This window comes from Thermobia domestica, chromosome 15 (genome assembly GCF_964235325.1).
Source record: "Thermobia domestica chromosome 15, izTheDome1.hap1.1, whole genome shotgun sequence".
Classification (NCBI taxonomy): Eukaryota; Metazoa; Arthropoda; class Insecta; order Zygentoma; family Lepismatidae; genus Thermobia; species Thermobia domestica.
The window spans coordinates 21,247,497-21,319,585 of NC_137468.1; the positions used below are offsets into that span (position 1 = coordinate 21,247,497).

Here is a 72,089-nt window from a genome sequence, read left to right on the forward strand (position 1 = left end):
CCGTGGTCCCTCTGGTATGTGAATTTGTGGTGGACAAACATCATAAGCTACGTTTTTCTCCTACTTATTTTATTCATAATCATAATAACTGTCTCCCTTAGCCTCATTGGATAATCGCGGCAAATTAAACTAGAAATATAGTTTCATACTTTTTTTTTTTTTAAATTTCTACATATAGTATATCAGGTTTTAGTAATTTTGGGTTTTATAGAATCTGTTTCCGAAGTTTCAACCCAAGGTGTTTACCTTCGTCTCTTTTTAAGATCAATAACCAGGGAAATGTATGAAAATATAGTCGCATAATGCAACTGTTTAGAAGATTTGACTTGGAATCGATTTATTTAAAAACACAATCCAAGACAAAGTTTCAGAAAATCAATTGCTTTCGGCAAGAAACCATGTCTTTGATAACAAACGGAAGATTCTTTCTTTGTGAATCTCCTGAGCCATTTGCTTGTGGAACAGGAAGAAGAACAATTTATTTAATGTTTAAAGAGATTATACTTGTAAAGCAGACAACTTTAAACAAAGTCATCTCCAGTGACTGAAAACCATTTTTATTATTATTATATTCATAGACGTTGGGAGGGACTCCTTGGGGAGTTGGGTGATATATTATTGACTCTTAAGGAAGGAGCCTGAGGGGAAAACAGTCTGTAGGTAGTTTTATTTGTGCCAGAGAAGAGGAGCATGTGTCTGCAAAATAGGATGGTAGTCCATTAGTTCGAGTCAGCCTTCAGAAAAGGAAAGAGAGAGAGAGACAGAGAGAAAGAGAGAGAGAAAACAACCAGTGAATAGTTTCCCGCAGAGCATTTCGGTAGAATTGCCGAAAGTTAGGAAAGGTTAATTTTCCCCTTTGTTTATGTTCATACCCGTTGTTCTCTTTACCTGCATTATAATGATGTACTATTTATCTACTATAAACAGAAAGCAGAGAAAATTCTCATTTGTAATTTTGAGGATTTTAATCAAATGTTGGAATTATAGAAAGCCCTGTGCCTTCACTAACCTGAAAGTTCAACGTCAGAGAAATAGTATAGATCAATTTTATTATATCATATGGTAACCTTTTTTCACTGTCCATCTCTGTACGATCCTACCTTATAATATTATTCTTGCTAAGTGTTCTGCCTTTTGACAGGTACTCGAATTAAGTTTTTCTTTTCTTTGTAAATTTCACGTTTGGGCCTGGAAATATTTCTCAAACGTTTTCTTCATTCTTCAGCTTCCTGTTGTAACTTTTAATATTTTCTTCTATTTTTCAAATCATCGAAGAGTTGTGTTCTTCTTCTTGCTACTCCTCGCTTTCCTTTCCCCTTCTATTATCCTTTTACATTCTTCTTAGTTTTGCTTAACCCTCCTTGATGACCTTCTCAGGTGGTGGATGATTCTGGATAAAAGATACGAAAGAATTATAAGAATTATATTATAGGAACAACAGAACTTCTGTATAAAAATATACAAAGACTACTGTTCGTGTAAACTCACAGGAGTTGAGAATAAATCAAGAATGCTTGCATAAGAGGAGAACGCATTACTTGACAGACATTATAGTTTTGGAATTCGAGTGAAAAAGAATTTGCAAGTGATCATATTACGCACTTCGATCTATATTTTTAAAATACCATTGAAGAAATATATACGCACAAGAGTCATTTATGAATATAAAATAATTCTTAATAATAAATCGTTCTCATTATAAATGGAAGCTAAAATCTTAACAACTTACATCACATTTTATTACCGATATTTGATTAAAAGAAGCAACATTCTTTTGCAAATGTAAAGGACTTCTTTTGAAACAGCATGTCAGAAGAACCTTCATTTGAATCATTGAATTGTGTGGATGATATTCTCTGCAATACTTTAATACATCAACCAGCTCTTCTAATTTAGCATCTTCGTTTTCTCCTTTCTTTATCAATTTCCGTTTTGTAAACTATTTGCCCAAAGCATTAGTCAAAGTCCTATTGAATGAGCATTGGTTGGTTTCAGTTACTTCCGTATCATTTTCTTCTTCCTTTTTTGTCCCCGTGGAACTTTTCGTCTCATTTGCAACTCCCTCTTATGCATTCAGCAAATATTCACTATTACATCGCGGAATGTTTCCTAACAACTTGTTTCCATTCAAAAGCCCTTCTCCAAGTATTCTTTTTCCCAGCACAAGAGCAGGTCATTATGTTATGCACACGAAGAGTATACCAGTAAAATCTACTTTAAAAAGGTTATTTGGTAAATACTTGTTTCATGGTTTCTAGAAACTTTTTTTTGCCGATTTTTCTTCTTTTCACTTTTCGTAAAAAGAACAAAGAGTTTTCCAGATGTTTAATTTGCAGTAGCTGTCTAGACGCTAAAGAAACGTAAAGTTGCGAGACGATTAAGATTAGGAGTTAGATTTCTGGGCTTTCCGCATTTGCGGCCATGTTAGCCCGTCACGTGTCAGGAATGACGTCCCTCGGTGATCACACTATCCAAGGAAAGGAATGGAAGGAAGCGATCTGGAACCTGTATCTTAGGCTTTTGGCTCATGTGAATAAGAAAAAACCCAGGAAGGCATCACTCAGGATGGCTGACCTGAAAAAGCTTTAACAGTTTTCCGGCCGACTGTCCCCACCGGAGATCGAACCCGACATCGAAGTAGCAACAAAGAAGAGAGTGTTATTCTGTCCATCTTCGTTGCGTTGTATGTGTGACAAAGGCTTCCAAACTTTGGATGGTTATGATGACGTAAACTGGGAATACTTTGGCCCTTTAAAGACAACTTTGACCGAAAGAAAGAGAAAGATTTATTTTTCTTCTACGTTGCTATTACGATCTCTACCAGTAAGAAAAGTTGTGGATCGAAGTATTACAACATTGAGAACACATGTATATTAGCGCTAGTGATTTGTTTCCAGAACTCGGGAAGAAAAATGCTAGCAATTGTTAGCAAGTAAATATTTATCATCTTTCAAGTTGCACAACTTTTTTCATTGCATTAAAGTGACATATCCTGAATGCGTAAGTAAATAGAATATTAAAAACATTAGCGAATATTATTAAGCTAACGCCTTAAATGTTTGTTCAATTATGTAGAAACTATTAAGCTTTTAATTGCGTGGTATAACATTGGCCCAATTTTGGGGGCAACATTGGCCCATATTTTCGTGTTGTAAATGGCTGAATATTAAAGATGAAATGGTATTCAAATGGTGCGATTTTTTGATTTTTGAGTTTTTTCTTTAGTTGGCAGTGCATCATCGTAATCTTGAAAAATTTCACTGAATGAAAATTGGCACTCTTCATTCTTAGCTTCAAGGTAATTGATGGCATTGGCCAAAGCATCTGAAACAACATTATCTTTCGAACTACCTCGTTTCATTCCAGGAGAAACCTTGTAGAACTTTTTCGTGCATGAGAAATGGAATCTAGCTTCTGCAGCAACTAAATCATGAACACTACCCATCCTAATACCAACTTCTTTGCCCTAGTCATCATTTCTTCTGTCGGCTGCTTCCATAACTTGAGTGGTTTCGACATGATGTACACTCTCAAGCTCACTCACAAGTTTTTAAAATCTTTTTTCTTTAAAAATTAATCTGATCTACATTATCTACAGGCAGACTTTTTGAAAATTAAATCTTAGTACTTCTGCTCTAAGGATTATCGGCGTAGGGGGCGAAGTACGTCATTATAGCAGAGCTTTGCTACTTCTTGCTTTTGTGTAAACTTTTCTACACTTTTCATGAACAGTAACAACTTTTCGTTCCTTAAGTTGGCATTCTTTCCATCTTTCACTTTAATACTGTAGTCTACTAATGTTTTCAATCCCTCTTCTTTTAATATAAACGCAACACCATCACTGAGAAGTCTCTCACAGATAAAACTTCTTTTAGCTGACGACATCTTGAACATAGATGATCCAATAGATCTAGTTACTTATCTTTAGTCACACCTGGAATCAATGAAAACTATTTTAATTTATCTTTTATAAAAAGTCCTAAAACAAAATGGTATCAGAACATTTTCAGAAAATTCAAGATTCTGCTACAAAGTGATGTTGAAAAATACATGCATAATTAGCGATGTCAATAGCATCTAAACGGTACATTCTAGAGAAAAACTGATGAGAACATTTCCTGTAGAGAATTTAATATAGATTATCTTTTGTAATAACGTGTTTTGCTCTAAAATGCACTCAATGCGAAATATTTACAAAAAACTAATTTTTGGCGCCATTTTGCCAAGATGGCGGCCAAATCAGGGATGGTAGATGGGTGCAAACTTAATATGTTGTTACTGACACTTTTCTAAAGAAAAGAAAATTTGTTCCAGCTTTCCACCATTTTTTCCTTATTCGACCCTTTATCGACTGGCCTACTTGTTTTTAACGTTTATTGTATTGTTTAAATGCTTCTCACTTAACTTGCGAGGAAGTGACGTAGTCGAAGATCGGACTACTTGTAGAACTAATATTATAACATAAATAAAATAATTATCATGAAAACAAATTTTTGTGTTGTATTCAGAAAGCAAACAAAAGATTATTTGCTAAATTGTGGTTCTGAAATTAAAATATCGCAGACATTCGTTGTTACAGTACATGCTGGTTGTCAGTCTACATACAACTTTTAATCCTTTAACATGAGTTTAACGGGAATAAAAAGGTACATAATTTGGAGCAAATTTATTAAAGTAACTCCATTATCAGCACCATTGTGTTCCGGACTATCAACAACATACAACTGTGAATTTTACGAGGTATGATCAAATGAATGATTTTATTAGAAACACAGTAATAAACTTACATGAAATTAGATTTGATGTTTCTTTTCCTCCCAAATAATTATTTTCACCGTAAAAGTGATATGACAAAAGTATTCCACGTCTAAGCCTCTTCTTTGTTGGAAATTTGATCGAGATCGGTAAAGTGGTACAAGAGATTAAAAGTCACATAAATAGTCTCTTTCATTTTAATAATACAGATAGTTGTTTGTTATCATGGTTGATAGTACTTATTAATAACATTACAGTTTCTTTGTAGCTCCCATGCTCTGCAACTGCTCCGCAGTACGTGTGCATAATTGAGTTCTTTGGATGGGGTTTCCTTTGGTATCTTTTGACCTGACATTATTTTACTCTCCGTTAGAAAGATACTGTATTCCTACATTCCGCCACCCATAGTGTTCCTACAGCGTAGCCATTATTGCCTTTGTTCACTAACATTTGTTGCTACATGTTCCATATAACATCCATTCCTACACTTTGTCAATGTAAATTGTTCACTTTTCTCCACATTTCAGTCCCCGCCCTCTTTCGCCATCACTTATGCATAATTGGATTCTTCGGATGAGATTTCCCTTGATAGCTTTCGACCCGACATTTCTATTTCTCTCCGTTCTTGTGATATTGCAAACTACCACCTAAGGTGACATTTGAGATGCCTCTCGCGTCCAAACGAAGCCCGCATTCACTATATGTTCATAGAACTCTTTTTGCTTATAAAAATGAAATTAAATCTTTGAGTTTTACGTTACACGCTTATGCCGGTTAGGCTAAAAGAGACGGTGATGATGAGTAATGAATAAAGTGGTGGAATGAAAAAAATGGGAGGAAATTGGAAAACCCCGAGAAAACCCATGCACACGGTGTTTGTCCACCACAAAATTCACTAGGCGGGGGCTGGGACTCCAAACACCAGAGGTGAACGCTCTACCACTGAGCAACCGTGGCCCCATATATATATATATATATATAAATATATATATATATATATATATATATATATATATATATATATTTATATATATATATATATATATATATATATATATATATATATATATATATATATATATATATATATCGGGCGTTCTAAAAATGGCGCCTACGAACCACAGGGAACTATTCTTCAGGTCAAAATAAGGCGAAAATGTTACGTGATGCAATGCCCTCCAGGACCTCTTTCAGCCGCTATATATCGCATATTAGCTTGGAACCAATAGCATTGATCTGCAGATCCATCAAACAGTTACATTGATTGTTAAGGTAATAAGTGGTGCTAATGTAAACGTCTATTGATTTTGTCATTTGGCAAGAATCGACTTAATTATATGACGGAGTGATAGATCTGCGGTTCTTTACCTGCGACGTTGCCACATAGTGCAATTCGCGTCTCCAGGCGATGACCCGAAAAGTATATATATATATATATATATATATATATATATATATATATATATATATATATATATATATATATATATATGATTTATTTTGACTCGTAGAATAATGCTCTGTGGTTTGTGGGTGTAATTATTAAAACGCGTGATATTTATACATTGGGTGCTAACTTTGCGATCTAAAATATTTGCGACATGACAAAAAAAATTGACAAACGTAATTACGCAGGAATGTACCCATGCCAGGTTTCAAAAAAAAAAATATATGTAAACAACAAGCGTCCCTAAGAATCCCGTCATAGAGCCCCAGTGGTCAATTTGAACATTTCAAATGGAAACACCCTATTTTTATTGCTGATTATGATTCCCCGATCAAAATTAAGCAACTTTTACTGGAAGCATGCTCTCGTTATTCTAATAGATAGCGCTTTAATCGCAAAAATATCATCGTACGTGCCTCCCTAACTTTACGACCTTACATATTTTCGAAATAACAGAAAATGTGACAAGTCTAGTTACATAAGAATGTACCCATGTCAGGGCCTATGAAATTCTGTAAACAAGTGCCGCCAGGGAAAACAACAAGTGCGTCCAATGGCCAACTTGAAAATTTCTAATGGAAATTTCCTATTTTTATTGCAGATTCTGATTCTATGATCAAAACTAAGCAACTTTTACTTCTAGTACTTTTTCGTTATTTTAATAAATGGCGCTGTAATCGCAAAAAAATAATAATGTACATACGGTCCCTAACTTTGTGACCTCAAATATTTCCGAAATAGCAAAAAGTTTGACAAATCTAGTTACCTAAGAGTTTACACATGTCAGAGGAATATAAAATTCAGTAAAGAACAAACTCCTTTAGGGCAGGGGCCAACTTGGAATTGTCAAATTGAATACCCCTATTTTTATTGCAGACTCTCATTCTGCGAACAAAACTAAGCAACTCTTACTTGAAGTACTTTATCGTTATTCTAATAGAGAGCAGTAATCGCAAAAAAGTTTCATCGTACGTACATATCTAACATTGCGACCTTAAATATTTAGGAAGTAAAAAATGTGGCAAATCTTGTTACGTAAGAATGTACGCATGTCACGGGTAAAATTGTGTAAGCATCTAGTGCCGCAGGAGTCCCATCATAGGGCTCCAGGAGATAACTTGAAAGTTTTAAATGGAAATTCCCTATTTGTGTTACATATTCGATTTTTGTGATCGAAAATACGTAAATTTTACTTGAAGTACTTTTTGTTACCCGCCTAGATGGCGCTGTAATCACAAAAAAAGAAATATCATCGTACACTACCTGGAATTGATAATGAACTAAATATTTCGAGAAATACATGTGCAATTAAAAAACACGAAATACTGGACCAACATTTTAAAAAGGCTTAGGATGAAACAAAATTACTTTCATTTACATTTCAATGCGACCATTACGCTATGGAAAGGAAAGCGTTTTGTGTTTTGGAACAAGAAACATCTTCCGTAGAATTGTAAAGTTCAAGTAGACCAATATGTTTGTTAAATATCATGTGCCAAGAACAGATTAAGTAAAATCATTATTTCGCACCAGTACGTGAAAGCACAAATGACAAAGGAGATTTACGAAACCTGGATAAAGCGTAAAGAAGCATAATTGATATACAGGGCTATTGTAAATGATATTCCCTACTACAAAGGTTTATAACTCACGTTTGTTTAGTCACAATGACATGCATCTTATGTTAAATGAGAGAAAACTCAAAATTATTTTTTGTTTATAAACACATTCGTTTTCTATTCCTTGTCAAAATTGCTCAAGATTAGTGCCGTTCGTAATTCAACATACATCAGTTTGATAGTCGAATTCTTGGCACGAATTGTCTTTGACATCTCAGAGTCAGGAAATCCTGGATCTTAAATGTGTTCTCAAAGTTCAGTTGAATTGTTTGGGAGATGTGACTGATACACTTGGATTCAACATAACCCTAACTGCGTTGAAAATTCCATTCCACAAGAAAGCAGAGAATAAGAAAAACGTTGTCCTCTCTTCGTTTCCTGCTATCTAAATTTACTGTTACCATGGTAACGGAATGCGTCACTACACATCAACTTTACCAGCCACGTAGTGTCTTCACGTTTTCTTTCGAAGAACTTGATTATCATGAGTCCCCTTGCCTTTCACGACCTGGTTGTCTAAAATTGACAGATGAGCAAACTGTAACTGGTGTTTCACAACATGTGCTCAAACTGCACACCATTCTTGGTCTTGCAGTGAGCAATTCGATGGTAAAACACAAATAATGCATTCCTGATGAAGTCCAGTTTAATAAGTGCTACTTCATCAATAACTCTTTGACGAAGATTATCCGAAGTGGTTGGCATTATTTGATGTACTCGTTTTTTTTTTTCTTTGTTGTTGTTTTTTTTAGATAAACCCAGAAAAAGTAGTCTAGTGGCGATAAATCAAGGGAACAGAAACCGAGTAGGCCACCCAATCTTACCTCTTCTGCCAATCCGTTATTTAGGAAATTCCGTATCAAGAAATTGCCGCATATTTACACCATAGTCCTGGACATCTTGCCGAAACCACCTGTGGCAAAATCGCCTTCTGTAGTGTCTCAAATTGCTGGAACTACTTGGTTTCGAAACATCTCCTCACAGAGTTCAGAAGTCAAATTGTTATTAATAAAAAAGGCTCCAATTATTGTATATTTTAGCACTGCTGTCCAGATATTAATCTTTTCATGATGTAGAGTGTGTTTGAAAGGACCAATGAGATTGCTGTCAAATGAAAATCAGCAATTACGTCTGTTAATGTAACCGGTTAGGTGGAAAGTTCCTTGATCAGAGAACACAATGCTGGTTAGAAAAGTAGGATCATCATTGATTTCTTTCATTATATCTTCACAAAATTCTACTCGATGATCAAAGACATTTTCATTCAGCAGGTGCATCAGATGAACTTCATTTTCTTCAAGATTCTTCTCGCAGACATGTGACTAATGTCATATTGTTCAGCAGCTTTATGAATGCTAAGTTGAGTATATTCAAAAATAAAATAAAATAAAATAAAATAAAATAAAATAAATAAATAAATAAATAATATAAAATAACTGTAACATCAATCTGTTTGTAGCCGATTTCGTTACTAGGAATGTTACAATCCTTTATAGTTAATGTTTTCTTGACGCGTCTTCCGATGCACTCGACAGTAGATTTTAAATGCGATTGTGTGGAACGCGACTTTTTTTCGTTATATAGTACCCCCATAATTTGCAACACATGACCTTTGGTGATTGCCCTATCCTCGTATCATAGAGAGCGTTAGAACTTTACTTTGACAGCTCTAATATAAACCAGTTGAAATAGAGCTTGAGTGTTCAGAGGTTCTATGTAACAATGCTTACTGCCACCAATATCTAATGACTTCTACGTTACTGAACCGTAATTTACAACCAACCATAAGTATTTACAGAAGACGACATAGGGGTGACACATATGTCTTCTAGTCAAATGTTATTTCCTCCACTAAATTTATAAGAACACATTTACTCTCTTAGATCTACTTATCAACTTTACATGTTCATATTTACTTTCATTTCTCAGATGGAATTATTTGCAATCAAATCGAAATTATGCATATCTACATAACCATAACAACAAAATGATGTTTTTTTTTAAACTTTAATAGATCCACCGATTAACCTTACGTCTTCACTTTCAATTTTACCTCTCAGGAAAATAACATCATCTATATACAAATCAAACCGCCTTATACATATCTACATAAACACGACAAAAATGAATAACTTAATTCTCTTTTGACACTATAACCGGTTATTATTTGAAACTTCATGTTACAACGTAGAACTAGAGTTCATTAACTTTCATAGTGTCCACAAGCTAACAGAAAAATATCAGTTCTTAAATAATATTATTATTACAAACATGTACCAACTTATTTGTTTGCAAGTCTTAGCACCAACATCACACAGCATTTCCAATTCTTGAACCGGCTTTTCCTTTATCAATCTCAGGTACAAATATTATTATTTTTGCAATTTATGTGTTATCTAGGAAGACAACGAAATAATACTTAAACTAAAAGCTGCGTATTTCGGTAGCAGTATTCGAATTTGCATCAATGTAAAGGATTTCTATTTCGAATTTTGGGAAGATGAAGACAACTTCATTTTATGTTAGTAGAAGGGAACTTTTAAAATGATTGGACACTCGCTTACATTGCAAGTGCATGTCTCGAGGTATTTAGTTTATCAGCCTTAGCTGATGTAAGTCCGTGCGATGATATTATTATTATTATTATTATTATTATTTGCTATTTTAGCGCCATCTAGTAGAATAACGAAAATGTTCTTCAAGTAAAAGTTGTTTATTTTCGATCACAGAATTCGAATCTGCAATAAAAAGTTTTTTTTTTTTCATTTAAAACTTTGAAGTTGGCTTCCGGGACCCTATGATGGGACTCCTGAAGGCACTTCTTTACAGAATGTTTAGGTCCCTGACATGGGTAAATTGTTCAGTTACTAGATTTGTCACATTTTTGTTATTTCGGAAATACTTTAGATCGCGCACTTAGGGAACGTCCATACATTAATATTTTTTTTTGTGCGATTAAAGCGCCATTTAATAGGATAACGAAAAAGTGTTTCAAGTAAAGGTTGCTTATTTTTCTTCTGAGAATCAGAATCTGACATAAAAATAGGAAAATTCAGTTTAAAATTTTCAGCCCTTGGGGCCCTATGATAGGATCCCTGGGTCTACTTGTTGTTTACAGAATTCTATAGGCCCCTGACATGTGTACATTCTTACGTAACTAGGTTTCTCACTTTTTGTTATTTCGGAAATATTTTAAGCTCACTGAGTTAGGGAATGTGCTTATGATGATATTCCTTTTTTTGTTGCTAATTCAGTGCCATTTATTAGAATAACGAATAAGTGCTTCAAGTAAAAGTTATTTAGTTTTGATCGCGGAATCGGAATCTCCAATAAAAAATAGCGGGTTTTTATTTGAAATTTTCAAGTTGGCCCCTGAGACAATATGATGGACCCCCTGGGGGTATTGTTGTTTACAGAATTTTATAGGTCCCTGGCATAGGTACATTCCTTTGTAACTAGATTTGTAAAATATTTTGTCATTTCGGAAATATTTCAGGTCGCAAAGTTAGGTGAGACATCCTGTATATATATAGTGGCCCTTTTTAACCTTTCCATGGAAATATCCCTAAAACGGTTGCACCAAACAAAAACTCAAATGGGAAATACAATGAGGCAAATTGAATAGTGATGTTGCGGTGCCAATGAAGGCTGCCCTTCATGCTGGTCCGGGGCCTAACTTTAAACTTTTATATAGAAACAAGGGGGAAGAGGATCTCGTTCAATAGATCATTAAACACTAAAAAACGTTGTGGCAAAAGATTTTTCATACAGATTACCGTATTCAAAATAGTCGCCAAAATATTTTGCCTGTATCAGATTAATTGTCCAGTACCACTAATATAAAAACGGTTGAATATAAATGAATCAAACAAAATTCAAATGGGAAATGTTATGGGGCAAATCAAATGGTATTGTCACGGTGCCCCTCAGAGCTGCCCTTCATCAAATATAAAATTGTAGATGGAAACATGTGGCAAGTGATACCTCGTTTCATAGATCTTTAAAAACTAGAAAGCGTTGTTGTAAAAGATTTTTCGTATCGATCACTATATTCAAATGGTCGCCAAGACATGCTGCCTATATTAGATAAAACGTCCAGTACCAATAATATGAAAACAGTTGAACATAAATAAACCGAACGAAAACTCAAATAGAAAATGCCATTGGGCACATTGATTGGTATTGTCGCGGTGGCTCCCAGGACCACCCTTCATGGGAACCCAGGGCTCAACTTCAAAATTGTAAATGGAAACATGTGGTTAATGATACTTCGTTCCAAATACCTTTAAAGACTATAGAATGCTGTTACAAAAGATTGTTGATATGGGTCACAATTTTCAAAATGATCTCCAAAACATGCTATCTGTATCAGATAAAATGTCCAGTACCACTAATATGAAAACAGTTAAAGATGAATGAACAGAACAAAAATTCCGAATAGGTAATCACAGAGATTATTTATCATTCCACGGCTCGAGAATGTTTTAACAGAGGAAAATAATATTAGAGTGAAAGTGCCATAATGCAAAAGAGGAAATCTAATTCCTAGAAAATTAACGCTCCAACCTCCCTTTGTAAGTGGGTGAAGCAGGAAGGAACGGTGAAATTGCAACTGAGAACCTTAGCTTTTGCAAATTGTATCTACGAAAGAAAGTTATCTGAAATGTGTGTTTATAATAATAAATGTATCTGTAATGGAATAAAGTATGTAAAATTATTGTTAAATGGTGCCTTCCAATTTATTTGCAGGCAATGGTTTGATGCAAAAATGATCCAACTGAAATGCGAACATACTTGTCGAACAATGTAATTTTAGAACAATGTGTACAAACATTGGTTTTGGTCAACAGTCATTTGCATGATATTATTTTCCTTCTGTCTTCTGTCATGGGATAGAATATTAACTTTACTGAGATGTTGTCCACAGTTACATTCCGAATAACTTTAAGGGATAATCTCAGTTGTAATCCTCAGTAACGAAACGGTACATACTGATTCAGATGCCTCCCAAACATCTTGCACGCATGCGTTAAATTATCATTGGCGAAGGGGCGGGAAAATGTTTGCAAGTCCCAAAAGTGTATTAATAAAACCTTTGCTTCTCATTTCAGTTGCTTCTTCTTCTTCTTTTTTTAAACTAAATACACTTTGCAATACAAATGGACGTTTAACTTGAATTTCATCTTATTTCATCTCATTTGTATTCATTACAGTACCAGTCACTTGTATACGCGAGTGTTTCAGACAAACCATACCTATTGTAAATAAAAGTGGAGTTCTTACTTGAGATTTTACCATTTATTCTTGCTTCACCGACTTACGGAGGGAGATCGCAAAGAATTCTCTAAGAATCACATTTTCTCTTTTGCGTTATATCAATTATACATTAACAATCTCTTCCTCTTTTGCATTAATCTCGAGCTGTGCAACGATAAATATCCTCTGTGATTTCATTTAGAAGTTTTATTCTGTTCATTTACCTCCAACTGTTTTCATATTAGTGGTATTGGGCGTTTTATCTCATACAAGCACCATGTCTTGGCGGCCATTTTGAAAACGGTGACCCATATGAACAATCTTTTGCCACAACGATGTTTAGTGTTTGAAGATTAGCGAACGAGGTATCACTTGACCCATATTTCCGTTTAAAATTTTTAAGTTGGGCCCTGAGCCTCCATAAAACTCGGTCTTGGGAACACTGCGAGAACATTATTCGACGTACCTCATGACATTTTTCTGTTTCACTTTTTGACTATTCATTTATCTCCAACAGTTTTCACATTATCCGTTAGTACTGGACGTTTTATCTGATACATGAAATATTTTTTGGCGGCCATCTTGAATATGGCGACCGTCATGAAAAATCTTTTGCCACAACGCATTTTAATTTTTAAAGATCTAATGCACTTGGTATCACTTGTCCAATATTTCCATTTAAAATTTTAAAGTTTTACCCCGCTCCCTCATGAAGAGCGGGCCTGGGATGCACTGTAACATTACCATTTGGTGTACAACTTAGTGTTTCCTATTTGGGTTGAGTTCATTTATATTCAACCGTTTCCGAGATATTTCCGTGAAAAATTAAAATGGGCCACACACACACACACACACACACACACACACACATATATATATATATATATATATATATATATATATATATATATATATATATATATATATATATATATAATGACTTTAGATAGTCTTAAAGAACTTTTCATATTTATGCATAGCAGTATAGCTTAAACACATTTCAAATGAAGAGGTCAGTTTCTTTAAAGATTGTATGCTATTATTATTATTATTATTTCATTGATTGTGAATCATTCTAATCGAAGTTGTTGTAATTTCTGTAACAAATCATTAAAATGTATGACTAATGCTACGAAGAGTATATCCATAAATCAACTTACCTAAATAAAACATACTCTTTTTCGTGAATACTTAGAATTGTACTTCATTGATTAATAAGGTGAATGTGTACATAATAATCCACGTGCAAGTGTAAAGAAAGATAGATGTATAAAGCTGTGAAGATCTATTAATCAATGTCAGTAATTTAACATCTGTGAATATCGGAATAAATCATCGTATTTTAACACCTGAGTAAACCTTTCAGAGGTACTAATCAACAACTTGAATGCGAAATGTATATTATCATTATAGACTGCATGGGAATAGCATTCGTTAAATTGATAGCTTTGTCAATGTTTTCTCATATATAATGTGAGAATTCACATTTGTTTAACCATTGCAAGAAATTGGCACGAAACTAAAGTAAGTGTATCTAAAATGTAATAATGGTCTGAATGTTTAATATGTGTAATAATACATAGTAATATGAATTTTCAATATAGATGAGTGTTCAGCTTTACTTGTCTTTGGGCTAACTCTAATCAAACTTTTCAACAGCTTTGTGGTCCCCTGTAAGGCCAACTCTACATAGTATACCATCACACTTTGTGAATCGGATTTAAACCAAATCTTTAGTATGTGATATGTGAAGTTTCAAAGGACAGTTATCATATTCTCGTTTAAATATCGTCATTAGAAAATTATTACTAGTAATTCACTTGCATCTACCAATACATGTTACATGGAAGTAATGATATGTTGTTAATTTGGAAAATGCGGTGAGGATTCAAGTCATGAGATAGGTTTTCTTGGGTCAAGCTTACTGTTACCTTTAAAGAGTGAGGCTACATTATGTAGAGACTTAAAGTTCATTTCTCACACTTCCACAGGATGTACGGGATTCACTATGGTTTTCTAGTTCAACCAGAGTAATTTGTTGTTCTATGGAAACTATTGACAAGACTTGTTTCATACCGTAACATGTATCGAGAATTGCTACCAATTGAACAAATGCCTCATATACTGGTTAGATTTGAATGTAAAAGTGACGAGATTGTCATTCCATTAGATTATCAACTTGTCAAATACCACCAGAAATAATAATAATAATAATAATAATAATAATAATAATAATAATAATAATAATAATAATAATAATAATAATAATAATAATAATAATAATAATAACAATAATAATAATAATAATAAATACAGAAAGGTAAAAAATTAAAGTAATAATTAGATCACAAATTTAACCATAATCACAATGGGAGAGTTGTATGCCAATCCATGTAGAGGAGGTGTAAACATTGGATGTTCGCTCAGTTTATTACCACTTCGGTATACATGACACAAAAAAAGTATTTGTGGACACACATTTCCCAGCTATTCAATTGTTCAAGAAATGAAATGATAGATTTTCGTTTCTCTTACTTACTTTGGGCTATGTTCTTACTAAAATAACCAAACACTAACGTTATTTGCGTCTTAAAATAATCAGAAATGATCCTGAGGGGGTTACACTTGAATCTAACAAATAGTGTAATCAATACCATGGAAATTATTCCCGAAACAACGTGCTAGTCACTACACCAACGATGAGCTCTTAATAACTTTATCACAAGATTGCCACGAAATCAACCAAAACAATATGTTCTAATGTGTTAAAATATTAATTACTCGTGAACTCAAAAAGAGAGTCCTGATTTCAGGTTAACTTATGTAAGGATGATAAATCTGATTCTTCCTGAATTACCATGGAAATTAGTGAGGTATACTTTGATTAGTGGGTAGGATTGGGATTTAGCATATATTCAGCACCGAGTAGGGTCTGTAGATCATGAGTTCCCACGGAATAAAATATGGGACAAAAGCGTGTATACCACCCATATAACCAAAACGAAGGTTATGAGGATTGGACGCTCTCCAAAACTATTTTACTAACTATATTTGTTAAGGTATTACGAATGGGTTCTTCAATTAGTATATGACACAAATTGCTTTAGATTGTAAGCATAAATATGTTAATACAACTAGTTTAATATTATGCTAAATTATTATTAATTAAATATACTTTGAATATACATTAAATTGAAGTTAGTTCACTTACACCTTGAAAGTTTTTATATTAGGGTAAAGGTACCGAATATGGAATACTTTTTGTTTCTTCTTTATTTCTCAGAAATGCGTATTCCAGAATAAAAATATTATATATCATACTACTTGTGGTACCTTTGCAAATCAAAATACAAGTATGAAAGTTTGTTCCTCATTAATGTTTTTTTTACAATATTACAAAATTGAAAAAACTCAATTTTCCATATTACGCACACCCCGCTCCTAATATGGAACACTACCTGTTCTTAAAATGGAATACTAGAACAAAACATGCTCATTTGTCTACAATGTGATATTTGGATAATTCGAGGATGGGCACGATCCCTGCTCAGACCGCCTATCCTGGCACCGGCCTTTGGTGAGGTTTTCCCTGCTTTTCCTCAGTATCATTAGGCGTATGCTGGGATGATACTTTTTTCTTAGGCCAGGGTCGAGTCCTTTCCAATTCATAGATTTAATTTAAAGGCCGATATGATCTCGGAGTTCGAGGTCCGAACATTTCCTTTGTTCCTTTCCTTAAGCTAATAAATTTCTTTCTTTCTTCCTTTGAGAGTAGTAGTAGTAGTTATTACAATTAGGAATATTCCAAATTAGGATCCTGCTAGTATTCCATATTGGGAAAATCGCCATTTTGGATAGTTCTCTTCCTACACACGCTTACGTGATTCTCTGTGTACTGAATCTTTATGCCTTTATGGTACACTGTATATGTAATCTAAATATCACAAACTCTACAATAATACATAACTCTTTGCGTACATTCAGCACTCTGGAAAGATACGTTAAAAAAACTCAAGTTCTTCAGAAAAATATTCTGCAACAAAAGAAAATGGCTTGTTATCGTTCGGCAGCAAACCACTCATGCGCAGACTAAGGGCACCACGACGTACAAGTTTACGTACAGTCCACTCAGTGGCAGAACATAGCAGACAAAATAATCTGGTATTTCATATTAGGAACGTATTCCATATATGGCGCACCCACCCTATTATTATTATTATTATTATTATTATTACATACATATTAAATGTTTCTGCTCAAAATAATAGTATAGTTTAAAGAAATTTCTGAAGTTCAAGTCTGAACACGTTAATTTTCAATTATTTAATGTGTTAGGTTTCAGTTTGAGGTAGTAATATTCAAATGACTTATTCATCTGAAATTCTAATGATAACGATTGTATGCGCCTTTTCCTGTAATATAGAAGAGAAACATAATATAATGTGGAAAACATTTTCAGCAATTAATTAGAAAGAAAAAGATTGGTAATTAATTTCTTAATTCTGCGAAAAAGATAATCCGTCATTGATTTCAGCTAAATTTTATTATAAATACATAACATAAACGTAAACACTGAATTTTTATAGCTGAAACTATAAAAATATTATATGAAACTATCATTATAAATTTGTTTGTTGAAGCGTTCTTTTCAACACTAAGGCCTGGACACATTATTTCAGGAAGAATCCAAATAAACATTAAAGTTTAGATATGCTTTTCCAGCGAGATCCGAATCCAGGACCCCGTATAAGAAAGAGTTTTACTGCCCACTAGGTGTAGCGAGTGATAATTTGAAACTAATGATGTTGTACATTGTTGAAGCAAGCGGTCGTCCCCCTCAAGGAATTTTATTTAACCCCTCGGAAAAATAGAATGAAATCTTTAACCCTTTGGAGTTGTAGTGCGTACTTTTACGTACTGAAGTAGTGTCTTCATTATGCGATTAAAAAAGAACAAATAAAGCTTTTTACTTTGATTCTTTTTTGCTTTTTCAAGTCTAGAGGCATTGTAGAACATGTTCCATATGGATTTATGCCTTTCTGCATTGAGACATGGGAGGTAATGACGTCATAACTTTAAAAAGATATTTTTTGTTAATCCAATTTTTTGTTATTTTTTGACGGGCTTACTTTTGTACCTAGAAGATTGAAATTTTGTACGAGCATTCACTCTATCGAGCAATATTTATCAGATTTTTTTCAGATCTTTGCGTTAACACAGGGGCAAAAAGTTTAGAAAGGGATATTTTAACCACAAGATATTTTTCGTCCCTATTATCCCACCTCAAATACATGATGGAGACATATGAATAATAACGTTAGAAAGGCAGCTCTATTCGAAAGAGAATGATGTACGAACCATGATCCTAGAATAAACAGGAGTGTCTCAGGAAATTTTTAGCTGAGATTTTGTTTTATACGGAATCTGGGGTATTGTGGGATATATATTTTTAGCGGGCTTACTTTTGTGCCTAGAAGATCGAATTTTTTCCCCTAACATTCACTATACCGAGTAGTATTTATGAGACTTTTTCAGATATCAGCGTTAACAAAGCAGGGATCCAGAAGGGCAAAAATTTAAGAAAGTTGCATTTTAACCCAAAAAAATCATTTTCTTCCCCATTTTCCCACCACAAATACATGATAAAGACATGTGAGTGGTACCGTTTGAAAGTCAGTTATATTCTGATGTGAATGATGGGCAAACCATGATCCTATACTCAGGAAATTTTGTACCCGAGATCAGGGTCTTTTGAGGTAATCTGGGACATTGTGGGAGTTACTGATAAATATCCCTCCCCTTTACTATTCAAGATAAAAGGTTGAAATTTTGTATATATATTTAGTACGCCCTCACTATTTTTCAGGTGATTTTTAGGTCTCTGCGTTAAATCTTGGGGTCTAGAGGAGCTCAAAATTTTTAAAAAATTCAGACAAAAAATCCCGATTTCTCTCTAAATCTCCCACCTCAGGGACATCATAGGGAAATGTAAATGGTACCATTTGAAAGATTGGATTATTGTGAGGAAACAGAGGTATAAACCTTGATCCTACGACAAATATTGATTATACTGTAGCCGCTTGACTGAAAGCCTATAATTTGCCTCTAAAAAGCCGAAATTTAAAAGGGTTAAGTTTTACGTCCCATGGTTATGCCAGCTTGGCTAAAGGAGACGGTGATGATGAGAAATCAGTGAAATGGTGGAATGAAGAAGGTGAGATGAAACGGCAGAACCCCGTGAAAACTCCACACACACGGTGTTTGTCAACCACAAAGCTCACTTGGCGCGAGCTGGGATCGAACCAGGGACCCCGTGCATTAGAAGTGAACGCTCTACCATTGAGCCACCGCGGTCCCCAAAACTAAAGGAGAAATCAAATCTACAACGAAACACACTCAATTATCAATTAAACGCTATTTTTCTAATAAATATTCATGAATATACACTATTATATAAAATAGATGACAACATGGCCCTAATATTCAATTGACAACAGTCGAGAGATTCGCAATTCGCAGGAAAGAATACAAATTTTAACAGAATTGTAGTATTTTTCTTTACAAAAGGTATAGAATTTTTCTTCACGAATAGCTAATACTTTCTCAAGCTAATACTTCAATACAATAGAGCACTTTTTTTTTTTATCAAAACAAAGTTTCACAGTTTCGGCAACTTAGCATACTTCATCAGACTCTGAATAAAAGTGGCATGTTATAACCTATCAATATATATCGGAAAGTAAAAGGTGTAATATTTAACTGGAAAGCCATTTATGGTTTTCTGGCTCAGGTTGTCATCTGTCCAATCGGCCACTTGCATGGACTTTGATACTCGCCCACCTCTCTTTTTCTGAGGCTAAAATTGTCCATTCTACTCTAATTCCTTTTCTTTTTAGGCTCACATCAGTGCAATTGTCCATTTGCCTGAATTTTCATACCAAAACCTTTCCCTTGCTCTCTTTGACGCATAGGAGATATAACCACAGATACGGCACTCGCAGCAGAGGATGTTATTCCAAAACTGCGGAGCATGTTATAAAGCTCTGGTTAGAAAGTGGGGAAGAGGTTTACTCTCTTTTTTGATTGACCTCAAATAAAAGTAGTCAAAGTGATTGGGAAGCCTCGGAAAGCATGCATTAATTTTCTAGAAAAAAGTACCACGAAAGATGTCAAGGATCATATTATTTGGTTTATGGTGGACAAGAGTAATATTTGCGACTTTACGAGACTAAATTGAGCGCACATTTTCGACTGATGTTAATCCCAAGCACATGGGCTTTCGGGAAAGAGTCAAAGAAAGTATTCATAATACCTAGGTATTTTAACGTAACGGAATAAATTTTATTTAAGTGCGTGTCGAACTAAAGCCTGTGACAAACATCTTGGCATTTCAGCTAAACGAATAAAACGTAAGCTCTGGCGCGACGTTGTCAAGTGGTAAAGGAGTGTGGCTATGGCTAAGAAGACAAACTACAGCGCGATCAGGGGACAGGGGATAGACGTGGATGTGTACAAAATAAACGTGGCAATACCGCTGACCACTTATTTGCTAGCAGCATTTAAAGGGAACTTGGAGCGCCGCCTTCAAATGCCAAGATGTTTGTCACGCCGTTTAGAAAAAGAAAATGGGAGATGGTTAGAGATAATGATATTACTTTATTATTAGCAATTCAGATTCATATAGCTCGAAGGAGAGTGTATCTTTAACCTTTATAGGATTTTTGGTAACTTTTGTTACCATGGCGTAGTATCGTCTTTGACAGTTTATTTACGTTCTATAATAGGTATTTAAGCTGGGGTTTTTCATTGGTCACGTCAAAGATGGACCAAAGAACACTCCAGATGCATTTTGGAACCGGGTGGTTAACTTGGCGGCGCCAAGTGGGGGCGGGGGTTCGTGACATTTTAATTTTTTCTTAAGGCAAATTTCAAAACTTTTTCTCTTCTTTAGTTTTCAAGATATCAGATTGAAATTTTGCATACGGATTGTGTGATCCTTCAAGTATTTATAAAAGTTTTTGAGATACTCAAGTCAATCTGGGTCGGGGCACGATGGGCGCAAGTGTTCCGAAGGAATGATTTTTTTCAGAAAAATCCGGTTTTCCCGATTTTTGCAGTTCAAGTAAAAGATACGTACAAGCGAGTGATATCGTTCGAAAGGACTTGTTATACTAAAGAAAATAACGTTTCAACTATGACTCTAAGTCAAATAATAATGACACAGTAAATTTTTATCAAATGTACATATGTATTTGTGTATATGTAAAGAGAGAGCCTAAATTCAGACTTTCAACAATTTTCCCTCCCTTTGTTTTGATGACACAAGATTGAAATTTTGCACACATATTATGGATATAACAAAGTATTTTCAGAAAAAAAACAGATCCCTAAGTCAACTCAGGCCTGTGCCAAAGGGGCAAAGTGTTTTATGACATTTGAAATTATTTATATTGTTAGCAAATTTGCATATTATTTGAAATTATGCTAAATATTTTTTTATTCGATTTTTTGGATGAGAACTGGGCCGGTGAGAAATTTACAGTTTTATGTTTTGTTACAAATTGTTTCATTGCTCGTAAGTTACAACTATGAAACTTTTGAAACTTTTTAAATAGATTTATCTTTGCACACAAATAATATGGTTAAAAAATAAAAAGGGTGCTTTTGGTATTTTTTAACTTTTTTTTTAATTTTACATGTACGGAAATATACAATCTTAAGTTTTGTTACAAATTGTGTCATTGCTCATAAGTTACAACTATGGCATTTTTGAAGCTTCTTTTTACAGAATCATTTTATCACATACATGATATAGTTAAAAATAAAAAAGGATGCTTTTGGTATTTTTTGCAATTATTATTATTATTACTATTTGTGTTTTAAATGTATAGAAATATACAGTTTTACTGTTGTTGACAGATTATGCCTTTCCTCTGAAGTAGTGATGGCCGATTCCGGAATTTTTACTTTTCGGATTCCGAAAAGTAAAAGAGGAAAAATTTCTGAGTTCGGGAAGATTCCGTTTTCCGAAAAATCTGGAATTCGGAAAAATTCCGGAAAGTGCAATTTCCGGTTCCGGAAAATTTTAGCAAACCCTACTCTGAAGTGACAACTGTCACACTTTAAAACTTTTTCAAATTATCATCCTAGTAAATATTAGGTATGCATAAAAATAGAACTGGTGTAATATGTACTTTTGCTATTACCATAGTATTATATTTTTGTAATTTAACTATGATTTCCAACTTTTTTTTCAATTGTACCATCGCTTACAACTATCAATTTTTTGTAACTTTTTATAGGATTAATTTGCATTTACTAGGTGTAATTAAATAACAAAAAGGGATACCTTTGTTTTTGTAATAATCTTGTGGTTTTGTGAATGGAAAACATATGCCTACCAATGTAAGGGGTTGAGTGATTATTACAAAACCTATCAACAGAAATAAGAAATAATAGACTAATTTACATAGATGAAAAAATTAAACATACATATCAGTAATACTTCTTAGAGTTGAATAGATTTGCATACAAAATATTGTGTGCTATATTTCACAGCTCATTCTTTTCATTGATGATATGATGTGTTCTTTTAATTTTTCATTCAGTTGCGTAAGTCCAGATTGATTGGCTTGTAAAAGATGGAACAGGAACTTCCCAGATGATATTTTCAAAAAAAATCCAACAAATGTCTTCTTTTTCTGGCCAGTAGAATATAGAAGTCTCAGAGCAATTCATGAATTGCACTCTGACGTACAAAAATAATAATTACAAAAGTACCAAAACACCCTTTTTATTTTTTAACCATATAATGTACGTGCTAAAATGATCCTATAAAAAGGTTTCAAGAGTTTCACGCTTGTAATTTATGAGCAATGACACAATTTGTAACAAAACGTAAAACTGTATATTTCCATACATCTAAAATATCAAAAAATAATTATAACAATACCAAAAGCATCCTTTTTATTTTTTTAACCATATCATGTATGTGCTAAAATGATTGCATTAAAATGGTTTCAAAATTTTCATAGATGAAACTTACGAGCAATGACATAATTTGTAATAAAACTTAAAACTATATATTTCCATACATATAAAATATAAAAAAATAATATTTACAAAAATACAAAAAAAACACCCACTTTACTTTTTAACCATACCGTGTACGTATTAAGATCAATGTAGAAAAAACATTTTGAAAAGTTTCGTAGTAATTGACTTTAGAGCAATGGCACAATTTGTAAAAATAAAAAACCTAAAATGTGCTTTGTATGTCCATTAATATTTAACAACGTCTGCGGAAAGAGCTAAACGTAAGCTTTCATTTGACACCTCGGTGAGCACAATAACTTCAAAAATAAGGAACTTATGCTAATTTAATTCCATGATGCTGAGCGCTAAAAAGTGAAATTGAAGCAAAATTCACATTTTTAATACTTCTCCCCGGCCCATTTCTCATCCAAAGATCGGGAAAAAAATTTAGCATAATTTCATTGGTATTTATGCATGAAAAAAATGTTGGAGAGAATCTGAAACGTTGAAACATAGTGCTCTAGGTAATTTGTTAGAGACTGAGTCAAAATTCCAAATTTCATGACTGCTAGCTCAGGAACCACAGACACTCACAGAAAAAAAATGTTTCAGATATATGATATATTAATTAGAAAATATCTTCATAAAGAAATTGGTCAGATATATTCTGCAAATTGCCTAGTGTATACACTTAGCTTTTTTCCTCAGAAAATTTAAATGAAGTTATCAAAATAAGGTAGCTTAAATACTGATAGCGTATTAGTATTTTTAGGGCGTTTGTTAAACACGCAAGAGTCAACTCCAACTGTCGAAACGCAAGACTACAGCTTCTGGTTTCGAAAAGCATGACTAGTACTGTGAGACTAAAACGAAATTGTAATGAAGGATAAACATCTTCAAAGAACCTTGTCATTATCCTTCCCAGTGGACATTCTTTACACTTCATTATAAATAAAAAAAAAAATGTTTTTACATATTATCTTTCTTTGATTTTTCAGATGTATTTCATTCTACTGGTGACTCTTGTTGCTTTGAACTCCAATGCGAAAGGTGCAGATGATTATTGCCAAATCAAATGTGGTAACAATGAACACACAATGTGTAAATATCAGGTAAGGATCCTTGGTAACTCAAACAGGTCAATTAATGTATAAAGATTGAAATGATACTTAAAAGGCGGAACACTGCAGATACTTTATATAGTTATTTATATGCTATAATGTTAGATTATGATATTAATAGCTAACACACACACACACACATACACACACACACACACACACACATATATATATATATATATATATATATATATATATATATATATATGTCTATAAGTGTGTGTGTGTGTGTGTTAGTATCATAAACTAGTCGTTAACTACTATTAAATTTAGAAACTTTATTTGTACATAATTAATAACTCGTAAATTCGATTACATAATATACTGTGTATCCTTCATTCATGTCTTATCATTTACGGATATTGTGGAACATACTCATCATTCGAAAATTTTTATTAGTCAAGAGATATGACAAAACAGAATTAATTCAATCAAGAATTAATCAAAGTTTATTTGTGTATTGTTGAGTGTTCACAATAGAATTAATGCTACAAGTGACTCCTTCCATCTTGAGTCTGGAATTATTTCTTAAATAAATATTTTTCTGACCAGAGTATGTACTCCCTTATTTAAATTAAAATAAGTCGTAACAATATCAATAACATAACGGTATTTTCATCAGATGTTATTACCTGACCAGGATAGCAGTGCAGTTTTGAGAGGATGGCGCTGCTGTTGTGTTTACATCAGTTTCTTGGCAAGCGCGGCGGGACAGGGGAGCGAAGAGTTTCACTCTGCAGTGTATCCAACGGTTTTTAAAAGTTGCAGTTTGGATGTTATGCATAGCCTAATCTCTTTCCGCTTAATAAAGAACGCCGTAAGTTATATGGTTGTAGTGAGCCATTCCTGCAGTAATGCAGATGTATTGTGAATACTGATATATGAATGGAAATTACCAATTTAAGAACAACATAGCACAATTGACAATTCAGTGAACTACTACCGTGTATTAAGCAGATTGTATAAAAATTGATTACGTTTTATTCGGTGTCATTATAAAACAGGAGCACCCTGAAACGCTGCTCGCTAGTTTGTTCACAAGTTAATATGGAGTTTTTTTTTTCTCAGACGTCGAAACGTTGACGGCGTACCGACCACGAAAAAGGTAAATGCATGAAAAGAAATGTAGTAAAGGGACTGCACGTAAATGTATATGAGAAGTAAATACTTAAAATAAAATACAAGTACGAGAGGATCTTTGACAAACATTTTGCAAGGAGACGGCAAACAGCGGACGGCGACCGCGGCAAATATTGTCGGAAAGACGCCGAAACGTTGGCGGCGTGCCGACAAGTAAAGGAGCCGAAAGAAGGTCGGCAAACAGCGGATGGACCGACCTTGAAAAGATGCTCGGACAGGCGCCGAGCCGCCTTTGCCGCTGAAGAGTTTGCAGAAATCGCAGTCTGGTTGTGCTGCCTGTATGTTCGGTTCGCGTTCTTCATTTGTTACATTGTGATGTAGTGTGGGTAAAGTCCTTTAAACAAAGTTCGTTGAGCTGAGTTTACAAGTGGGGAAAATAGTGTTTTTCATTAAAATATTCATTCATTGGAACTGTACGCAGTTGCTGGTTAAGCAAATACCACGAAAACATGAAGTGAGAGAGTGGTGAGTTAATTTAATATTATTGCACATATTATGCATATACATGTGAGTTAATTTAATATTATGCATATACATTTCAAATTGTCATAAATTTTATATGTTGTGTTACATATGCTAATTGTTGCTGCGCATGAAAAAGATTCGGTTATAGTATGTTCCCGCGCACTGGCGTCTCTGGCATATAAAATTTTTTGGGGGCGGGTATCAATCAAAGATATACCTTCACGAACCCCATAAGGTATATCGGCAAGTCATTACTTTAGGCAAGGCAGAGACAATAACCAAGTCATCTGAACCGGCTCCCGCAATTATAGGTACAGTTCCCAAGAAGGAAAGACAGAAAACAACGTGCCCTGCGGGGCTCTAACCCACCTTCACTCCCTAACGCTCGTTCGGCAATACTATGTACTGACAGGATATCATTGCCTTGCCAAAGTAAAGAGTTACCGGTATATCAAGAACTCGATTACAATTGTAGGGTCCGCGCTGGCTCAGTGGTAGAACGTTCACCTTTGGTACTTGGGGTCCCGGGTTCGATCCCAGCCATCGCCATGTGAACTTTGTGATGGACAAACACTGTCTGCGTGGGTTTCCTCGGGGTTCTCCCGTTTATTTACACTTTCTCCATTCCACCATTTCATTCATTATTCATCATCACCTTCTTTAGCCTAACCGGCATAACCGTTGGACAAAAAACTTAAAGGTTTCACTTAACTTTTATTTTTTAAAAAACGAGGGACAGTTAAGAAACTGTAGTGCACTATTTTCTTCTTGAAATTGCAAATGTTTACATGCCTTAGTTTGTAAGATAAGTGGCTTCTAACTCAACTCCAATGTATTTCTGCACAGTGTACGAAAGCTGTATTTTATGTTTACAACTGAAGCGTTACTTGTATAAAACCATAAAAAGTGATATTGAAATATGTATGATTACCAAAGCCCACATGTTTTCACTACCCTCGCTTACGCGTATACCCACCGTCGCTGACGCACTTGTCCCCTTCGGACACCCCCCCGCGCTACAGCACGAACCCACCAGCGTTACCCTGCTCTGACTCAGTTATATAGAATTCGTGCTCTTTAGTGGCCAACTAGCACCAGGGGCGAATTCAAGGGGAGCGATCGGGGCGATTGCCCCCTCCCAAAGAGGAATCCTTCTTACTTTATATATAAATAAAACCCATTCCAGAGTTTGGAGTACTTAAAAGTAGCTCAAAGTAGTAGTATTACAACCTATCTCCCCCCCAGAAATCCGTCCTGGATCTGTCCCTGACTAGCACAGGTTCGTTTGTGTTTTTGCACTGTAGTTTTTATGCCCCTAAGCTAATGTAAAGTAATCGAACGTAACTTAATCTAATCCAACCAAATATAACCGATCGGAGTACGTTTTCGTACTTTTTTTTTTTCGATTTTCAAATTGGTTCTGCGATACAACAGTAAGTCCCTAAATTTAGGTTGGGTTAGTTTGGATAATTTTTAGATTAAGTGTTCTGACTTACTGCTAGAGGTGATAGCTTGATTTTGTCTTTTTGTGAATAGTTGTGACCCGCAAACTTTTCTTATGGCAAAAATACTTAATAAAGCGAGGTGGTATACATGCTGCACTCCTATAATACAATCAAAGGAACGCTATTTCCAAGCAGAAATCGTACTCCAGGGGAAAAACGTCAGCGCGGTGAGTGGCACACTGAGAAAAATGATCGGTAACCAACTGGAGATTAAAGAGTAACTTGGCTGCTAGAACCAGTTAATAATTTTATCTATGCCAGGTGTGATATTTTCATGTCGCCCAGTGGAAATAATTTAGAAACAATAAGAAGGAAATTGGCAAAATAATTAAAATTTTTCATCAATTATTCCGGGTGGTGCGCCGAAAATAAACCTGAACGAACACAAGCTCGGATTTGTACATAAGTTTTAAGCCTAAATAACAAAAAGGAAGATAATTATCTTAGAGAAACGTGGACAATTTCTCATAATGCTTAGTGCCGTGTCAAGCTTTGTGTTTCTGTAGTATTCTCTAGTATTTAGTGTTTCTTTAGTAACCTAATAAGATCCACTAGATTATATACCGCAGGATTTGTTTCACATGTGAGCGAAAACTTCCAATTAAAAAAAAAACAGGAGAAATGAAGTAGTGATTAAACGTTCTTGTGTACAGGTTTACTTGTGGCACAATACTAGACAAAACTGTTGAAAAATTATAATTGTTTCAACAATTTCCTTTTTATTGTCCCCTAGACGCTTTCTACTGGGCGGAATATATTTTACTTGGCATAAATATAATTCAAGGGGACCTCTAGAAGTAATTGTTGAAAAGTTACAATTATTTTAAGATTTGCGTATAAATAAGCCTTCCAGATGTCTAGCATAAAAACAGCGCAAAAAGCACAAAACAATCTGTGCTGGGTGACCACTAAATAGCACGAATGCTATCAAACAGAGTCAGATAGGGCGAAGCTGGTGGTCCCGCGCGGGAATGCGTCCGAAGGGAGCAGGCACGTCAGCGATAGTGTGTATGCGCAGAGGTGAGGGTAGTGGAAGGAAGTGCGTTTTGGGAATGATACAAGTTTCAACAACACTTGTTGTTGTTTCATACTAGTAACTCTCCACTTGTAAACAAAATACAGGTTCTGCACACTTTGCAGAAATATGATGCCGGTGTACACGGTGCAGAAATAAGCCGCCCGTGGAAAATAGCATCTAATAGAGCCATTTTTCACATGCACTCATTTGTTTTATTCGTCATAAAGCACTTGTAATGATTTTACACTAGTAAACCTAAGATACAGTTGTATTACATTGTATGTAATTAAGTTACCTGTACAAATTTGTTCCTTATAAAGATGTGTTTTCATGGAAAGTATTGAATTTTACCTGTAAATCTTCCAAAATGTAATGCACGAAAACTACACCTGCACCAGACTGTCTTATTTTAATATTTTGCGGGCAGCAGCGGCTCAGTGGTAGAGCGTTCACCTCTCGTGCATGGGTTTCCGGTTCAAACCCTGCTCCTGCCAAGTGAACTTGCGGTGGACAATGAACATGTGCGTGGGTTTCCTCGGGGCTCTTCCGTTTCCTCCCACTTTCTTCATTCCACCGTTTCATTCATCTTTCAATTTCGCTGTCTCCTTTAGCCTAGCATAAACGTAGGAGGTAAAAGTCAAAGATTTTTTTTTAATTTTGATTTTATATACTTTGTAAGAAAAAAGTCACAGCAAAATACTTTTCAAACAGAATACAGCAAATGTCTCAAACAGAATGACACGAATACCTAATTCCTCTGCCACTTCCTCATTAAAACGTAGTGATGTTCTGGCCGTATAAGTCAAAGCTTTGTCCATATGGACCATCACCTGTTTCGCGTCTGATAGATACAATCTCCAGTAGGTGAATATCAGAATGGATTCTTGGAAGTATTTGGCATCCACCTTCAGGTTTTCTTCGACCTTGCGTATCATCAACGTACCCTCATATCCGAATCCCGTAACAACCATAAATCCACGAGGGAAACTCCCTGCACTGACGATCAAAATTGCTGCGCCGTTTGCCGTCAATGCGATGGTCAAGGATGTTATAAAATTGAGGATCTGCCCATTCAACAAAATCGTGAAGCCATACGTTACAGTTTCGCCACACCTACTGTGCCCGCTCCGTGCCACTAAGATAACAATGTTTCGAGTCAACAATCATGGCGGAAACAAGAGTAGTCAACCAAACGTACCGGCTCAAACAATGCTTGGTTGTTTTTGTGGCTTCATTGAGTTCAGAGGATGAAGATACGTATAGGCAGATCCCCTATTTTATAACATCCTTGGTCACAGTATGTGGTCGCCCGAATCTGACCACCAGTAGTGATATGGATATATGACTTTCCATTTGGAACTCGCCAGGTACTTTTCATACAGTTTCTCCTGCAGTTCGTCTTACGTTCGGCAAAGTGACGAGATAGAAGTTGATGTACACGGGCCTTCACACACTTCAACCTGAGGCGCTTGCAAATTCTTTAGTTCACTGTTGAGGGTGCGAAGTGAAATCTGTGGACCATATCACGTTGAGTCGGGAGATTTTCTTAGGACTCGATGGATTCCCCTTAGCATTACGGATGTCACTTTGCTTGCAGGCCTTCTTCTAGTAGTTGTCGTGGGTGAATGTTTCGCAACGGTATCCTGTTGTGTGTGACGGGTCACAATAGCTTTTGCAATAGTCACCCCGGGTATTAATTCTTTCTCCTGACACTGTTTCACAATGTGTAGGTACAAGGACTTGGACATCGGAAGTTTTGAAAAAAAGTTAAACAATTCAACATCAACATCTGTAGAAAACCATTGGCGACTACTATTAAAACTTTTTTTTAACGAGAAAAGCTCGTCATTAACTTAAAAATTTTAAGCGTTCAGCTTCTTAATTTTTGATTTTTATTAACGGATTGACATCCAGGTAGTAATTCAGGAACAAAAACGACTTTATTCTCCATACATCTGATCCATTATTTAATCGTGGAAAAGGGAGACTCAAAACAGGAGCGTAATCAAGCAAAATTCGTTTCGTAGCAGTTACAGCGGTGATGTCTGTTCTTGAGTTGTGATTTTGTGCAGATAGTTGCACATTGGCTGATACTTACAGTAAAGTTTTCATTCTTGTTTAAGAATAGTGACAGTGATTTATCATACAATATTAATGGTGTTTCAGTTAAAAGTACAACGTTTTATTTGCTTCTTATTGTAATAAGATAAATGAAGGCAAGCAGTTTCTTAAGTTTGATGTGAAGTTAAAAGTTTTACGGTATAAGTGATAATTCACAATCTCGTCTTTAGCTCCGAATTTATGACTTTAATGTGAAGAGTTGACTGCCGAGTTATAGTTTTGTGATCTCGAGAGGTTTTCTTTTTTTATTTTTTTTATTTTTTTTTTAAGGGTTTCTCAAAGTTATTTGTTCATTCGATTGAATTCTTATTACAGATGGATTCTGTTTTAGATATGTTACTCAAATTGACTCCTAGGGGAAAATAAAATGTATTTGTTTTAAAACTTGTATCATTTTTGCCCACCTGATCGATTTCACCTGTAGTTTATTTAAGTATATGTGCATTTTATTTGTTCCAGTAACAAGGTTTTATTTTAAGGTGTAATATTTTGTATTCAGCCGAATATAAAATTCTCAATTGCAATAGTGTCTCAAAACCCTGACGCATATCGAAGTTCTATTTCAAAGTAATATAATGCGATCATCACTAAATATAATATTCAATTTTAATACATCTTTTTGTTTGGTGAGGGACTTAGGGATTTATTGTTTAACTTGCAGCTTCAAGGTAATGTTTCAAAGATTTCTCAAGAAACTCCGATTCCTACCACTGGATACACGACAGGATTTCTTTTCTTTTCTGATTCTCCTTTGGGGTGGCGACCGTACTATTGTAATAAAGATTAAGTAAAAGTTAACTGTTTCGACTGTTAATTGAATTCTTCATCAGTGACTATAGTTTTGATTGCTCTTACAAGTTTTCTTGTACATTTTTAAATGTTGATTTCTATCAAAGTAACTTATCAGTCTATTCGGTTCTCCGTGTTCTTCGCGCATCACTGTCATAGTAAAGCTGCTTTGTAAACATTTTTGTACTATCAATTTAAATTAGCTACTTTTAATAGCCAATATTTTTTATTAGATCGTAACACTGGGAATTTAGAAGCGAATGACTGCTTCTAATTTAAGAGTGAAATGAAATATCTAGTTTAACGTCTCATGATTACGTATTGAGGCTAATGTAGACAGTGATGATGAGAAATGAATGAAATGGTGGAATGAAGAAAGGGGAGGGAACAGAACTCCGAGAAAACCCTACGCGCACGGTGTTTGTTCACCACAAAGCTCACTTGGTCTGGCATCGAACAGGGGCCCCACGTACCAGAGGTGAAGGCTCAACCACTGATATACCTCGGCCCTTTCATTTTAAGAATGAGTTCCTCATCTAATACAATTATATTTTTCGGAGTCAGTATATACAGGTCCATTAACTCAAAAGAATCCGTGAGCTCCTTCGTGGCTAAACGGTTAGCGTACGCTCCTTTGGCGTGGGGGACCTGGATTAAATTCCTGGTGCATGTGGTTCGGATTCCACGTTAATCAATAGGTACAGTCTTATATAGCCTCGCTAATGTAAGGGACGTTAAACTGAAAATCAACTCAAAACAATCCGTGGAACACTAAACTCAAAACAATCTAATCCAATCCAAAGTTTCTACTGTTAGAGATTGGCACAAAGGATAGACATGTCTATTCGTAACCCTTCTGGCTGGCTTTTCACAATCCTTCAATGGTGCGTGACTCTTGTGTGAGAAGGCTCGTTTCAGTAGGCCGAAAGAGTAGTAATTCATTGGTGAGGCATCAGATGTCTTTCACTGAATGCCTGTGAACAGGTTGGTATGAATGAAAAGTTTCTTCTAACATGTGTTGAAGAATAGATTCCTCCCTTAGAAGCAAGGAATGTCATGGCGACAAACTGTATGCGGATCTTGGAGGACGGGGGACTTCATGCGTCTCCCTACCTTTTCAAATCCACTTTTACCCCTGTGTGCAAGTAAAGCTGTACCCTGGCCAAGGGTGCCGATTTCTCTGTAAATTTGGCGGAGGGGGGGGCATCCACATGCAAACGGCATATATAGGGATTTAAAGACAAATTGCATTCAAATTATACCAAATATGGTATATTCATAAATACAATGCGAGGGAGCTCACATGAGCTATGGGGGGGGGGCTAGGTCCTCCAGGATCGGCGCCCTTGACCCTGGTTTCAACAATACGTACATGATGTATTAGTATCGGGGATTTTAAATTATTGCTCCACACTTTTGACCATAGCCGGACAAGCAGACAAGTGATCGCTCCGGCCACTTTTTTTTTTTTTTTTTTTTTTTTTTTTTTAATACCAAAGTTACAACAAATGCAGAGACATTTTTGTTTTCAGTGTAGTATAAGAAAATGAATGCATTCAGAGACGCAGGCGTGAAATTGCTAGTGAAAAGTGTTTAACATTGTGGCCAGTATTTGAAGCTTGATTCATATACACATATTAATCCCTAACGGCTGAGCTACACGGATAACTTATATTTTGCAGTATTATTATATTTTAATTAGTTCATTTGACTCTGTGAATAATTTTTCGAGTTAATTTTATATTCATCATTTATTTGCAGTAAATTAAACAGAATATCAAAAATTCTACAGTATGGAAATGTAAAGTAGAATTCACATTAAGGGCGGTGGGATACTGTCATGACTCTTTATAACATTGTTCTGCTTTTATTTCAATTGTTTCATATTGTTCACAATGTGTAAATACTCACGGAGCTCCTGTTCTACTGTGTTTTACAGGACTATAAAAGCTTTATATTTTACAGAACTATAAAGTGCTTTATATTTTTCAGGGTTAAAATTTTGTATTAATTTTAAGGTTAAGATTTTATGTCGAACCCAGAAATGTGTCCCAGTATAAATCATTGAACCACTTAAGTTTGACGTGAAACAAATCCATTCCACAAAGCTAAATTCTTTCTCTTTTATAAAACTATACATTTTTCGTCTTTCTTCAAATGATACAGAAAGGTAGTAACATAATTTTATGGATTATTAAATAGACCCTCTACTGTACTTTTAGAAATCTGTTACGTTGCAGCCGAAATAATTTTTCAAATTTCAATTAGCAAATTACTATAGGAAATTAAGGAATTACCATTTCGCATTGCATTGATAATCCTTTTCTATACTATTATTAATTAATATTTCCAATTATTCATTCTAATCATTCTAAACAATGCTTTTACCTTTCTGTATAAGACACCGTCCTCGGATTCATATTGAAAATAATTACGTCACTTTATGTGGTTTTATAAACTAGAGAAAAATTTAGTTTTGTTTCACATCGCTACGTTAAGTGGTTCAAAAATTATAAAGCGAGAACAATTCTGAATTGGGTATAAAATTTTAACCTTCAGAAAGGTTAAACACAATTTTAACCCTGAAAACTTTGTCAATATATGGACAACAGAGCAAAAGAGGTTATAACAAATTGACTCAACTAATAAAGGAGGTTATATTAGACGAGATACACGGTTACTAGAATTAACTTACCCTATTACATTAACTGAGTAAACGGGTTATTTCAATTAACTGAACAGGTTAAATTAACCGATCTACTTGGTTAAACATTTGCTCTACCTTATTACATTAATCGAGTAAATATGTTATCTTAACTAATTTAATTTGTTATATTAACCGATCCACTTGGTTATACATTTGTCCTACCGTATTACTTTAACCCAGTAAATGGGTTACTTTAAGTAATTGAATATGTTATATTAACCAAAATACTCGGTTACTGCAGTTGATGCATCCTGTTTCATTAACCGAGCAGTCGGTTATTCCAATATACTAACTAGGTTACCGGTTACAGGCTATGATTGATAGTGGTAACTACGTGATCGGTTAGCGTACCCCTGTGAGTTATTACACTGTAACCTAGCAATATTAACCTGTAACGCAAGGTTGCTATCACCTTCTCTCGTTAACCTTTTTGGCTTGGCTGCTTGGACACACGTCTCCGTTTTCCATATATTGACAAACTAACTTGGTTACTGTCCACCTTTTTCTTGTTTACTAGTAACTTTTTTTTTTTGTGTGTGTGTGTAGGCTCGGATTGAATCTCTCCGCCACCACATACCTTTTATGACAGTATTTTTATTTATAATTTTTACTTCATTACTTTTTATTTAAATCTCATTTTCCATTGGGAGTGTGACCCCTGTACTTTAAAAAATTTAGAAAATCATTGACGTTTAAAATCGTTTCTGCAATAGTTGATGGGAAAACGACAAGTACTGACTGTTAGAAGTTTTTCACATTAGGCCCACAGGCAGGTTAATTGAATTATTCTTAACGTTCATTATTAGTTGCTCAGTTGCTATTTTTAGGTCGCTTTTAAGCATTTGTAAGTCATTCCCAGATACTTTCCCTGTATATAGCACTTAAATCGTACTGAGAATTGTAGAAATGTACTGCGTATGAACCGAGTGCAACATTACTGGTGGGAATCCGCCATGATTTTCATTGCAGTGCTACGCATCTTTTCTGCTGTCTGTCGACTGGTCGGAGAGGCAACTTTCCACCGGCGGGGCCGGCGCATTTTATGCGCCTTTCCGGTTGTTTGCCGACTGCTCGAAAGGACCTCTATTCGATGTCAGCTTCTCAATTCTCCTACAGGCGACATCCGACCTCTTGCCGCAGTCGACAAATAGCTCTTTGCCGACTGGATATCAATCCTTCAGGAAGGCAAAATTTTCACCACCTTTTACAGTAGCTTTGCCTAAGTTTGCCTCCGTGCTATGATTTCTCATGAAGGGCACAATTGCTAGTTCTGAAAGTATATAATACTTCCAGGTCCCATTCAATTTCTTCTTTTTTGGCTGAGAGTGCTGCAAAAAAGCAAAAAGGAACGAGTTTTATACTGGGACACACACAAAAAAAATGCAAGTATTATACTTCGAGAACTTGCAAGAGTGCTCCTTGTCGAGAAATCGTAGCATGGAGGAAGACTTAGGCAAGACTAATGTAAAAGCTGATTAAAATTTTGCCTTCCTGAAGCGTTGATTTCCAGTCGGCAAAGGGCCACTTTTCGACGGCGGCAAGAAGTCGGATGCCGCCTGTGGGAGAATCGGGAAGCCGACGTCGAAAAGAGGTCCTTTCCAGCAGTCGGCAAACAGCCGGAAAGGTGCATAAAATGCGCCGGCGCTGCCGTCGAATAGTTGCCTTGCCGAGCAGTCGGCAGACAGTCGGAAATGAGCATTAAATGCGCCGGCGCCGCCATCGGAAAGTTGCCTAGCCGAGCAGTCGGCACTCAGCCGTAAAGATGCAGTAAATGCGCCGACGCCGCCGTCGAAAAGAGGCCGGCATAAGGAGTCGGCAGAGGGTCGGAAAGAGGTCTTTCCGACTGTTTTGCCGACTCTGACGGTCGGCAACAATCGGCAAAGGGTCGGCAGAGGGCATTTTATGTTACGATTTTCGACCGCTTGCCGCCTCGGCAAATGGTCGGCAATTTTGAACAAGTAGATCGTCGTGGCGCCGCGGACGGATGCCGGCTGCCTACCGGCGGCCTGCCACCGTCGACGGCGCCAATCTTTCTTGCCGACCGCGGCATCCTGATGGGGTGTCTGCAATTTCTAGAACAGAAATGGCCACCTGCGATTCCAGAGGTGGACATTTTTTTGAGCAAGAACGCCAATGTAAGTAATTTCTTGCAATTTATTGCTTTATTTGACTTCTGCAACGTAAAACAAAAAAAAAAAGTAAGGCCTACCTATTTTAGGTTTTATTTTACATTTATAATACAAAGGTGAAAATTCTTAGGTTTTATTTTTTTTTTTTTTTAAATATCCCATTCTGGGGCAATCGGTGACAACGGTATTTTATAACGGAATTCAGACTCAGGGCCCCATGAATCTGCCCCTGACTTGAGTATATGCGTGAAGTGGTTTATTACGAACAAGACAAAAAGAACTATGATAGATTGATTACAAGTAATCCGGTTAGAAACACTGCTGCTTGCATTTTAGTTTCAAAACCGGCCGCCCGCACTCGTTCGCTGGTCAGGTAATAATTGTTATATATATATAACGGGTGATTCAATAAGAACGTACCAGGTCTATATCGCAGCTAATACTGCACGCAGAGCCTTCAAACAAAAAATTGCATTACCAAATCGTATGTGTAGAATGCAATAAAAATAGTAGCGAGACCAGTGGTGTATCGTGAATAACTCCAACGGGGAGCAACTTCAAAATTTGCAATGGAAAGTGGTATAACTGTTGGAACCATTCGAAAGGACATTAAATGCCATGCAACTTTTAGAGAACAAACTTTGTCATATCCTTTCCCATTTATGATTCAGGCCTGGTACTTCTTATTGAATCATCCTCTATATATATATATATATATATATATATATATATATATATATATATATATATATATATATATAAGATAGATAGACAAATATATAGATATAGATTTAGATGGTCATATTAATCTGATATCACATTAATATGATAGTATTATTATGATTTCAATTATTTATGATATTAATTATATAATCAACTTTCTTCTTCTTTTTCTTCTACGGGTTGGGCATGATGAGTACAAAAGTCACTTCGTTGGAATTTGTGGTCTATGAGCGTTCCAACGAGGTATTATTCATGACTCTGTGTTAATTAAGAGGGCTACTAGAGCCGCCAACGTAAAGGTCTACGATTTTTTCAAAAAAACATGGTCGGCCATTTTGAAAACGTTTTTGGGGGTGTTCCCTTGGTCCGATTTTGTCGGATTTTGGATATTTTCATCAGGTGAGGTACCTAAACAAAATACAGGTGTAAAACTAAAGGTTGCAATTTTGCCCAGGTCAAACCGCATTTTGACTCGACTATGATATTAATAATATTATATTAGTAATTTAAATTTACAAAGCAAAATTAAAAGAAACTTTTAAGAAAATAATAAGTCGAAAAGATGTTTGTAATTCACTGCTGTCTTTCAAGATTAAAATAATTTAAATTTATGGGGACACATAAGGATGGTTATAATGAAAATGTCGCTATTCACGGGGGTCTAGCGTTTGTTGTAACAGGCCTATTACACTGAAATTTTAGAAAAATGCTAAAGATACCGTGTGAAAGCGAGTTAAGCTGGTATAATATTAGTTCCGGGGATCTTGCTGGCCAAGAATCTGTAAATCCTTGGGAGGTGATGCAGTCAGCAGTGAAGGTTTCACGAAGCAGGTTTTTCACCTGACGACCCTCCGTGCGCCTTTTCCCCGTCTTCCATGAAAAGAGACGCTTCGAAATAGGAATCACATGTCGCACTAAAAGGTTCCTATAAAATACCGTTGTCACCATACAGATGACGGTTAATAATGAACGTTTCTGTGAATTCACACCACACATTCACGTACACAGGGTGTAATGGCTATTCCCGCACAACATGCGGTTATCCAGGCCCATACACGGAAGTTTTTCGTGTTCAGTGTCCCTTCTAGTCTAAAATGTGCCTCATCAGTCCACAGGATATTCTACGGTCACATGATATTCTGCGACCATCAATTTCCATCTGTGCCAAAGACTGAAGGGCAAACTCAAGAAATTGCGGCCGATCTGAGGTTTAAGTTGCTGAACTGAGTGAATTCTGTAAGGATATCAATGGAAAATGGCCCTAAGAACTTTCGTAACTGTTGATCATGGGATGGCCAATTCCCGTGACACCCCAAAAGCACTGGTAGCGGAATATGGAGCATGTGCTGCTTCGTCATCAATCTTATCAACAATTCCGGTTGGAATGGGTCGTCGTCCTCTTGCTAGAACCGTTCTCTCGAATTTCAATACCATCTTCCTTAGTACATTTCTTGAGAGAAATTCTCTTCTCATTCCTTTCAGATGCCGATATTCCCTCAATGCTGCACTGTAATTGCTCCCGTTCTTATAGACCAATTTTACTAACAGTGCAGAGTCTGTCTTATCACTAGTAATGCTGCTCCTCATACTATCATGTGTATGAATTGTGAGCTCATGTGTTTTACGGCCTGTACAGCGCCATGTTTACTCCTGGTGGCGGAAAGAGGAACTACTTTTTCAGGGTAACTCACTTCCGCACCGTCTCATTACCATATTTTCCACATTTCAATGTAATACGTTGATTACAGCCTGCGCCGAACCACCGTGAATAGGAGCACTTTAATTGTAACCAACTTGTACATAGTAATTCCTTGTGTATGAACTTTGTATTCATGGCTGTCGAAGTGTTCCGTTTGTCATAGTAATCGCTCAGAAAATCATTGCTCAATACCTACCAAGAAAAATAGTAGTAAAGTTATAGTGCATTTATTGAGCTTCACATTCTGAGATTGAGTTGTGTAAATTAAAGATGAAGAAAGATACACACGTTATGGTAGTGGAAGACATCTTTGAAAATATGTAAGAAGAGAACTATGGAAATTTGTCTTCTTCTTTTCTTAAGTTTAACTTTGTTCTCAGCACCTAGGTTGTAAAAAGCAAAATTTACTGTGTGAAAGTGTATCCAAACGAACAATTTTTTTTGGTATCCAATATTCTATCCTACTGAGAGTTGATTCATTTGCACAGAAATATTCCACTTCAGTTACTTGGTAGCAAACGAGACTCGCATGTATTACGAACTCAGTTCGTAACTCAACCTGAATTTCTAATTTAAATAATAATAATAATAATAATAATAATAATAATAATAATAATAATAATAATAATAATAATAATAATAATAATAATAATAATAATAATAATAATAATAAAACATCAAAAACTACAGCACAACTGCGTTTGTGATAGTAAGCTTCAGTGTTGATTGCACTGGCGGGTAGTAAAAGTTTTGTTTCTTTCGACTTTACTTTCGTTCGTTTTCACTCTTTGCAAAAAATAAATAAAATAATAAAATTAAATTAAAATTAAAATTAAAATAAAAAAATATTGAATTAAAGTATTTATGCTCGTTCTCAAGAAAATTGTGGATCTAATAAGTGCATCGTAGATTCTGACCGTGTCATTGAGGATTTTCTGAGAAACTAATAGGGTAAGTTTTCTTTCCCAGAAGAGCTTCCTCTAAACAAAATGTTCTATGCATTCTATATGGAAATTAGAAAATGCATATTCAGAATAGTTTAGGTTTTTAAACACTTTTTAATGCCAAGGAGTAGATAGAATATTTTATTTTGTTCTCCTCGTGAAATTAAACATATACCTTTGTTTCTTTCTTTCTTCCTTTTCTTCACGGTGGCCCTGAAGACTCTTATCTAGTTGATAGCGAGTAGCTCACCTCAAGGAAAAATATCGCACAGCAAACAAGTTAATTCGACACGTGTCAATATACCTTCTGAACAGGATTGGATGTGCATTTTTCCCTTTCATGCTTTCATAAAAGAAATGTATATCTTTGTTTCTCTACGTGCATATATGCGTGCCTCTACCATTTCATTTAAACATAGTACATAGATCGAACGTCATAGTGAATACTGTTTTTCCCCGTTACAGTACAACACGTAGTATACGCAATATTTTCTTTACTTTGTGTTTTTATTTTGTTTGTAGCAATGTATAAAAAAGTGGTGTGATATATCACTATTTCTTTAATATGTTCAAAAATAGAGAGGTTTTAAAATACATTTTCAAATAGTTCTAGCCAGTTCTCTATAACTAACTATATTATTATAAGAATATATAAATAACAACGTTTATTGTGTAAATGAAGTGTAAATGAATGGATATGATGAACAAAACCTAAAATATTTCCTTATTTCCTGAGCGCCCAAATCAAGATGATACGTGCACTGACCTTTCTGGAGGACTAACTACAGAACTAAGACAATTGATATTGGATGAACATAATAAACGTAGGAACAGAGTGGCTAAAGGGGAAGAGCCAGGGCAACCTTCAGCATCTAACATGAATGTTTTGGTAAGCCTTTTGCTATTAACTATAACTGTTTTCTCACTTCAAGGTAAAACTAATCACACCATAGATTTGCTTGGATAAAAACACATAGTTATCTTCACTTTTCCTTTTCGTATCAAATTTACGATAGCTACATTAACTTGTAAAGCAACTATTTTATTTATTTCTTTAACACCTAATAAAAGTGCCATTTAAAGTCATGGCCAAAGTATTTTAATGGAATTAAATTGCAAAGTCTTCTAATGCTAGTGGACATACTTTTAGTTGGCTTCCTGAGAATGTCAAGTTTATTAAGTAAAATTTGTTGAATAATTACATGCACATATTTGAAGTTGCATAAGGTTATAAGTTAATTGACTAAATCCGTCATTTGTAAACAAAATTTTCCTAAACTTTTCAATGTTAATTGCAACTAAATTATTATGTACTTGTTACTGTTACATGTTTTGATTATACTTCTAATAAGTAGTAATATTATATAATTAGGAATTTCTCATGGTCATTTGTTTTGTTTAGAAAAATACTTCTGAACATTTTTCTTTTTTTGTATTTTTCAAGATATAAATTTCACTTGTTTAAGGTAAATTGTTACTATATATAACAACAGTTTCATAATTATGTTTATTGACCAATGACTTTTGCTAAAATTAAGTAAACATTAATAATAATAAAAGTTGGTAAAAGTGCTAAAATCCACATAGGATTAAACCCATATTACTCTTTACTCGTTTCTTCAACATTAAGCACTTCTCAAGTGTAGCTGCTATTGCAGCATGTTCATTTATGCATTCAGCTAAGCCCATTAATGCAGACAACTTTTTCAAATCTGTCAAAATAACAACAATAAATAAAAGTAATTAAGACTTACTTTCCTAATAATTGTGTTATCTGTTGATAATTTGTGCCGCTTGTTGCATATGTTACTAAAGTATTCTGCTATGATTCTCGTTTGTTCATAATAATGTTGGTGCAGTCGGACGAGTTGTCATCATTGAAAAAATGGTTGATGTTTTTGTACCTATTTGAGAGGTATTCATTAGTTAATTATTTAGATTAGGATAATCATTAGTCATTCTGAAGTTTAAGCATCTTAATTTCTTGGAGAAAGCCGCTTCTCTCTCTCTCCCATATCTATTAGTGCTTCTATTCTAAAGCGATCAATGAGAGACATGTTAAGTATATAAAGGAGTTTGGTTATCTAAATTCCTTATTAGAAGTTAGCAAATAATTTGTGTGAGAAGACTAATGACTGAAGAGTTATTTGTAGGGTTGTTTGCTTTAACCGAAATCTAAGTTTTTTTTTATATATATTTCTTTGAAAATATTTTCTACAAATTTGTGTAAATGTATGTATATTTTAGAACTGGGATTCCGAACTAGAAGCGATAGCACAAAGATGGTCAGATCAGTGCATACTTGGACACGACTCTTGTCGGAAGAGTATAGGTAAGCGGCACATTCTATTAAGTACGTAATTTTAGATTGACTAATGGATTATATAAGAAAGGGTCAATTGAAGGTAAACCGCAAGTGCGACATTTAAAGTATACTTTCACAAACAATGTGTCTACGTAACTGGCATTGTAATTAACTGTATCTTTAGGGATTAATTTTCCACAATAAAGACATGAAAGTAGAATTGAGTTTTACATAGGTTCGAAATAGTAAACGAAAGAAGTGCAAAAATTAAATATTCTTGCCTTGTTAAATAAAAGAGACTCTATTTGTTGTGAGTGGTTATTAAAGGACTGATGCCATGAGATGCAAGGGGGTAAAACTGAACCTCGAGAAAACCCATATGCATGGTATTACTTGTTAAAATCTGCAATAAAATTATTAACTAATGACTAAATCGTATTCTCTAGAAAAATACTTGAAAATATCGCTTTGAAAAAATATATAAAATTCAGAAAATAGCACAGATCACTCCAAAGCACAAACTTGCAATGTATATTGTTCTTTTCATTCTGGCCTATTAACCAAATTTATATTGTTTCATTGGTTCGTAATTACAGACAATACCCAGGTGGGACAAAACTTCGCAATGTCAAGGTCTACAAATCCGAGTGAAGAAGATGCTCTTGTCATAAGTAATGCTATAGAAAATTGGTACAGAGAAGTAGATGATTTTAAAATGGCTGAAAATAATCAATTTAAGGCGTAAGTATATTTATTTATCTTGCATCTGATAACCACATATATAAATATATTGTTTATGAACTCTGAAGGTGACTGTAATAAATTACAACCAGTTAAATTTTGTATGGTTTTACACACTTCACTTTAGATTCTATTTCATAATATTCCCTCATTTTCTCGTTTGCTTTTCAAACGATTTTTCCACTTTTTTTCATAAAACAATAACTTCACGCCTTTCCCGTACGAGAAATTATGATGTCCGTCTTCGTCGTTAGGACATTAACATTCTCATTGCCAGTGACGTATTCACAATTTTGCTTCGGGGGGCTTATGCACAGCACGTGAATAAGCACTTTTGGGTGCAGACAAATTTGAATAAAGTTTGGCATAAGAAATTTATTTCGGAGGAATGGAGCTTAGGTCCGATAGCCAAGCCCTAAATATGCCACTGCTTATCGTATTTTTCGAATGTATTTAACAATAAATACCGATTTTAAGCACTACTTTCTGTTTGAGGATTCTATAATTAATTCCTGAATAGCATATTTACCTCTCAAATTTGCTTTCTCATAACATTGCAACTTAGTTTTATTATTATTATTATTATTATTATTATTATTATTATTATTATTATTATTATTATTATTATTATTATTATTATTATTATTATTATTATTATTTTGATGAATTGCTCCATGTCTGCTATATTAAACATTAACCATTCAACAGGTCTGAATACTTTGCTTCTAAAACAAAGTATGGATGCTTCGGAAATCATCTTTCAATTAAGGACCACCGGAAACCTCATTACTAGTTTGTGGATATTGGGTAATCATGTTGTTCTTCAATTAGATAGGCAACAGCAATGACCTGTGTTTGTATTATTCGATATTCAACTCTATTTCTGGTCAGTATTTGTTAAATGAAAGACTTTGGCTCTCTCTACACTCGAGGTTAATATCCTCCTTTATTAAATAATTATAATTGTGAATGTTTAACTTTTTCTTCTTTATCTACAGAGAAAAACTTGAGTTTAAGCGAACGTTAATGATAATTTCTAAATATAGTTATGACTGTTGTATTAATGATACACAGCACATCTACAAATTTCCTGCACGCGAACAGTATTTACTGACGTCAAGCATGCAGCGCATATAACGGAGTGATGACTGTTAAATGTTAGGAATTAGCCTTTCATACAGGCTATTTTCACAGGCAGTGTTGTTTAGAATACATCTAACACAAACATAAATAAGTTTCATATACCACAGTGAAATTGTATTAGAATTAGAAATTATGCGAGTTGTTGTAAGGTATAATAGAACGAGAAACTGTCGGAAATTGTACAAAAAGTCACACTAAACGTACATGCATGGGATATTTATAGTTATTATTAAAGTCACCGTTACCTTATAAGATCGTAACAGATTGCCTATATTGACAAATTCGGCCTACATAATCACTCTTGTTATATATTGCGAAAAAAACTGAATTCAAAGTGCATTTTCGTTCAAACGTGCTTTTGTGTAGCGTAACGGATACATCTCCAGACGGACGGATAATGACCAAAGCGTGGAACCTATTCTTCATTACTGAATCCATTTCAAGATATCATTTCTCGCTCTGCAGCACACTTTTTCACTATGATGACCAGTGTTCAAACCGGAAATAGTACATTTCCAACATGTCTGGTTAGAAGATACTGATATGGATTCTAATAACTATGTATTGGAACACTGAAGCCATATGAAGATCGGTTGTCCTTATCCTCTATCGGTTGTCTTTCTGAATTCGGAACTTTCCGTTTCCGTTTCAGTGGCGAGGCGCAGTAAGAAAGAGGTATTCCTTTCTTTATGCACTGAATGGATTTTAAAAAAAATAACAGTTTTTCGCTCCCCATTACAATATTTGTTCTATTTTAATCAATCTTGATTTATACCACTTAAGGTGTAAATAGAACTCTAACACATAAGATGGAACGTATTTTGGGAACTTTCATTCGATTAAAGAAAATAGCACCCCCACACACTTCTTAATTACCGTTAAATGTTATACAAGGCAGTGCTCCCTCTAAAAGTAAAATATTGTTTACCTATCTGGAAAATGGCATGTCCTACAAACATATTCAGGTTAAATTCATTTTTAAACTCTTTTCTTGCAATAGTACCTTCCAGAATATCTTTCACATGCATGATGACAAAACACAGACATCTGCCAACAGTAACCATCCAGCTACCTTGTGGCCATCATTTAATTAATTACTTAAAACCATGATGATTTCAGGGGGTGACCAGGGAGGGAAATTCCCCCAGAGCTATATTTTTTTCCGGAGCCATCTGTTCTATTGATCTGAATGTGAATTCATAGCTCGTTCTTGGTACTACTTTTGTCCCCCAATGTATTACAACTTCTTCCAGGGTGAAATTTACTGAAATCATCACTGACTTCAAATATGTGTATAAATTTACACGTGGCTAGCCACGGTTCGAAACGTTACTCTCAGAACTATATCTAAGAGTTCCACTCAAGCGAACACAAAACATAAATCGCTTCCATGTCTTCGACATAGGCTTATCAATGACGCTGTCCAATACAAAATATGTCGTTTACATGGAAATATATTTTTCTTCTGTGTTTTTGAATGCGAAATTCAAATCTGAAATTGCTTTTTTTATGTATCATATACAAATTTTGTGAGAAATTGAAAAGTTTGAAATTTTGTATTGTGAAATACCTATTTTTACTGGCGATGATGAAATATGATTATTTAGTTTGGTTATTGAAATTTAGCGTGCCTTTTCAGCAGCGAGGCTATTTGAGACGTGGATCTACAATTTAAGGTGGATTCAGAAGCACCCTGTCGTTCAATGTTCTCTACCGGGATTCGAATCGAGACCCCATGCATCTAAGGTGATCGTGCTTCCCACTAGACCGGCGGAGGGGCAGAAATGTGCTAACAATATACGCTCATTTAAACATCACACGAGAGAATTTTTTTCTTTATTGAAGGAATACGCTGTTTAAAGAGGGTTTCTCCTCATCGCTCAAATTTTCTTCTGCGTAAGAAAAATGAAATGAAATCTTTGATTTTTAAGTCCCACGATTATGACGGTTAGACTAAAGGAGAAGATGATGATCAGTAATGGATGAAATGGTAGAATGAAGAAAGTGGGAGAAAACGGGAGAACCCCGAGGAAACCCACACATTGTTTGTCCACTACAAAGCTTCTACGTAAGAGTTTTTTTTTTGTTTTTCTTTCTTTTTTTTTTTGGCGTTATGATAGGGAACACTAGTTTTTCATATTTGGCATCAGTCTTTATCTTCATTTCAGGTAGTAGCTCATTAACATATAGTGATAACCGAGTTCAGATTTGTGTTGCCTAACTGATTCCATATGTTCTAGCATTTGAATAATTTTTGGTTCGATCGTATTGTTATTTATTGATTGGCGTTTCGTTAGGAGTGGTCGCGTTTTTAGTGTTGTGTCTCTTGTGGTAGTGTGTGCTGTGCATCTAGCTTTCAACAAAGTACTTAATAAACGCTTAGTTATTTGCAGTGGAGTGCAATGTCCCGTGCGTGTAAAAACAAATTTGACTTTATTATGTGCGTGGTGAATTACATTTAAAACTCAAAAATGCAGTCTTACATACTTAGTTAAAAAGGTTAATGAACAATAATAAATGGTTGGAGAAGTCTTTGCCCCACCTATGTTGCACTACGTGTTGCAGGAGCTTTCGCAACTGGTTAAAGGAAAACGCAGTTCAATGAAACTTGCACTTCCTATGACTTCGCTCGAACAAATGGAGCATGTAACTAACTGCTACTTTTGCTTGACAGATGTAAAAAGATTTTCCTCTAAATCTAAACATTAGATTAAGTGCTCTAGTTTAAAGTCAGCTATTCGCCTAGCTGATCTTCCAGTACCACACATTGAAGATCTTCCAGTACCAAAAGCTCCAGAACATTACACTATTGATTCAGAAGAAGATGCTTCAGATGTTCCGAGGAACAGGAAAGATGCAAACTTTCAGCCATCTACATTCTAGTCAACGTCACCTCATTGATCACACAAGAAGAGCTTAACAATCTTGTTCGAGACTTAAATCTTCCTAAAAAAATAAAATAAAAATAAATAAGTAAATAATAAAAATCGCAATTGTTGGACTCCAAACTTAATTTTTTAATCTCTTGACAGTCATTTTGAGGACTATTTTGTTGAAAATGCATGCATTGCTTATTATAAAAATGTAGTTGGCATATGTCAGTCTTTGGGACATGAAAATAATCCCTCCGAGTGACGCTTGTTCAGTGACATCTCGAAACTAACCCTGAAGGCATGGGGTGTAACATTTCTTTAAGATTACACTTTTTGCACTCACGTCTTGACATTTTTCCTCAAAACCTCAGTCTAGTAAGTGATGAACACGATGGACGTTTTCGTGAGGATTGCAACATTTGAAAAGCGTTACAGTGGAAAATGGACTAAAATTACGATTGCTGAGTATTGTTGGTCTATCATCAGAGAAAGTCCAGAAGATGTCTACAAGTGTAAGCGACCGAAGAAAGTATTTCAAAGTATAAGCCAACAAAAATTAATATTAGTATAATGCGAATTCCTAGTCTATATTACTTAGTAAATATACATAAATATTTACATTTCGTATAATGTGTTGTGGTCTGCCCAACAAAAGCGCCATACGATGGAAAATTTTGGTTTCCACCAATGAATTCGGCATTTGTTATTTAAATAAAATCACATAATTTTATTTGAGGTACAGGGAAATGTTCAAGTTTGTTGTAATTTAACTTTCCCTGTTCTATATATTTCTGGAATTATATAAGAAAATATCAAACACATTCGTAGATTGATTTAATCCTGAAGCTTAAATAATACATCAAACTTTAGTGCTCAATTATTACCCACACTTGTTAATATTTTGTATGTTACCGTTGCCTTATTATTACGTTTTATATGCTATTGTCATACTAATTTGTTCGATTCTAGTGCAAACGGACATTCAGTTGTGTATATAGACTTTTTGTCGTAATTATTTACATAAACATTTTCCCATTTTTGCTCTGATAAGCTGGTATTTCTCGACAGACAGGTTGGAATTGATCATCTTTCTGGAAGAGGGTCACCATTTGCGGAGGTCAAATTACCCCCCTGAGATTGAGATGCATATGCAATGTAACCCTTATCCGGGCAACCGGGGCCTCCCAGGCCCAGTAGCTTCATTTTTCTAAAATTTCTCAATAACCATACATATTTCGAAGACATAAAATACTGAATTCTTCTATCTTTCGACGAAGTTAAAATCATGAACATATCGAGTTGGTAAAGCTTTTTTTAAAAAAAAAAAAAAATTGAAAATCTTTTCCTGACGTAACCGGGCAACCGGGGTCTAGGAGGCCCCGTATAACTTTAGTGAAATACCTGTCAAATATTAGATTAAATTGTCACATAACTATATATTGAACACGTGAATATTGTAACCTTTAGTCGGAAGAGTATGCGGCAACAGACATTGAATTTTGAGTGTTCTGCTCTTAAAATATATACTGGGCCTAACAGGCCCCGGTTGCCCGTTTACGTTACAAAAATGTCTGGACCGGATTTGCTATTCTGCTTGGTCGGCTTCCAAAAGCGTCACTCGAAGTTTCGCTACTTGACAAAAATATATACCGGTACATCCTAGACTAGTCTGAACAGTAAGTGACAATAGGCATTGATTTTGTGTATTCTGCACTTAAAATATATACTGGGCCTCACAGGCCCCGGTTGCCCGTTTACGTTACAAAAATGTCTTGCCCAGATAAGGGTTAATCAATAGTAGAATGATATACTAACCGAAACTTAATACTCTGTGTATTTTGGAGAGTCTAACCCTGCAAATAAACCTTTATATATATGAGCGTCAGTGAAATTGAGTGAGTAGGTGGAATTCGTTGCGATCTAACCACATAAGATTATGTAGGTAGTTTAATTTCGGAAATCTCCCCGAAGAAAAAAGGGAGATTGTCTGGTATGTGTCATTGCATAGAATTACATGGTAATGGTCAACCTTCTTCTCCAGTTTTCTAATATTGTAAAACGTGCCACAATACGTATATCAAGCAACATCAAAATATTTGCAATAGTGATGCCTGAGAATTTTTTCGCACCCATTGTGCAATCCTCAACTAGACCTGTCCGATATCAACATTTTCCCCAAAATGAATTAATGTATGCATGCCAAGCGATTTTGGTCACATCATAATGTCTGGTATCTTGTTCAAGATGGCTTTGTAGTCAGAATCTCATCGGGGTTCTGTCAGTGGTACTGTTGCGCCTAGGCAATTATTTTAACAGTGAATGCAAATACGTCGAAAACTAACGAAAGGATATGTGCTAATTCTACATAGGCGTTTTACTTTATATTTAGTATTAACAATAAAACATAAGTTTTAGTTTTATTTTCTGGCTTACCTTCAAGGATAGAACAAAGTGGAAATTATTGCAAATTAATGATTCTAATATTTTTTCCATTTTAGTAAGAATTGTATTGGAATAAAGCATACGTATATAATCTATAAATGCGTCGAGGTATTCTAATCTTTGTGTTTTATACATAATACTCATTTCAAAAAATAATAATAATAATACAATTGAATTAAATGTGTCTTACAGTGAGCATTTGATGCCTGCAGGACATTATACCCAAGTAGTTTGGGCAGAGACAACAAAAGTTGGTTGTGGATATTCTAAGTTTCGAGAAGGAATCTTTTACACAAAATTTCTCATTTGTAACTACCGTGTAGCCGGAAATTTCCTGGGAGCTACAATCTACAACTTGGGGCCTCCATGTAGTGAATGCAAGTCTACACAGTGCAATGATAAATATACTGGTTTATGCGGTAAGTTTAAGGTTTCGTTTCTATTCGCTGAATTTCATAACATTTATTTATTGTTAGTTACGGATTAGATTAATGAAAAGCAATTCAATTTCGTAGGGTATTCTGTTTCAGGGTACTTTTGTAGTTAGTTTGGGCTCTTCTCTACAAGCTAGAGTGACCGGAAAAATATTTTTCGAACGCAGACACAATTAAATCGAAACAAAAAATACTTCAATCACATTCTGGCGTACAAGAACGATAGATTTTAATTGAAAGATTAGATGTAAGAACCAGTAGGTCCACTTTTAGCTAATTTAATATTTCCACACGATTCATTAGGGAAAGAAATACTCTACATTGTGTGCAGGAATCATGTAGATCCTACATTTATATTCAGTGTTATAATGTAAATGGAGGTACCAACATACAGTGTTCATGTTGAAGTTAGAGAAAGAGACAGCAGCTCGGGAAACAATCTAAAAGTGGAAATACCTGGTTCTTGCATCCAACAATTTAATTGTTACCTTATATTTTAAAGTTAGCCAGTAGACGATGTTGATCATTAATTGTTTCTAACATATTTATTTATAGATATATAAGGTGCTACGCGTCTTATTTTTCTAAGAGATGGAATAGGTCACAAGTTCTATGGCTCGTGACCCCACCTCAAATGAAACAGGTTGTCAAACTCACGACTCACCACCAATGTCGACAATCCCAACAGACCCAATTCACGGAGTGATCCATTCTGACACGGATAGACCTCAGACTCATAGTGAGCCAATGATCCTGACAGAGCTATATGACACAGAGACAATACAGCATCACAGACACATTAGGCGAACACATGACGTGGATGCTAATGTAATTATATCGAACACGATCATATCCTCTGTCTGTGTCTTCATACTACATTTGCAATTACCCTTCATCGTTTGATCTTTGCATTTCTGTGTGTGTCAAAGCATTGCACTGAAAGCTAACACAAGATTTATCAGGCTATTAACGCCTTAGCACCATATAAAATATACACTAAAGATTTTTTCTTATAGGTGATTGTCAACATTTAATCGAACTAATCTGTAAACTTGTTTAGAATATAAAATATGCCACTATGTACAAGAAGTTTTTTTTTTCTGAAATCTTTCTTCCAATTACTAGGTTCAGAAATTACTGAATTATTTTTAACTACGGAAAGACTAATAAATATGAAATTATTCTTGAAAAATTCAAAGCATATATTTAGGATTGATTGATAAATGTTTAAACGAAATCAAAAAATCAATGTTTGAACTTTATTGAACATTATTAATCAATCATAAAATTCTGTAGAGATGACTTTCATACTAACATTACATGTATCGATATGCTTCTGGATCTCAGGGTCTGATCAGGACAAAAAAGTAGGACTTGGTACCCGGTCGGGTCTAGTTACCGGGTCACACTGGGTCTAAAAGCGATACTCAGACCCAGATGACCCCGAGAAACATCATAAACCAAGTGATCTTATTTTGCATTATCTATTGTATTAGTGGTATAAGATTATTATGTATTTTAGAGTCTGTTTTCCTATCTTATATGAAGATTTTAAGCACGGTAATTTTAATTCTGTATTTGGTTACCATAATGGCAGTTCAAGTTTTTAAGACATGACAAAGAGAGTATTCTTGCTATTTAGTATTGAATAAAGAAAAGAAGTAGAATCGCCGTCAAACGAATATAATGTAATTATCAGTGTTTCATAAGTGTGAATATGACTTACAATGAATTTGATAACTATGTTTGCTAGACAGTTGTTGAAAAATATTAAAACATCAGATAAATAAACTTGCTGAAAAGTAAATTAATTCTTGGCACACCAACCTTAAAGTGTTAGGACTTATCCGCTGGCTTGTAGTCTCCTTGCTGTTACTGCAGTCTCTCTAGACCAAAGCTCACTACTTCTTATTTTCAACAAGCTCCCCATTGGTCCTTATGACACTAGATGAACGCTGAGATGCCAATATCGTCTGCTGAATACGAACGCTGAAACACTTTTGCTTTCATGCTGATCAGGTATCGTTTGAATTCCGCCATTGTCTAGCTTTTCTTTTATCACTCACAAAGGAAACGAGGGAGATTATATATCGCAGTGGAAAATGGTTTATACACCAATCGAAAGCACTAATGACACCTATTACGGAACTGTAATAAAAAATTTCCGAATGCATAAACTGTGTAAGTTATATGAATATACAGAATGTCCACAAAGTCCGTTGACACCCCTAGAAATCCTAAACGGTGAGACAGATGTATAAACAAGAAAACAGTTTGTCATTTCAAAAGTACAACGCATCAAAGTAAAATGTGTTGCCCCAGGGTCACCCACAGAGTCTCAGGTGGGGTCCAACTCAAAAATTATAAATGATAAGGGGATCAAGTAGCATATCGTTGGAAAGCTATTGGGAAATGAAAGAAGATCTCCCTCTCTTCCTTGTCAGCCATTGAATTATGCCTGCTGCCAGAACTGCTTCCATTTCAACTGCTTTGTTTACTCTCGTGAATTCAGGACACCTCTTCACTACATATGATCGACGCATAATATTTCCATAAACGGAAGCTCTTCTCTCTGGTAGAATAACTAGTGTATGTACCTCTGTTGTACGTAGTTCCGTGTTCGATTTGCCGTGGGAGAGGACAACAAGAAAAAAGATCACTTTCATGAATCATCCATCTCCTTTAACCTAAAGAGAATTGCCGCCGTACAACTAACTAAAAAGAAAAAAAGAGAGAAAGAAAAATGGTCAGATGATAATACATGATTTTACCTGCTCACCGTTTAGCTCTTGTTAGGATAAAATGTATGACACTTACGCAGCACTTGCGGAAACTTTCGACTCGCCCTAGAGTAAGGACATACCGAAGAGACCTCGCGATCGAGTTCGAGGTTTAAGTCGCGATCGCTACCTCGATACTGGCACATACACATGGATTCAAATGGGTAAGCGTATGCCCAAGATGTACGCTACATCGCTACCTAGAGGTCGACCTCGAGAGTGAAATAGTGGTCGCGATGATAAACAAGCGAGTTTGTTTTCACATCGATATCCAGAGGAACCATCGCTGTGGCTCGTGTTCTCCTTGGCTCTCCCTTAAGCGCTGCACAGAATAAAGTCTTCATTTGGTTAGAATTTCGTCTGCAAAGATTTGTGGATGTCTATGCTTGAGAGGTTTTGCTGCCCTATTAAATTTGATTATGAAGACATATTAATAGAACTAGTAAGAAATGTTCCAGCAATATGGGATAGGAAATAGAAACATCATAATACTCACGTTTCAAATAGAGAATTTAAGAAAATACCAATTGAAATGGAAATGTCAGATAACTTATTCATATTTATTTGAGAATTATACTGTAGCTTATTATTATATAAGGCAGTTGTGGTTACAGCGAGGGGACTTTCAGGCTGAAATCCGCAAATTGTGGAATTTCTAAAGATAAAAAGTTACCGTTAATCATTTCTATGCTTGAAAACTACACACACCCCAATTCCGAGATTAATGAAGAAGGTTTTCTTCTAAATTCGTTACTGAAATAAGGTAAAGAAATTCCTGCAAAGACAGGAACGTATCTGTAGGAATGATCTTTATGCAATAATTTCACACGCGTTATAGTAGTGTTTCTCATCAAACTGGAATCTTATAGCATCTTATAGCAAGGGTGCGACCTCCTCGCTATATGCACCCTTCATTCGTCGCGACCTACACACCGAGATAGCGATAGTTACTTAAACTTTGACCTCGATCGTGAGGTCTCTTCGGTATTCTTTACTCCTAGACTCGACGGAGTAGGGAGCAACAACAGCGAGAAGGAAGCGAAAGGTTGATAGTGAAAGCCAGTATGACCAACTAACGGACGATAATATTACTTTATCGCCTACCTTATATTAAATATAATTCGTATCATTTTTATTCTCCTTTTTCCCATAATAGCCCACAAATAACCTTTTTTTAAAATGAAACCTCAACAACTTTCTTAAATCAGAATAAAATTGGTATTACAAGAAGTTGTTAGGTTAGTTAAATATGAAGAGAAAAGGAAAACACTAAATTTTCAGAGAACTTGCCGAAGAACCTAAGAGTATATTAAATGCACATCTAAAATTCTTTTCTTTATATTAGTTCAGTAAACTATTTAGATGTTCAAATATTACAAAATAAAAGATTCATCTTTGGCTTGCATGAACGTAAGCAAATCATTGAGTGTACTGTACTTATTTCGGATCTACTATTGAGTGTAAATAATAAAACTAAACATCATATTCAAAACAAAAAGGTCAATATTTATATATATGACAAAATGTAACTGGATTAACCGTCACCAAATATCATGATTTCAATCTAAAGTGAAGGAATTATTTTTAAAGCAAACGAGATGTTTAGACTGCACACACTTTAAGCGCAAAATGTTAAATGAAAATGTACGGTTACCATTTACCGGGAGATATATAACTTCTGTAAGAGCATGGTGAAGGGGAGCATCTTTGAAATGGGTGCTGGCCATCGACACGTTAGCGTAAAAGACAGTAACATCATTCACTTATGTTGTGGGTTCTGGTAAATAGCAACATTATCTTTTTTAAAAAAAATAATTTAACACTGGACGCATAATGAGTGCACAGCTGAAACGGCCCGTCCGTTTTTTTTAAGCCTGCATTTTAGATTCAAATCATCATATTTGAAGACTGTTTCACCACTTACATTTTGTTGAAGCTCTGATAATAACTGAGTTACTCTATGTCAGGGTCGTCCGTTTTTTTTTAATCCTTCACTTTAGATTCAAATCATCATATTTGAAGACTGTTTCCTCTCTTACGTTTTGTTGAAGCTCTGATAATAACTGAGTTACTCTATGTCAGGGTCGTCCGTTCTTTTTAATCCTTCACTTTAGATTCAAATCATCATATTTGAAGACTGTTTCCTCTCTTACATTTTGTTGAAGCTCTGATAATAACTGAGTTACTCTATGTCAGGGTCGTCCGTTTTTTTTTTAATCCTTCACTTTAGATTCAAATCATCATATTTGAAGACTGTTTCCTCTCTTACATTTTGTTGAAGCTCTGATAATAACTGAGTTACTCTATGTCAGGGTCGTCCGTTTTTTTTAATCCTTCACTTTAGATTCAAATCATCATATTTGAAGACTGTTTCCCTACTTACATTTTGTTGAAGCTCTGATAATAACTGAGTTACTCTATGTCAGAGTCGTCCGTTTTTTTAATCCTTCACTTTAGATTCAAGTCATCATATTTGAAGACTGTTTCCTCTCTTACATTTTGTTGAAGCTCTGATAATAACTGAGTTACTCTATGTCAGGGTCGTCCGTTTTTTTAATCCTTCACTTTAGATTCAAATCATCATATTTGAAGACTGTTTCCTCTCACATTTTGTTGAAGCTCTGATAATAACTGAGTTACTCTATGTCAGGGTCGTCCGTTTTTTTAATCCTTCACTTTAGATTCAAATCATGATATTTGAAGACTGTTTCCTCTCTTACATTTTGTTGAAGCTCTGATAATAACTGAGTTACTCTATGTCAGGGTCGTCCGTTTTTTTAATCCTTCACTTTAGATTCAAATCATCATATTTGAAGACTGTTTCATCTCTTACATTTTGTTGAAGCTCTGATAATAACTGAGTCACTCTATGTCAGGGTCGTCCGTTTTTTTTAATCCTTCACTTTAGATTCAAATCATCATATTTGAAGACTGTTTCCTCTCTTGCATTTTGTTGAAGCTCTGATAATAACTGAGTTACTCTATGTCACGCTCGTCCGTTTTTTTTAATCCTTCACTTTAGATTCAAATCATCATATATGAAGACTGTTTCCCTACTTACATTTTGTTGAAGGACTGATAATAACTGAGTTACTCTATGTCAGGGTCGTCCGTTTTTTTTAATCCTTCACTTTAGATTCAAATCATCATATTTGAAGACTGTTTCCCTACTTACATTTTGTTGAAGCTCTGATAATAGCTGAGTTACTGTATGTCAGGGTCGTCCTTTTTTTAATCCTTCACTTTAGATTCAAATCATCATATTTGAAGACTGTTTTCCCACTTACATTTTGTTGAAGCTCTGATAATAACTGAGTTACTCTATGTCAGGGTCGTCCGTTTTTTTTAATCCTTCACTTTAGATTCAAATCATCATATTTGAAGACTGTTTCCTCTCTTACATTTTGTTGAAGCTCTGATAATAACTGAGTTACTCTATGTCAGGGGACCCTTGTGACACCCTGCATCAAAATTAACTCACTCAAAATTACTTTTATAACCCTTACACTACATTTAAGTTCAATGCATTCGGGGTATTACCATGGAATGAAAAGAGCTTAAGAATTATTAACGCTTAAATTACTGTATCGTTTACTTTCTCCTCCCTTCTTTTCCCTGTGTTTATAAAGTTGTCCCTGTTGTACTTCCAATTCACTTTTTAGTCATCTTAATTTTAGTTCTATCTTTAAAAACGTTATTATATTTCATGAAACATTAGTAAGACAAATATTAAAAACGTTTCCATATTGTTTCAGGTAAACAACAAGCAGTACCTTGAGAAATAAATGTAAAAAATGTAGTGTTAGAAAATATTCCTGACACACTGTAAATTCAGAAATATATGAATAAAGTATAATTTCTACAAAAATAACAGGCTTATCATTTATAAATAAATATGGCTTTACCTACAAATTTTGAAGAATATCATGACCGTCACGCCCTGTTATTTCCCGTCTCACCTTTCTAATGGATCATTGCATCTACGTGAGGTTTTCTTTTCTAAAATGACCTTTTCGTATAGATGTTGCCACCCCAGTGAAAACTCTCTGGAAAGCCTCTCAAAGGTAGTGGACTTGTCTTGACATAACTGTACTACGTGCCAACTTACTCCAATAGAAACTCTACTGCAGAGCTGTAATCTGAACTCTCGACTAACACATAGAGTAACGCTCTTTCTGGAGTTAAGCCTTTACATAAGATACAATATTTACTTTCATCACCATAGATCACAAGCAACTTGTATATATATATGCACCCCAAACGTCCATAAAACATACTGTCCATTAAACTATCACCTCCTGATACATAATCCTACTGACTACAGTTACCGTCATCTCAAAAGGTTTCTTAGTAAGGTGTATGCAGTTATCTTGATTATTTCGTAAAGCCTGAACGTCTACTATGTGGAAAAAAACATGTGACTTAGATATCATAGTCTGTCACTTTACCATATAGTTCTGTACCATAATTGAATGTACAAAAACGGCTTTTATGTTAAAAGAATATAATATAATGTGATTTTTTGCAGTTATGCAATGCAAAGTAAAACAGACGAATTAAAAATAATCATGATTGATGGATGGAGAGAAGAAAATTATGCTAGTCTTCGAACATAGAACATTCGATTGCTGAAATGAACTAAGACAACTAGATTGTTTGATTTCCTTACCTTTCCCACTATTATGCTGAAGCTTTGTTACATGAGAGAAAAAGTAACCCACACTGATTTAGAATATGACAAATGTACATATTTTATTTTGAGTTCCTACTTAAATTGAAACTAAGTTTAACGTTCAATTATTTCATTTTCTTCTACTATGCCTTGTGATAATTCACAAGTTTATAATAAGATATTTTGGCTTAGCTCCAATCAAGTTAATACATTTATTCTAGAGATGTTTTGCCACATAAGAAGGACACGATATATTATACACATTTTTAAATAATAATAATAATAATAATAATAATAATAATAATAATAATAATAATAATAATAATAATAATAATAATAATAATAATAATAATAATAATAATAGTATTAGTATTAATAATAATAGAAATAATTTTATATATAAATAGTAATATATGTTGAACCTGTGACATAATAAATGAAATTTACTCAGAAATGATGAATATTATTAATATAAAGTGACGGACATTGAAATATCGAAACTATTATTGATATCAATAATAATGCTAACTCGGTTTTCAGTTGAAAACAAAGTAAAATTTATTCTCATTTCCGAACTGAAGAATTTCTTTGTTGTATTAACTAAATGATTTGCTTGTTTTATGTTAATATACCAACAGATTGTTATCCTCTCTATCGCACATCTGACATCACCTTCTTCTACCATAGCGCATACGAATTCCTGTTTCACTCGTCTGTAATGGATTCAATGAACGAGGAATTAATTGAACTGCATGCATTATCAAAATTACGCAACATGCCGCATTTGAGGAGAGTATGGTACCGATTACGGTGTACTATTTTGATATATTTATTGGCCTAGTGGAAAAAAACATTTGTACGTTACTGGGAATGCCTAAATGACGTTTATTATATCAGTTACTAATGCAGAGATTGCTTCTTATTGCTTTACTATTTTGACAAACATGCCTACTATATAGAGAGAACTGCAAAGGAAGATATATTTGAGAAGTATTTACAATGGAGAAGTTGAGTGTATGGGAACATTTCTCCCATGAAAAAGGTAGCGTCTCTTCAAAATGAAGTTACTGTCGAAATGTTACTTACAATCGAAATTCAATACAACTGGCTTCTGGTAACATTTACAATAACGACACGTTGGTGTTAAACGGGACACGTCAAAACAGCAGTCATGTAAAGAGATTATTGAGGCGGAGAGAGTTCCAAAGATAGAACCACAGTAGAAACAGAGGTTAGTGATTATGCACATACACTGGTATCATTTGAAGTTTCTGTCCCCCTCCACAAGTTATATCCCAGTTGCGTAAAAAGATTTATTTAGGGAGCAGTGAGGGAGGGGCTCTCGTGTTTAACACGCTTAGGGTAAAAATAAAAAAAAAATTGTGACACGAACACACTTAGTGGATTATTTTATCTTCGCACTTTTATAACTTTTAAACTAACATATACAAGGGCTGAAATTTTAAAACTAAGAACGCTAGAGTATCACGAACATTAGTAAAGATCCAAATTGACGAGAAATAACCCCGCAATGCCGACTTCGGAAAATAATGTATTTACCTGTTGAAATAATCGAATCGGGAAGAAATTAAGCTGAAGCTAAACAGGCAATGCTTTCAGATATATATGTTTAGATTATATTTACAGTATATAATCACATTATTTTTAAAAATCGTTTATTATGATTATGATTATGATTATTATTATTATTATTATTATTATTATTATTATTATTATTATTATTATTATTATTATTATTATTATTATTATTGTATTTACTGTTGAAACATAACTGAAATATTTTACACTCTAGAGAAACAGCAAATAAACTTTTCCTGAGCACAATGCCACTTTTCAAGTACTCGGCTAATGGAGAATTGTTTGCTGGACCAATTTTCACGAACATTTTACTCCAAAAATTGGGGGAAGAGAAAATTCAGAAGAGAAGTCTATTTGCTTATTAATATATTTTATTTTGCTAAAGTCTGTTTTCTTATATTTACGTCACTACGCCCGTCTGTCATTTCTATTATGTTAGTTTGTCAACGTCTGGGCAACAGAACCAATAGAGGAGTTTACTTTTCTCATTAGTAATTTGAAAGTATCAAAAAGACACTGGAAAGCGGATTTTCTTTCAAACTCTATCGACTAAAAGTAAACAACAGGAAATAGAATTAAGCGTCCTTGTTTTGCGAATATTCTTAAGGGGTTGGACGCTACACGTCACTCAAACTTTTATAACTTTACTTTGTAACTTCAAAGGAAAGGGTGAACAGAAGAGTCAAAAGCCTCTAAATTGAATTTGGTTTTCTACGTAAGTAACTTATTTAGAGAAAATACCTATCCGCAGAATCACAGAAGTTATATTTCCTGAACGTTGTGAAATGCGAATAACAATGAACTTATGACTTTTCTTCTTCATCTGGTTATAAAGAATGAACTACTTCTGCCAATGTCTCGACAACAAAGTGAGAAAACAACACAATTAAGGAAAAATTAGAACGATTTTCATTGGCTTTATCTATATTAATGTCTTCCTTCTGGAGAAGCGTTAGCGATTCTTTTCGAAACTTTTTTTTTCCATAATACTAAACACAATAGTTTATGTCAAGAAGAAAATTGAATATACTATTATTATTTCGTTTATTGAAACGGTGGTCCCTTTTTGTACTCTGTTATAGCTGAAACATTTCCTGATTCTTGTGAATTTGAAACAGGAAGTGAAACATTTCTAGAATAATAGAGTAGTAACTTTCATTTATTTTATGACAGGTATTAGGACGCAAAATGACTCCACCTATTTCTATTTTTAAATCTCTAGTTGATTTTCAGTTTAGCGTCCCTACCAGCAGTGAGGCTATATGAAACTAAGACCTACAGCCGAACATAGGATGCAAATCACATGAGCTCCTACCAGGAAACGAATGCTGGTCTCCCTTGCCAAAGGCGCGTGCGGTAAGCCACGAGGAGCTCAAACCTTTACTTAATGAAAATATTTTTATAGATTGTATACAATGAAACTTACTACTTTAAGAACTGACACACACTTCAAATATACTTAGGTTTAAATATGCGCCTCTGTACTACTAATAGGCCCTACTAGAAAGTTAATTGAAGAACGTAATATTACTTTCTTTCGATTTAAAAGAAGACGGGAATTCAAAGTGTTTCTTCTTGATTATTAACAGATGAGCCCATATCCGTGGAATATTGGTTAGAAAAGCCGTAACAAATTAAACATTCACCAATTAGCTTTACAATGACTTTTTACAATGTCATTCACACATTATGTCTAGTTTTATACAGAAACTAGTCTTTGGCTAGCTGGGAGTTTCGCTCCCAATTTCCCCGCGTTTTCTTGGCCTATGGTCTCGCACCTATTAAACCCACAATTCTACTGAATTTCAAGTATTTTCTTATTTCAACTATCTAAAAGATTATATTTTGTAACCCAAGAAAACACCCATTTAAATTACATAGGAATTTCTTCATCCCCTCTTTAGACCACTTAAACCTAAAAATATTCACTTTTGACAATTTTACTGTGAGTTAGTTCTAGAAGGCTACAAACATATGAAATTTCATCATTTTAATTCTGTCGGAAGTGCCTGAACATTTTCGGGTGTAGAAGATGCCCTATATAAATAATATGAGAAAGATTTTTCAATTCCCCATAAAACCATTCTAAATTTGGAAATTTTTATATTTGGTGATTTACATAGGTAACGCTAACAAGAGCGTACAAACATACCAAACTTCAAGTTTTTATTTCAATTCCAAGTGGGTCCATTTAGTTGTAGTGCGACATCTTCAAATTCGAATTTTAAGTAGCTCAGAATTTTGTCCAATTTTTGTCCATTTTTGTCCACCCAAGAAAAAATTTTGTACCATTAAAATAAACGAGCGAGGGCCATTTCAAAACTTGGGACATTTCGATCACCCGTATGGAGACATCTTCGAATTCGAATTTTAACTAACTTAGAATTTTGTCCAATTTTTGTCTCTAGTGCCGTTTGAAAATTTTTCCACTTACATCACTTGTAGTGATAAAATTCAAATTCTAATTTTAATTATTCAAAATTTAGTCTAGCTTTGGTTCATTTTTGTAAAACCATGAAAAAATTTTGTACCATTCAATTTAACAATGGAGGGCAATTACAAATAGTGGCCAGTTCGATCACCTGTAGTGCGATATCTTTTTATTCGAATTTTGACTAACTGACAAGTGAGAACTAAGTACATTTCTCTTACCACAAAGAACTTTGTACCATTCAAATAAACGATGGAGGGTCATTTCAAGATTCTGCCAATTCGATGTTTTGTAGTGCGACAATATTTAAATCCTAATTTTAATTAACTCATAATTTTGTCCGATGCGTGTACGTTGTTGTAGAACCAAAAATAATTTTGTAATATTTAAAAGAACGAATTAAGGACATTTTTAAATTTTAACCACATGGATTATTTGTAGTGCAACATCTTTAAATTAAAGCTTTTAACAAGCTTACAATTTTGTCTAAATTTTGTGCTTTCTTCTATCACCAGTAAAAGATTTTCTACAATTTAGGAAAACATCAAGGGGTCATTTCAAAGTTTGACCTATTCGAACACCTGTAATGTGACATCTTCATAGTGATGTCAACCTGTTCGGCTCGGCAGGAGCCATCTCGGTTGTGATAAGCCATCGGCTCAGCTCAGGCGACCCATCAGCTCGACTCAGGTTAGCCACGGCTTGGGTCGGTTCGGCTTACGTGAGACATGGGCTCGGTTTGATTCGGCAGAATTGAGTCATCAGCTCTAACCGGCTCAGTTGTGACGAGCCACCGGCTCAGTTCGGCTCCGCTCAAGTGAGCCATCATCTCTCTTTTTCTCGGTTCGGCTCAGCTCATGCGAGAGATCGGCTCGGACCGGCTCGGTTTTGAGATCTGTTGGCTCGGCCCAATTCTCGGTTCGGCTCGGTAGTGACTTAACCGTGAGCCGAGCCGCTCGAGCCGTTGACAACACTATTATATTCGAATTATGTAGCTCAGAACTTAGTGAGTTTTTATGATCAACATAACTTTTGTAAAATTCAAATAAACGTGGAAGAGTCATTTCAAATTTGGCCAATTAGATCACCTGTAGTGTGACCATCTTCAAATTCTGAATTCAAAATGCCGAATTACCATTAACTTGGAATGCCACCAATTCGTATTAAAGAATTAAGAACAACAGCGTCCTCTACGAGTTTTGCACCTTCAGAAAATGTAGATATTTTATTTTGTACCCTCGCCGTTAATGAGAAATTCCTAATTAAAAATGGGGAATTACCATTAACTTGGAACACCACCAGCGTCTTCTACGAGTTTTGCACCCTCCGAAAATGCCGATATTTCATTTTGTACCCTCGCCGTTAATGAGAAATTCCGAATTACCATTAACTTGGAACGCCACTATTTTATACTGAAGAATTAAGAACACCAGCGTCTTCTACGAGTTTTGCACCCTCAGAAAATGTCGCTATTTCATTTTGTACCCTCACTGGTAATGATAAATTCCTAATTCCAAATAGCGTACGCGCCTTTGGCGCGGGAGATCCGGGTTCAATTCCCGGCGGGAGCTCATGTGGTTCGGATTCCACGTTAATCAGTAGGTCCACGTCTCATATAGCCTCGCTGCTGAACGGGACGTTAACTCAAAATCAACTCAACTCAACTCCTAATTCCAAATGCCGAATTACTATTAACTTGGAACGCCACTATTTTGTACTGAAGAATTACGGACACCAGCGTCTTCTACGAGTTTTGCACCCTCCGAAAATGTCGATATTTCATTATGTACCCTGGCTGTTAATGATAAATTCCTAATTCAAAATGCCGAATTTCCATTAGCTTGGAACGCCAGCAATTCGTATTGAAGAACCAAGAATACCAGCGTTTTTTAGAAGTTTTTTACGCACAGAAAATATCGATATTTCATTTTGTAACCTCACAGTTAATGAGAAATTCCAAACTCAGAATGCCGAAATAACATTAACCTGGTAAGCCAACAACACATTTTGAAGAAATAACAACATTAGAGTTTTCTGTCGTTTTAGCATTTTCAGAAAATGTGGATAATGAGAAATTTAAAGTTCAAAATGCCGAATAATCATTAATTTGGAATGCCACCAATTCGTATTGCAGAACTAAGAACACTTCTACGTCTTCTACGAGTTCTATATTCTCTGAAACTGTCGATATTTCATTTTGTACCCTTACAGTTAATGAGAAATTTTCAATTTAAAGTGCCTAATTATCATTAACTTGAAACAGCACGAACTCATTTTGAAGAAATAGATAAGCGTTTCCTATGAGTCCTGCTCCGTCAGAAAATGCCGATAATTCGTTTTGTGTCTTGTCAGTTACGAGGAATTCAAATTCAACATGTCACAAATCCATTTTGTCTACAGTAAAACAACATATTTTAGTAAAAGGATAGTTTAGTAATGAAGAATTAATTAAACTGTACTAATACGTAGATATTAGGTTACAAGATAGTTCAGTTAATTACGTTAAAATATGACTAAGTATACTGATAAAGTACATTATTTTATTATTAGCATAGGTGAAAGTGGATCTGAAAAGGAAGAGGACACATGAGGTCTCGCTGTTCCCTGTACCTATCTTTGTCAATTTTTTTTTTTTTTTTTTTTTTTTTTTTTTTTTTTTTTTTTTAGGAAGTAGAGAATGCCATAGATATTGTCATTAACTTTTAACGCCATAGATAGTTTTTGGAAGCGGGGTAACGGCGTCCACTTGCGTTCCCCTTCACTTTTACATCCAATTGTTTGCTCGAAGTTATTTCGATGTGCAAAACTCGTAGAATAAGCTGGTGTTCTTAATTCTTCAAAATGAGTTGGTGGCGTTCCAAGTTAATGGTAATTCGGCATTTTGAATTTTGAATTACTCATTAACTGTGAAAGTACAAAATAAATTATCGACATTTTCTAAGGGTGCAAAACTTGTAGAAGACGCTGGTGTTTTTAATTCTTCAGTACAAATTAATGGCGTTCCAAAATAATGGTAATTCGGTATTTTGAATACGGAATTTCTCATTACCTACAGGGGTATAAAACGAAATATCGACATTTTCTGAGGGTGGAAAACTCGTAGAGGACGCTGTCGTCTTAACTCTTTAATACGAATTGGTGGCATTCCAACCTAATTGTAATTCGGCATTTTGAATTCGGAATTTCTCATTAACTGTCAGATACAAAACTACATATCGACATTTTCTGCGTGTGCAAAATCATAGAAGACATTGGTGTTCTTTATTCTTCAATACAAATTGGTGGTTTTCCAAGTTAATGGTAATACGGCATTTTGAATTTTAGTAATCTCATTTACTGGGAGGGTTCAAAATGAAATATAGACATCTTCGGAGGGTGCAAAACTCGTGGAAGACGCTGGTGTTCTTAATTCTTCAGTACGAAATAGTGGCGTTCCAAGTTAATGGTAATTCGGCATTTTGAATTCGGAATTTCTCATTAACTGTGAGGGTACAAAATGAAACATCGACATCTTCTGCAGGTGCAAAACTCTTAGAAGACGCTGGTGTTCTTAATTCTTTGAAACGAGCTGGTGGCGTTCCAAGTTAATGGTAGTTCGGAATTTTGAATTCGGAATTTCTCACTAACTGTAAGGATATAAAATGAAATATTGGTATTTTCTGAGGGAGCAAAACTCGTAGAAAACGCTGATGTTCTTAATTCTTTAATACGAATTGGTGGCGTTAAAAGTTAATGGTAATTCGACGTATTGAATTTTAGATTTCTCATTAACTGTGAGGGTACAAAATGAAATATCGACATTTTGTGAGGGTGCAAAATTCGTAGATGACACTGATATTGTTAATTCTTCGAAATGAGTTGGTCAAGTGCCCAAAATTTTGAAATGGCCCTCCCTCGTTTATTTTAATGGTACAACATTTTTTCTTGGGTGGACACAAATGGACAAAAATTGGACAAAATTCTGAGCTACTTAAAATTCGAATTTGAAGATGTCGCACTACAGCTAAATGGTTCGGCCAAATTTTGAAATGGCCCTCCCTCGTTTATTTTAATGGTACAAAATTTTTTCTTTGTGGACAAAAATGGACAAAAATTGGACAAAATTCTGAGCTACTTAAAATTCGATTTTGAAGATGTCGCACTACAGCTAAATGGTTCGGCCAAATTTTGAAATGGCCCTCCCTCGTTTATTTTAATGGTACAAAATATTTTCTTGGGTGTGCAAAAATGGACAAAAATTGGACAAAATTCTGAGCTACTTAAAATTCGAATTTGAAGATGTCGCACTACAGCTAAATGGTTCGGTCAAATTTTGAAACGGCCCTCCCTCGTTTATTTTAATGGTACAAAATTTTTTCTTGGGTGGACAAAAATGGACAAAAATTGGACAAAATTCTAAGCTACTTAAAATTCGAATTTGAAGATGTCGCACTACAGGTGATCGAAGTACCCCAAATTTTGAAATGGCCCTCCCTCGTTTATTTTAATGGTACAAAATTTTTTCATGGTTGGACAAAAATGGACAAAAATTGGACAAAATTCTGAGCTACTTAAAATTCGAATTTGAAGATGTCGCACTACAGCTAAATGGTTCTTCCAAATTTTGAAATGGCCCTCCCTCGTTTATTTTAATGGAACAAAATTTTTTCTTTGGTGGACAAAAATGGACAAAAATTGGACAAAATTATGAGCTACTTAAAATTCGAATTTGAAGATGTCGCACTACAGGTGATCGAAGTGCCCCAAATTTTGAAATGGCCCTCCCTCGTTTATTTTAATGGTACAAAATTTTTTCTTGGGTGGACAAAAATGGACAAAAATTGGACAAAATTCTGAGCTACTTAAAATTCGAATTTGAAGATGTCGCACTACAGCTAAATGGTTCTTCCAAATTTTGAAATGGCCCTCCCTCGTTTATTTTAATGGTACAAAATTTTTTCTTGGGTGGACAAAAATGGACAAAAATTGGACAAAATATTGAGCTACTTAAAATTCGAATTTGAAGATGTCGCACTATAGCTAAATGGTTCGGCCAAATTTTGAAATGGCCCTCCCTCGTTTATTTTAATGGTACAAAATTTTTTCTTGGGTGGACAAAAATGGACAAAAATTGGACAAAATTCTGAGCTACTTAAAATTCGAATTTGAAGATGTCGCACTACAGTTAATGGTTCGGTCAAATTTTGAAATGGCCCTCCCTCGTTTATTTTAATGGTACAAAATTTTTTCTTGGGTGGACAAAAATGGACAAGAATTGGACAAAATTCTGAGCTACTTAAAATTCGAATTTGAAGATGTCGCACTACAGCTAAATGGTTCGGTCAAATTTTGAAATGGCCCTCCCTCGTTTATTTTAATGGTACAAAATTTTTTCTTGGGTGGACAAAAATGGACAAAAATTGGACAAAATTCTGAGCTACTTAAAATTCGAATTTGAAGATGTCGCACTACAGCTAAATGGTTCTTCCAAATTTTGAAATGGCCCTCCCTCGTTTATTTTAATGGTACAAAATTTTTTCTTGGGTGGACAAAAATGGACAAAAATTGGACAAAATTCTGAGCTACTTAAAATTCGAATTTGAAGATGTCGCACTACAGCTAAATTGTTTGGCCAAATTTTGAAATGGCCCTCTCTCGTTTATTTTAATGGTACAAAATTTTTTTCTTGGGTGTACAAAAATGGACAAAAATTGGACAAAATTCTGAGCTACTTAAAATTCGAATTTGAAGATGTCGCACTACAGCTAAATGGTTCGGCCAAATTTTGAAATGGCTCTCCCTCGTTTATTTTAATGGTACAAAATTTTTTCTTGGGTGTACAAAAATGGACAAAAATTGGACAAAATTCTAAGCTACTTAAAATTCGAATTTGAAGATGTCGCACTACAGGTGATCGAAGTACCCCAAATTTTGAAATGGCCCTCCCTCGTTTATTTTAATGGTACAAAATTTTTTCTTGGGTGGACAAAAATGGACAAAAATTGGACAAAATTCTGAGCTAGTTAAAATTCGAATTTGAAGATGTCGCACTACAACTAAATGGACCCATTCCAAGTACCTAAAACATGAGATTATAGGTCCGAGAAAAGGCCTATTTAAATGACATGGGGAATTCCTTTGTAGCTCCTTTAACCCCTAAAAATTGAAGATATCCACTTTTGGCAAGTTTCCTGTTGGTTAGTTCCGAAATCTACTATTGGAACTAACCCACAGGAAACTACTACAATCATACCAAATTTCATCTTTCCATGTCAACTGAATGTACTCGTTTATTTTATGTCAGTTCATTTTTTTATGTATTGTGAGGATAGGACTAACCTTGACTACCTGGCATCTCCGCCCCGGACCTCGTATCTTCTCGTTCTACGGCCTCGCATCTCTTATGTCAGCCTTTGCACGAATTTCGTGCATTTGCTTTTCATATATCCTGAATTTGCCCTGCTCTGAGCTCCGCCATCATACTCCCGCCTTTGCTCCTCCTAAGCCCTTGCACCTCATGAACCCAGAATTCTGCCTAATTTCAAGTTTATTTTCCTATCTGAACTATCTAAAAGATAAGATTTTGTATCTCAAGAAAATGCCCACTTAAATAACATGAAAATTTCTTTATTCCCCTTTAGACACCTTAAAAGTTAAAAAATATTTATTTTTCACATTTTTTTCTATGGGTTAGTCCCAGGAGGCTACAATCACACCAAATTTCATCACTCTAATCCTGCCGGAAGGGCCTAAACATTTTGGGGTGTAGAAGATGTCCCATATAAATAACATTGAAAAGGTTTTTCAGTTCCCCATAAAACTACTCTAAAGTTTGATCTTTTTATTTTCAATGATTTACATACATGATTTTAATGATTTACATTTACTAATGAAAATGTACAAGTATACCGCATTTCAAGTTTTTTTTTCAATTCCAACTACCTAAAATATAAGATTATATGTCCTCCCCCAAAAAAGGACCATTTAAATAACATGAGGAATTTCTTCATCTCCCCTTTAGACTCTTAAAAATTAAAAATATTTACTTTTGGCAATCTTTCTGTGGGTCAGTCCCGAAAAGTTACAATCATGTAAAATTTAATGATAGTATCTTATAGGAAGTGACCAATAATTTTGGTGTGTGAAAGGTGTCCCATATAAATAACATGCAGAAGATTTTTCAGTTCCCCATAAAACTATTCTAAAATTGGAAATGTTTAATTTTACTGATTTATTTAGGTAATGCTAATGATACGTACAAACGTAGCGAATATCAATTTTTTTAAATTCCAATTTCAAGTACCTAGAACATTAGATTATAGATTTAAAAGAGCATATTTACTTAACATGGGGGGAAATTATTCACCTCCCCCTTTACACTCCCTAAAATTTAAAGATATTCACTCTTAGCAATTTTCCTGTTGGTTAGTTTTGGAAAGTTACAATCATGCTATATTTCAATTTCCCATGTCAACCGAAGAACCCCATTATTTTTTTTCAGTTCATGTAGTTTCATATATAGTTAGGTTATAATGTTATATTTTGTTATGGTTAAAATGCTTAGGTTTTTTTTTTTTTTTTTTTACTAATTGGTTCTGATTAAACATTGTTGTATGAAAACAATAGATTAAATTTGGAATAATTCAGTAGAATGCTTGATTTTGATTTGATTTGATTTTGAGATTAGGGTCCCTTTCAACAGCGAGGCTATATCAGACGTGGACCTACAACTTAACGCGGTATCCAAATCACATGAGCTCCCACCAAGAATCGAATCCGGGTCTCCCACGTTAAAGGCACGTATGCTAACGGCTTAGTCACGAGGGAGCTTGAGATTAGAGTGCGATTTAATTTATTTGAAAGAATAAATTTTGTAGACAAGTTGGTATATTATACAGCAATAAAATGTAATTCCACGTATAGTATTAAATTAAATTCTTGCGAGTTGCACTCAATTCATCATGTAAATAACTGTACAGTAAATGGAGATAACTCTAATGAATTCCTTCAAATTTCGCCGCACGTGGTATCTCCCAGAGTCTCTTCTATGACTCATTAACAACCTCTGCTGGCATAACATAACTAACCTCTCATGTTACAATAATGACTGGCATACGCACTTCAAGGCCATTGAAATAGCTATGGGTGATACACACAGGCGTTCCTTGACCATTCTTCATAGATAGCAGTAGCAAGGGTAGTGTCAGATGATCTTTATGGACATAGCAGAGATACCTCTCTCTTAATTCGTGTATCATGTGTAGTCCGGCATTATTAACTTATTCCCCCACCATACAACTTCGAGATAATTCATTTAGCATTGTAATTTTCACCGATTTCCTCGTTTTGTGCATCATTGGAAGTGGGTTGAAAACAATCTCCGAAACAGACCAAAGGCTGCTTTTGAAGTGGAAGATCGTGTGGAGAGGTTATTTTATGTGGGAAACATGCCAGAAAGGTTTGCGTTAGTAATGAATCCCCTATATGGTGATAATACTGATAAATGAAATTCATTAATAAGCTCTGTAGCTAGAAAGAACGCATGACAAATTGGAATGAACAATTGTGAAATATTAAGGAATAAATTTGGTGGAACAAACTGTGGAATCGCTCAAAAGAGTTTACGGAGAAAACGTTGTCCACCATGCACCTACATTACTCGAATAATGGTGACTAATATTTACGTACTGTTCAGCTACAATACTTCTTATGCCACTTAATAACAATTTATTTGCTATGCATAGATAATGCTTCTGTTGCAATCATGAAATTATATAAAAATAAATTAATATTAGATTATACAGAACCGCTGCAGCAAATATGAGCAGCTATTATATTTGTGCTTTAACCACAGATTCCTTTCACGAGTTCGGTGCTCTACATTCCAATACACAAACATTATCCACCTTATGCAGAGTCATTTTGACACATGATTAACGTTATACTAAAAACCTGACTACTGCAGGAAACATATGTTAGTCGAACTCTTTAGTATGGCACTAATTACGTGTCATAACGACTCTGCATAAGGCCCTATTAATTTCATTTAGGCGGGTTATAAGGTATATTTTTACTGAACATCATGTAACATGCTATGTTAGGTATAAGCTGGATTGTTCTGTAACATATGTCAACTACTAACTAGATAAAAAAAGTACGTGGAATATAAAATAATTTGGCTTCGGGCGAAATTCATTAAATATACTTACCTTTAAATCACACTTATGACTTCTGAAAATACTTTGGATTCAAACTATTTGTTTAAACAGTAATAACTGTTGTACCTCGTATGGACATTTCGTATTTTGATATCCATCAAACGAGAATAGTGTTTTGGGCAAACTTGCACATGTTCTAGTTTACGACAATAACTTTGTTCGATAGTGATCGTATGGAGTATAATGTAATAAAAACCCATCTTCCTGGCTGAAAGAGGTTAGCAGGGAATAATATGAAAAAATATCCAAGAGTCGTAAAGCGGATTATCCCTGCTAGGTGGATTGTTAGCGACAGTTAGTACAACTTCAAAATAGAAAAGGGCGAGAAACTGCATTTTTCCATTACAGCATATCATATAGTTTACAGGTAACACTCCTGCAGTTACCTTTTTTGTAGGTTATCGGATATAATTTTTGTTCTGTCTTTTCAAATGAACAATATAATTCCAGGAGCTATGTAACAGTGAAGCTACGTATATACATGACAAATTTTATATGCGGAATGAACAAACATATCCCCTTCATTTTTCCAAAAGTCTGTACTTCCCGTATTTCCCTTTAATAAAATTATGGTTGTCATGATCAGTTTATTAAGAACGTGTTGTGGACTGTTATTCTGTAATGAAGCTATATGTTCCAAATGTCAATGTTAATTCAATAACTTTTCCACAATCTGCTTTTCATTTGTCAATGTCTCATTCTGTGCAGAAATCCAATCCTAAAACCATTCAAAACCTTCTTCCTTTGTGTGGTTAAGCAATCATTTTTTCCATTTGTTACGTCTACAACAAATTTCTCTTTTGAATAATTCTCAATTATAATAATTAGAAAAAAGATCAAAGCGGAGGTTTCTTTCCAAAGGGATTCAATTTCATCCTAATGGAAGGATTCAATTTGAATTTCATTTTAATGTTTCCTTTCTCTATAATACAATATATATCGAAGTTTTAGCTTTGTAGTTTGTTGAACAAATAGAGTCCACGATATTTTATACTATTTGTTGGTTTTCGTCAATCGCTTTTGATGTTTACAATTTGATTGTCTGACATGTGGTTAATAAGCAGTATTTGATTTGTTTTGTGTTTTTATTCTATTTATTTATTTATTAGAGCAAATACGATGGAAGAACAATTGCTAAAATTTTCAATCGACTTTTCATACTCAAATAAAATGCGAAATATTTTTTCAATATTTTTAACAACTTATAACAACTTAATATAATATTAAATTTATTCGGATCAAGTTTTCCGATGTCAAGCTCTCAAAGCTTATATGCAGTCGACAAAAGATGGTGGTTCTTTAAAGGAAGTGAATGATTTTTACAAACATTGATACAATGAAAACGTGGAACGAAACATAAGCCATTTAATTATAATCGGAAGATTTAGTGATATTTAGATGTTGAAGTAAGTACGCATCTCTATGCTGATTTGAACATGTCTGACCTTGGAAATGTATAAAACATTCTCTCCTTCAACACAAATGGCTGACAAAAAGCATTGTATATTGCATTGTTATTTTGCGATAGGGTCATTCCATATCAAATCAACACAAAAAAGCACTTTTTTCCCTTATATTTTCGGATTTCGATTATTTTTACGTCGCATGAAGATATCATAGCAAAATTGAAAAATAGTAAATTTCAACCTTCTGGGTTGATTAATGTTCGAAATTTTACGGTTGGAAATTTCCAATTTTTCTAAAAAAATGTATATATTAGCTTCTTTAATTTGAAATATTTCGACTCCTAATTAACGTACAGAACTAAAAGTTACGTCATTCCAAACGCATTGTTTCAAGATTTTTTTTAAAAAAAGATATAAATCAGTGGGGTGTACTAAATTGTTTTTTTTTCAGAAATTCGAATTCGAAATTTCAGATTCGAATTTTTCAAAAAAAAGGCAATTTTAAATTTGTGAAAAAATGTTACTTGTAAGTTGAGGCTTTATGAAGACACGGTCAAAACAATTTTGGGATCGTGATGGGATCGCTAGATACA

The 72,089-nt window shown here is 34.7% G+C and overlaps 1 protein-coding gene across 2 annotated transcripts; it reads left to right on the top strand.

Annotated features, from left to right (window-relative positions):
• Positions 1 to 14,495: 14,495 nt before the first annotated feature.
• LOC145671826 (venom allergen 5-like) lies at positions 14,496 to 56,042 on the top strand. Of its 2 annotated transcripts, XM_081741054.1 has the most exons (7): positions 14,496 to 14,601; positions 24,111 to 24,224; positions 40,210 to 40,362; positions 41,721 to 41,805; positions 42,375 to 42,519; positions 49,170 to 49,396; positions 55,947 to 56,042. In XM_081741054.1, the coding sequence occupies exons 2-7, from the start codon at positions 24,111 to 24,113 to the stop codon at positions 55,967 to 55,969; spliced, it is 747 nt and encodes a 248-aa protein (XP_081597180.1). In that variant the 5' UTR covers positions 14,496 to 14,601; the 3' UTR covers positions 55,970 to 56,042. The 2 variants fall into 2 exon arrangements, with proteins under 2 accessions (XP_081597180.1, XP_081597181.1); XM_081741055.1 differs by lacking the exons at positions 14,496 to 14,601; positions 24,111 to 24,224 and adding an exon at positions 25,684 to 25,838.
• The last annotated feature ends 16,047 nt before the right edge of the window (positions 56,043 to 72,089 follow it).

Excerpts from the sequence above, each read along its gene's own strand:
- LOC145671826 (XM_081741054.1), top strand. The coding sequence starts at position 24,111 with ATGTATTTCATTCTACTGGTGACTCTTGTTGCTTTGAACTCCAATGCG. Across the intron at positions 42,520-49,169 it reads GAAAATAATCAATTTAAGGC|TGAGCATTTGATGCCTGCAG; the intron begins GTAAGTATATTT and ends TGTGTCTTACAG. Across the intron at positions 49,397-55,946 it reads TAAATATACTGGTTTATGCG|GTAAACAACAAGCAGTACCT; the intron begins GTAAGTTTAAGG and ends ATATTGTTTCAG.